Source organism: Geotrypetes seraphini, chromosome 2, assembly GCF_902459505.1.
Source record: "Geotrypetes seraphini chromosome 2, aGeoSer1.1, whole genome shotgun sequence".
Classification (NCBI taxonomy): Eukaryota; Metazoa; Chordata; class Amphibia; order Gymnophiona; family Dermophiidae; genus Geotrypetes; species Geotrypetes seraphini.
Genome location: NC_047085.1, coordinates 523,349,558 through 523,421,139, shown reverse-complemented (window position 1 = coordinate 523,421,139; position 71,582 = coordinate 523,349,558). Strand labels below are relative to the sequence as shown.

General features: G+C 45.8%; 2 protein-coding genes across 4 annotated transcripts; both read right to left on the bottom strand.

Moving 5' to 3' along the window:
- Positions 1–5,604: 5,604 nt before the first annotated feature.
- LOC117355041 (zinc finger protein 501-like) lies at positions 5,605–9,114 on the bottom strand. Its single transcript, XM_033932986.1, has 2 exons — positions 9,000–9,114; positions 5,605–6,929 (listed from the first exon to the last, which is right to left on the bottom strand). Exons 1-2 carry the CDS (start codon positions 9,112–9,114, stop codon positions 5,773–5,775), a joined length of 1,272 nt encoding a protein of 423 aa, XP_033788877.1. The 3' UTR covers positions 5,605–5,772.
- A 25,644-nt stretch (positions 9,115–34,758) lies between these two features.
- LOC117354743 (zinc finger protein 160-like) lies at positions 34,759–64,213 on the bottom strand. 3 transcript variants are annotated; one of them, XM_033932688.1, is made up of 4 exons: positions 64,141–64,213; positions 61,096–61,222; positions 48,964–49,080; positions 34,759–38,518 (listed from the first exon to the last, which is right to left on the bottom strand). In XM_033932688.1, exons 1-4 carry the CDS (start codon positions 64,165–64,167, stop codon positions 35,388–35,390), a joined length of 3,402 nt encoding a protein of 1,133 aa, XP_033788579.1. In that variant the 5' UTR covers positions 64,168–64,213; the 3' UTR covers positions 34,759–35,387. The 3 variants fall into 3 exon arrangements, with proteins under 3 accessions (XP_033788579.1, XP_033788580.1, XP_033788581.1); XM_033932689.1 differs by having other exon boundaries at positions 34,759–38,515; XM_033932690.1 differs by lacking the exons at positions 61,096–61,222; positions 64,141–64,213 and adding an exon at positions 49,984–50,098.
- Between the last annotated feature and the right edge of the window lie 7,369 nt (positions 64,214–71,582).

Genomic DNA, 71,582 nt, shown 5'->3' with positions numbered 1-71,582 from the left:
TATTATAAACCCTAACAGAGACTATTAGCTAAACAGACTTTGCTGATAAAAAAGAACTAAAAAAAAAGAAAAAGAGAAGGACAATGAAATAACCTCCTGAAGCCCAAGGTTTGCTCTGCCAGGCACATGCAGTACAACGAGGTCATTCATACTACTACTACGATGGATTATTTCTATAGCGCTACCAGACATACGCAGCGCTGTACAATCACAAAGAAGACAGTCCCTGCTCCAAAGAGCTTACAATCTAAACAGACAAACAGGATGTCATGGATCCAGTTAAGGGGAATGGTTAATCAGCAGGATGGGTTGGAGGGCAGAGGAGTAGGGTTAAGGATCGAAAGCTATATCAAAAAGGTGGGTTTTCAGTCTGCTTTTAAACAAGGGAAGGGGCTTGATGGACAAACTCAGGTAATTTATTCCAGGCATAGGGGGCAGCTAGATGAAAGGAACAAAGTCTGGAACTGGCAGTGGAGGAGAAGGGTAACGCTAAGAGTGACTTATAGTAAAATGGCCTCATTAATATTTAAAGGAGCAGTCCGGGTGATTCTCTAACCTCGTTGAGCAACATTTGCTGACAGAATTTTCTGGCAAGGCCTGAGCTGTTGTAGCCTTACTTTCTGGTCAGTGTCTGAATGCACTGACAGGAAAGTAGGGCTTGACAGCTCAGATGCCCCACCACAAATAAAAAAAAATAGGCCCCCATAATCGGCAGGAGGGATGCCCAGTCCCTTCCGCTGCCACCACTGCTGAGATCCCCTGACATAAGAACATAAGAACATAAGCAGTGCCTCCGCCGGGTCAGACCATAGGTCCATCCTGCCTGGCAGTCCGCTCCCGCGGCGGCCCAAACAGGTCACGACCTGTCTGAATCACCAGAAGGGGCTCCCCGACATCTCCGACAACCTCCCAACACCCCCGGCAGGAGGAATGCCCACTTCCTCCCGCCGCTGCAGTTACCCACCCACTGACAACCCCCAAAACCCCCGTACCCAGGGGGCCAGTGGGATGCCTAGTTTCTCTGGCCTGCAGGCCACCTCTTCAAAATGGCAGGCCTTCCCCTTCCCTGGGACATGCTGGGGAGGAGTCTAAGGTCTGATTGGCCAAGGCATCTAAGACTCCTCCCATAGATTCCATGGAATAAATCCCAGGAATAAATTGTTTTCTCTATGTCTATCTCAATACACTTCTCCCTCTGTATTCGAGGTGATAGGGGGGGACGAACAGACCCGCGAATATGGAAAAACTGCAAATAATAAAAAAGCTCAAAAAGTGAAGTACAGTGGTGCCTCACACAACGAATGCCTCGCACAGCGAACGCTGCACACAACGAACTTCATGTCTTGATTCATACAACGAACTTCGTTTCACACAACGAACTTCGTTTCACACAACGAACTTCGTTTCACACAACGAAGTCGCCCGAGCTGCCGATGTATTGCATCCTTCCGCGCAGGCACTGCACTTAACTGCCCTCTCTCACTGTATACAGTCGTCCTTTTAAGATAAACTCAATATTTTTTATATATCATGAAGCAGGAAGGTGATTTCTGTTGAAATGAAACGGGAAATAATTAGAAGGAGTGAATGTGGGGTAAAACAGTGTGACCTCGTCAAAGAGTTTGGCCTCAGCAAGACCACCATTTTCACCATTTTGACAAATTTATCTTTTTTTATGTCATCTTAGCATATTTTATGCTGCAGAACGAATTATTTTTTTTAACATGTATTGTTATGGGAAAACGCGTTTCACATAACGAACTTTTCGCATAACAAACTTGCTCCTGGAACCAATTAAGTTCGTTGTGTGAGGCACCACTGATTACAACTTTCCTCAGTTACACATAAAGGCATTATCTACTCCAACTGAACTAACTGCGTACTCTAAGCTAAGCACAAGCCAAAAAAACTAAATAACTTCCACATCTATTTATTATTCATAACAACCAACACAAAGCTCACCTCTGACCTCACCACTCTCTCTAACCCGCCACTTTTACGATTCCGTTCCATTCAAGTCAGCCTGACTGCATTGACCAATGAGGACGGAGAGCTCCACAAGCAGCATATTTGAACCAATCAGCAGAGGAAGAGCGCGTAACACGTTCTCTTGGCTGTTAAGGGGCTCGAGACAAATCTGAGCCAATGGGGAGCGTGAACAGTTCAGAAAAAAAAAAAAAGAGTGCGTGGACCCAGGAAGGGAAGGGCCAGCCTCGGTTAAACTCAAACGGGATTGGGCAAAAGCTTTGCGTGACGATTTTCTCTGAAGTGCTGGGAAAAATGCGCCAAAATTTTTATCGGTACATCGCTGGATAGAATTTGGGGGAAGGAGCCAGCATGCCAAAAATCGTGAATAAGCAAAACCACGAATATGGAGGGAGAAGTGTAGTAAATGACATACTTTTCCTCCAGGAACTTTTTCAAACCTTTTTTTAAACCCAGCTACGCTAACTGCTGTTACTGTATCCTGCAGCAACAAGTTCCACAGCTTAACTATTCATTGTGTGAACAAATATTCCCTCTTTGTTTGAAAGAATAAACAATTGATTCACTTTTATCCACTCCTTTGAATTTCTTCAATCCCCATTTCAGTTTGAACCAAAGTAAGCGGGGTGCAAGGGGGTGGGGCCTCTTCTCTGCCTTCCCGCCTGCTCGCTCCCCCGCTCCCTGCTCTTCGCTCCCCTCCTTGCCGCGCATGCGTGCTCTGTGCCTTCCCCGGAGCGAGGCTGCTGCCCACACTGGACTCGGCACTCTCTCTGATGTCACTTGTGTCTAGGGCTGACGCTCACGCCAGAGATGCTGATGAGGTACAGGGAAAGGGAAGAGGGCGGGGAGGGGCTCCACTCACCCTCACTAGGCCACTGAACAGATGGTGAAGTGACTTGACCACGGATACACGAAGCAGCAAGTTCCAGTGGACACGTTTATTCAAATTGAACATATCATTCAAAGGCAGCTTTCCAAAGGAAGGAAAGAAAAAAATAGCACACGTCATCCAGGATATAGAGGAAGGGAAGGCAAAGCTTTAAAAAGAAACAAAATGCTTTCCAATAACAAATGTCTCTTCTTATTTCAGCTGGTAACTTTGAGGATACACTTCTCCCCCTGCATTTGCGGGGGTTAGGGGCGGACCGGACCCGCGAATAACTTTTTCATATGAAAAACCCTTGGGAAAATGATGAAACCGCAAATAACTTCCAACACATCTTCCTGGTGCACTTCCCCAATGACCAACCATGCCGAAAAGTCCAGGGATCCGCAGCAGGACCAAGCGCGTGCAGAACCCACCCACTCCCCCCTTCCCAGATTCATGCTTGCGCGCCAGGCTGTCTCGCCCACCCACCCTTTCAGGCGGCAGTGCATACTCCTAGCTCAAGCTCTGGCTCAGCTCCTTCCCCCCCCCCCTCATTTCTAGCAAACCGAGATGGACGAAGCGGCAGCACCAAGCTCTAGGTCCGCTCCACCTACACCATGCCTGGCTTTTAGGAGCACAGCAGCTGCCGCCGCAGCGTTTAGCTCTTCCCGTGAGAACAGGGTAAGTGGAAGGCTCCCTGCCCGTTCTCTGTCCCCCTGGTTCAGCTCTCAGTCCCGGCGCGCTTGGTATTCCAGCCCTTGCACTCCCACTGCACTCATGGATGATGTAATTTGGGGGAGGAATCAGCGTGAGAAAAATCACAAATAAGTGAAACCGTGAGTGCAGAAACCGCAACTACAAGGGGAGAAGTGTAATTTCTTATCCTAATGTTTTACTTATTGCTTGTGAGGTTTAATTTACTAAAATGAGTTCTAATCGAATCGTATCTAATCTTTGGTCTTTACCTAATTGTACGATTACATATGTATATTTAAAACTGTCTACACAGATGCTTTTAGTCTTCTCTGCACCTACGTTTTACATTTATAAATCATTTGTTCTGTAAAATCTCATTGTATTTTATTTAACCACTTGTTACATGTTAAACTTCAATACAAAAAAATTTTTTAAATGAGAGGAAGAGAAGGTTCCAGACCCAGAGTCCACTGGCCCATCACTCAGCAGCAAAGTTGCACCATCAGGGTCAGCCATCTTTGGAACGTTTTCAAGTTCATTTTCAAGGTAGAAACTGAGTGATCGAGACGAAGGGCTGGGAGGAGAGCGTTCCCTCATCATAGGCAGTCCTCATACAAAATGATGACAACCAGCAATAATCCAATGAACTGCTTGGACAAAACTGGCAAAGTAAAGTGGCCTCATTCTATCTCCATTGTATGTCTAAATGGCTTTGGGAAACACTCAAGAATTTATTGCTGGGAATTTACTGATTTTTGTACAGAAAAAAAAAGTTACTAGCAGAAGCATGGAGAGAATTATCAGTGACATTTAGCTGGGTGATACTTCAAGAGGGTCCGACATCTCAGTTACAAACTGAGGTATTTTATGCAGCACTTCTGCCCATTAATGTTTTTGCAGGTCATGCATGGGTTAATGCTCTCATTAGCACATGAAACCTGCTGAGAGTTAACCCAGGAGTGCTTACTGCCTCATGAGGATAATTTTTCAAAATGGTCTAGTGTACTGAAACTGTGACAGGAATAAACCTCACTTCTAAGCCAGGGCCTGGGGATAATGATATCTGTCTCTTAAATTTACTGCTAACACTTGCCGTACAGTATATACTCGAATATAGGATGAGATTTTTGGGCCAAAAAAAATGGTCAAAAAATAAGGGTCTCGTCCTATATTCGGGTCATCACCCAACCCCCCTCCCCGAATTGATTCAGGCCTCTGATAGGCCTGGCTGACACAAAAACAATTTTTAACCTCCTCTTCCCGCGTACCTTTTCAATTATCCCTGGTAGTCCAGCGGTGTATGAGCAGGACCGCGCTCCTGCCCTGCACACCTCCTTCAGGGCTCAGGGTACAGAGCCTTGCAGGGCAGGGAGTGAAGGGGGCTGGGCAGATCCTGGCAGGGCATGGCATTTGAATATTAAGCCCCCATCTTATATTTGAGTCAACCATTTTTCCTCCTTTTTGGGGGAAAAATGGGGGTCTCAACTTATATTCAGATCAACTTATATTTGAGTATATACGGTACTTATATTGCTCCAAAGACAGCTTCTAGCTGGAGTTCATCAGATGTAAAGTATATAGGAAACTTATCCAGTTATAGCTTTGAGGATTTTATAACCTCTTTGTTTTTTAGAATTTTCTTAGGTCATGTTTATTGCAGAGTGGATTCTTCCATGACTCCTAAGACTCCTTTTTTGATTGATGATTCTATCACATTAAGAACATTTATACGTTTTTTTCTCCCAGGTGGATTCTTTCATGCCTGCCTTTTGAGGTTATGTGTTAAACTGAAGCTTTTATCACATTCAGAACATTTATATGGGGCTTTCTCCAATGTAGATTCTTTCATGAATGCTGAGATTAGGTTTTATTACAAGTAGAGCATTTATTTGGTTTTTATCCTGTGAGGATTCTTTCATGAATTCTGAGGCTATCTATAATAGTGAAGGATTTATCACATTCAGAACATTTATATGGTTTTTCTCCTGTGTGGGTTCTTTCATGAATTCTGATGCTACTTCTATTATTGAAGGATTTATCACATTCAGAACATTTGTACGGTTTTTCTCCTGTGTGGGTTCTTTCATGAATTCTGAGATGTTCTTTTTTATTAAACCTTTTTATTACATGTAGAGAATTTATATGGTTTTTCTCCAGTATGGGTTCTTTTACGAAGTTTGAGCTGGACTTTTTGTTTGAAGCTCCTACCACAATCAGAACATTTATATGGATTTTTCCCCAGTGTGGATTCTTTCATGATTTCTGAGGAAGACCTTTCGACTGAAACTTTTATCACATTCAATACATTTATATGGTTTTTCCCCAGTATGAATTCTTTCATGAATTCTGAGGGCAGCCTTTCGCTTGAAACTTTTATTACATTCAGAACACTTATATGGTTTTTCTCCAGCATGGGTTCTTTCATGGTTTCTGAGGGAGTATTTTCGATTGAAACTTTTATCACAATTAGAACATTTATATGGTTTTTCTCCAGTGTGGATTCTTTCATGAATTCTGATGCTATCTATAATAGTGAAGGATTTATTACATTCAGAACACTTATATGGTTTTTCTCCAGCATGGGTTCTTTCATGGTTTCTGAGGGAGTACTTTCGCTTGAAACTTTTATCACATGCAGAACATTTATATGGTCTTTCATCAGTATGGATTCTTTTATGACGTCTAAAATGTTGTTTTTGATTGAAGCTTTTATTACATTTAATACATTTAAATGGTTTTTCTCCCGTGCGCATTCTTTCATGTATTTTGAGCTGTTCTTTTCTTTTGATATTCTTATCACATTCACAACATATATATTGTTTCTCTCCATTATGGATTCTCTCATGAATTCTGAATTTTTTAAAACTGAAGGTTTTATCACAATTGCAACATTTATAAATTTGTTCAATGTGGATTTTTTGATGACAGCTAAGTTTTTCTTGAATGACATTTTTATCACTCACTGAACATTTAAATAGCTTCACTCTATTTAGGTTCATTTCATGCACATGTTTCTCTGTCTCTCCCGTATGATATCTTGTGTGGCGTGATAAATTACATTTTTGATTAAAACTTTTTCCACAAGGGTCACACACAAAGACCGTCTTTCTTTGCTCATCTTCAGAACTCGATTCCTCACTGTTGTTTTGGAAGGGTCTCTTGGTTCTCAGATGTCTGTTGTGGAGTTTAGGAGTCTTGTGTTCATTATTACTATTTTGAGACAGTTGCTTCGTTCTTGAATTTCGCTTGTGTTTAAGGATCTTTGTAAGCCCCTTCTCTCTTCTCTCACAATCAATGACTCCACTTGATAAGTCTCCTGTGGTCTCTCTCTGCTTTTCAGATTCAAAAGGTAATCTTCCGATTTCTCCCTTTGCAATTTCTAGAATTATAGTAAAAAGTCCAAGCAAGATAGGCCATATATGATAATCTAACCATATTACATATTTGTCATAAGAGCTTGACACAGAATTGTATTTCAGAATCTACTTAAAATGTTTTGGGGGTGGGTGACATTAATTAAGTGTTAGTGATTAAGGAAATAGCTTTGAGATTGCCCCGCTGATCAATTATAAAGCCCCAATTCAAGCACAAAGGTACTTAAAAGATGCTTAAGGGAAAAGAAGAGGATAGGGGCAAACACTTTTTGGACTCCTAAATGGGGCCCTCAGTGTGAGGTGATAAGCTGTACAGAGTGAGTACAAGGTTCACTCAAATGCTGAAACAAACAGGGGCTAGAAATTCCACGTTGTCTCTAGCCACACACCATCATAGGATTCATTTGAATCCCGTAAACAAGAAGTTTCTGCCCCGTCCTGTGATCCAAATGGAAAAATTCACATTCATTGAAATCAGTCAAACAAACACGTTTCAAGAGTTCCCTGGCTGAATGAAAATCTGGCCTCAAAGATGTCGTCCATCCACTGAAACTGAAGATGATCAAATACCTGACGGCAGAAATAGATCAGAAGACTCATACACTCTGCCGAGTTGGACCCCCACACACTTTGTCATTAGGGTTTTAATTCCCCCCTCTATACCTTTTAGTCTTTAAAGTGTGAAAGTTACTCAAGTTTTACTGTGAGTGGAAACACTCTACACTTTTTTCCCATCCTAATGCCATACAGGAAACCTTTGGCCAACAACGTAACATAGTAAATGATGGCAGATAAAGACCTGAACGGTCCATCCAGTCAACCCATTAAAAATACATGATTAAGTTAACTTGTCTTTGATATTTCTCGGTCATAGACTGTAAAGTGCACTTGGTATTGTCTTAGAGGGGCATAATCTGGTTCTGCAGGGCAAGGAAGAGGGAATGGTGAATATATTTACATTGGCCAATCAGACCTTAGACTTAGTAGGGATGGGCGGACCCGCTATGCCTAAGGCCTGATTGGTCCAGGCTTCTAGAGCCTGGGCCAATCAGGCCTTAAGCTTCGGCGGGATGGGCCGGGAAGGGGCGGGCCCGCCTCATTTCGACGAGGCAGGCCTGCCGGCTGGACGGGCAAGAACCGTCTGGCCTTAAGAAAAGGTCAGTTTGGTGGGGTGGAGGTTTGGGGGTTGTTAGCGCCGGGGGGGGGGGGGGGGGGGGCATCTTCTGGCAGGAAGGTTTGGGCACCCTCCTGCCAGCGATCGATATTGTCGGGGGGGGAGGGTGTGTCTTCGGGCAGGAGGGATTGGGCACCCTCCTGCCAGCGATCGGACAGGCCGCGGCCCGCTATACTTATAGCGGCAGAGAGATCCCTTGCCGCAATAAGTATAGTGGCCGCGTCTACTTACAATGTAGACCAGCATTTTGTTGGCCTACATTGTAAGCGTCTCTTCCTCTACTAGGGAGACGCGTAGGGCCGCCTAGGTTCGCCTAAGGCCCTTAGGCGAGCTTAGGCATCTTGCGGGTCTCCCTAGGCTCCCGGAGGCGCCTTCAGGCCTGCCTGGGGAGCATTTTTTTTAAAAAACGTGCATCCCGATTGGCTGATTAGACAGCTGTAGGACGCCTACAGCTGCCTAAAATCGGGACGCACTTTGGAGAATCAGGCCCTCAGAATATATCTAAAAAAAGGGGAAGTCTTGCTAATAGGTGATTTTAACATGCCGGATGTTGATTGGGGTATCCCTATTGCAGAGTTTTCTAGAAGTAGGGGGATCCTGGATTCTCTACAAGGAGAACTGTTCCAGCATGGGAAGGGGTCAGACTGGACTTAGTGTTTACAAACGGAGAAAGTGTTTCTGATGTTACAGTGGGAGACCATCTGGCATCCAGTGATCACTGCATGGTACGGTTTAATATTAAGATGGGTATAGAGAGGGCTAGACTTTAAAAAAACTAGCTTTTTAGCACTCTCCAGATCAGTAGAGGTTAATCTTTACGAATGGGTAGATCCAATCATGACCAGCAGGTGGAGACTGAAAATAAAACTGTGGAATAGTGGGGGAAGTGACGTCATCTGACCGAATGGCAGTGTGAAGCAGAAGCTCCGTCGGGCTTTTGCTAATTTCGAGCTTGGCGCTTCCAAAGTGCGTTTTTTTTTGCCACAAAACACAACGGCCCGGACCCCCTCTTTCATGGCGACCCGAAAGCGCCTAGATAAATTTAAATTCTTTGGCGATCCGCCGGAGAAATCGGGCCCGGAGGCGGCAGGCAGCATGGGGGAGAAAAAGAAAATGGCGGCCGGACCGGCGACTCAATCGGAGTCGGAGGATGAGGGGATCCCCGATCAGCGGGGGGAGGTTGGTGATGCGTCCCAGAAGTCCATCACGGACTGGTTTAAAGAACTGAAAGCGGAAATTGTGGGGGTGCGAGGTGACGTGCGGGCAGCGATTGCGGAGCTGCGGTCGGAGGTTGGTGAGCTGGGAGCCCGAGTATCAGCATCGGAAGACCACGTGGCTACCCTCCATACGGTGGTGACCTCTAATTCTGAGACCTCGGCTCGCCTGTCGTCCGAACTCCGGGACCTCCAGACCCAGGTTGAGGACCTAGAGAATCGGTCTAGGCGCTGCAACCTGCGCTTTAAGGGCATCCCTGAAACAGAGGAGTACAGGGATTGCAAGGCAGTGGTACGGGACTTTTGTGAGCATTTGCTGAGAGCTGATGGAGCTGACCTGCCTGATACTATAGTGCTGGTGCGTGCCCATCGCAGTCTGGGAGCTGCACGAGCCCAGAGCACTCGTGATATCATTGCTTGCTTTGGGGACTTTACGTTGAAGGAGCGGATCTTATTGGCTGGTCGACGACAAGCTACACTCCGGTGGAAGGATTTGGCGGTGGGAGTATTCCAGGATCTGGCGTGGACTACCTTGCAGAAGCGCAGAGCGTTTAAAGATGTCACCTCCGCCTTACGCTCTGGGGGCCATAAATACCGTTGGCTCTTTCCCTTTGGGATGTGGCTGACCGTTAATGGGACATCTCGGAGGGTGAGCACAGTGTCGGAGGCCTGGGCGGAGATGCGAGCCCTGGGCTGTGGGACCGTGCGGGAGGAAGAACGACCTCCAGCTGTGGCATCCACATCAGCGCAGAGTGCATCTTGGAATACGGCTTTGCGATCTGGCAAGAAACCGGCAAAACCCCACACCTGACTGGGGTTCAGATACTGTACTACCTTTACGGAGCCGGATTTGATCTTTTGGCTGTGGGGGAGCCTCTATGAGTAGGCTTGGCGGAGCTGGGGACTCTGGTTGATACTGTGACTTTCCTTAACACCCAGTTCTTTATTACATGATGTGATGTTGGGTTATATTGTTACTTGCTGGTTGGGCTTTGAGGGGCAAGGGGAGTTTTTTTTGCTGGTCTGAATGGGGTTTGGGAGTTGGTGGAATGCTTGAGGGTTGAGTGCAGTTGGGGGGAGAAGGTGTGGCGCATTGGGTATGTGTGTGGATCTGCACTTTGGTTGTTTCAATGTTTTTAAAAGGGGTCATAAATGCCTTTGGGAGAGGATTGCACTTTCTGTAAGCTGGCGAATCCTAATGTACAGGGTTCGATGCAGCGTAGGGGAGGGGGGAGGGGGGTGGGGATTGGGGGGGTTAGGGTGAGGGAGGGGAGGGCAAGGGCAGATGAGAAGCTTTTTACTGTAGGTTCGTGGAATGTTAATGGACTTAATAGTCCCGGTAAGCGTAGTATTGTGTATAAGGAATTGGCACGCATGCAATGGGATGTTTGTATACTTCAGGAAACACATTTGAGGCCTCGGGATGTGGCGGTTTTACGTTCCAACACTTATGACCAGATCTGGACACACCAGGGGTTGACACCAGGGAAGAAAGTGGGGGGCCTGGCCATATTGATACGAAAGGGACTAGGGCTTGTAGTTGATCAAGTTTATCGTGATGGCGCGGGGAGATGTTTGGCTCTTGTGGCTACTATACAGGGCCGTACCATCACCCTTATCAATTTGTATGGCCCCAATACAGGACAAGCCAGTTATTTTGGGTCTATTAAAGAAGACCTGGTTGGTTTTGTGCAGGGGTCAGTGTATCTTGGTGGGGATTTTAATGTTACACCTGATGTTATTTTGGATCACTCTGTGGGTGGGACTCGGTCACCGTCTAAGGCTGCTAGACGGGCTTTACTGTCTTTATTTTCTTCTCTGGGCTTGGTAGACTGCTGGAGGTTGTTGCACCCCACGCAGCGTACCTATACTCACTATTCACATGCACATAGATCGTATGCACGTATAGATGGGCTGTGGGTCCATCGTAATTTGTGGGGAGGGATTGGCCGGGCGGAAATTGGAGATATTCAAGTGTCTGATCACGCGCCGGTGTGGGTAACTGGTGCGGGTTATTGGGCCGGGGAGGGACGCCGTTTTTGGAGACTTAACGAGTCTTTATTGAAGGATCCTGTTGTGGTTCGGGAGGTGAGTGAGACAGTAGATCAGTATCTCCAGAATAATGATAACGATACGGTCAATGATGCAATTTTATGGGATGCCCTGAAGGTGGTAGTTCGGGGTATTTTTATAAAATGGGGTGCTCGTTATAAGCGTCGGCGGGCTCAGCGCTCATTGGAGCTTCATAAACGACTGGAGCGGTTGGGGAGGCAGCATCAGAGACACCAGGACCCCTTAGTATATGAGCAACTTGTTAAGGTACGGGCGGAGCTTTCTTTACTACAGATGGAAGAGTATGAGTTTTTGAGGACCCGCTTGCGGCAAACGGTTTATGAGTATAATAATACACCTGGATCTCGCCTGGCTAGGTTAATTAAGTTGAAACAGGCGAGAGCGGCAATCACAACAATACGAGATGCGGGGGGGACGGTGCGTCGTACTGACTCGGCCATTAGGTCGGTTTTCCTTAAATTTTATTCTGATTTGTATGGGACTTCGCAGGGAAGAGATCCCATGGCAACTGAGGGGTACCTATCGCAGTTGCGGCTTCCTCGACTTTCCGACGATGATAGGGAGTTGCTTAATGAGCCTATTGAGTTAGGAGAAGTCATGGGAGTCATTGCTAATTTGAAGTTGGGGAAATCGCCCGGCCTGGATGGGTATACTAATCAGTTTTATAAACTATTTCGCGAGGTTCTTGCTCCGTTGTTGGTTCGGGTTGCAAATGGGGTGCGGGAAGGTTCCCCGTTGCCCTCCACTATGGGGGAGGCCGGGATTTCGATCCTGCTTAAGCCTAACAAAGATCCGCTGAGGTGTGGGTCATATCGGCCGATTTCGTTGCTGAATACTGATGCAAAAATTTTAGCTAAAGTTCTAGCTCTTCGTCTGGGCCGGGTGCTGCCTTCTTTGGTGCATTTGGATCAATCTGGTTTTGTTCAAAAACGACAGGTTTGTGATAATATTAGACGCACGTTACACCTTATGTGGGCTGCACAGAGGACATCTGCTAGAGTTGCCTTATTGGCGATTGATGCCGAGAAGGCTTTTGATCAGGTTGATTGGGAATTTTTATGGCAGGTGATGACACGGATGGGGTTGGGAGCTTTCTTTTTGACCTGGGTGCAGGCCTTTTATGCTGCTCCAAGAGCCACAGTGTGTATTAATGGGGTTTATAGTGACTTTTTTTCCATAGGGAGAGGCACCCGACAGGGTTGCCCTTTGTCTCCTCTGTTGTTTGCTCTCTATATGGAACCTTTGGCCACTCGTATTCGGGAACATGGTGACTTATTGGGGGTGACGGTGGGGGATATTGAACATCGTTTGGCACTCTTTGCTGATGATGTGTTATTGTATGTCCGGGATCCGGAGGACTCGCTGCCGATTTTAGTTGATCTTTTTTTGGAATACGGGCGGGTTTCGGGATTTACGGTAAATATGGATAAATCTGAATTGTTGAGTGTAACCTTGGGGGTGGAGGATCAACAAAGGTTAGCTGATCGGTTTCCTTTTCGCTGGGCACCTGGGGTTATTCGCTATCTGGGGATCCGTATACCTACTGATTTATCCCAATTGTATACAGCTAACTATGCAAGGATTATTCATCAAGTCCGAACTGATATTCAAAGATGGAACGGGTTTTGGTTGTCTTGGTGGGGTCGCATTGCTGTTTTAAAAATGAATGTCTTACCCCGCTTGCTCTTTCTCTTTCAAACACTGCCGGTTGCAGTCCCATATTTAGTGCTGAAACAGTTACATGGTTTGTTTTTTCGTTTTATTTGGCAGGGGAAATCTCCTCGTATTTCTAGAGCTGCTTTGTGGGCGGCCAGGGATAGAGGGGGGCGTGCGGTGCCAAATTTGTTGTGGTACTACCGGGCTGCTCAGCTGCGCCTCTTATTAGATTGGGAGATCGCTGATTTTAAGTTGGCGGTGCGCCTGGAACAGCATTTTGTGGGACGCCCCTGTTTGAAACATTGGCTTTGGTCTTCCTCGATGGGTATTAGGAAATTGGCTGTTCCAGGGAACCCATTTTTGGAACATCTTTTGAAAATGTGGTGTGTTACTAGAAGGCGCTGGGGGGCTGGGGTAGTCCCATCGATTCTTGGAGCGATGCGGGAGGAGCCAATGTTCCCGGCTGGTGGGGAAAGCTCTGTTTTTGTGCGGTGGGCACGATTGGGGTTATATACCTTTCGCGATGTGCTTCAGAAGGGGGTCCTGGTGTCTTTTGAAACCTTCCGGATTAGCGCTGCCTTGCCCGAGGGAGATTTTCTGGCCTATTCTCAGATACGTCATTTTCTTAACTCTCAGAAGTGGGATAGGGGGCCCATTCAATCTCTCGACCCTTTTGCCCATATGTGGGTCACTCTTAGGAACATGCCTAAACCCATCTCTGTTCTTTACCAATATATACGGGGCTCCTTTTCTTTTCCGACTCTCTATCAGCGGGCTTGGGAGGTGGACTTGCACTGTAATTTTTCTGAGGTGGAGTGGTCTAGAATTCACATGGAAGTGGGCAAGGCCTCCTCTTGTGCACTTATTAAGGAAAATGCCTATAAAGTAGTCCTCCGCTGGTACTATACGCCTGTCCGTCTCCATCGCATGTTTCCCACTGTTTCTGCAATGTGTTGGAGATGTGGGCTGGATATGGGGACCTTTTTGCATATATGGTGGGACTGTCCTGTTTTGAAGCCCTTTTGGAGGAAAGTAGTGGAATGTTTATCACACTTGTTACAGATTTTATTGCCTTTTTCTCCACAAGGATGTTTATTAGGCCTTTACAATGTTAGTCAATATTCCTGGCAAACTAAGCTCCGGCGCTGGGGTTTGGCGGCCGCTAAATGCTTGATTGCAGCTCATTGGAAACAGGGTCTGGCACCTACTCATTTGGATTGGTCTTTAAAGCTTCAGTTTATTTTCCAAATGGAACTGTCTATTGCAAAACGTCATGGGTACTTTTATACTTACACCCGGACTTGGACACGAATACTAGAAAAAATCGAATCTTTATATTGAGCTTCTTTCTGGGGGGGGGGGATAGTGCTTGAGGGGGACGTACCTGAAGAAACAACAGGGGGTCCCTCCTGCAGGGTGCTGATGCTGGGAGGGGGGGGGGGGTACTGTGGAGTCCTGGTTACTGATAAATATTGGGGGCTTGTTATTAATGTTGGGAGTCATTTATGATATTTGTACTGATGGGGGAGCATTCTGTGTATTGGGGTGTTTATTAGAAGCTTGCTTCACATTTGTAGTCTCTGATATTTATATTCTGGTTTGTATATTATTACACTACAAAACTTTCAATAAACATTTATTGATAAAAAAAAAACAAACTGTGGAATAGTATGTAAGATATCCCCTTCTCTATTCTTATCAATCTACTTCAGTCTCCAGCAGGTGTTGAGTGATCTGTACCCATCTCCCTTGGTAGGGCTGTTGGAATTTGTTTAGGGGGTTTCTAGTCCCTGTTTTTGGCCGGACAGAGCTTGGGCGGGCCCTGTTTGGGGGTCCGTCCGACCTCGGGGGTGTCAAACCCGGCGGGTCTCGAGCGGGGTCCCTCCCCCCACTTCCTCCACCGTCCCACATTTTTTTAGAGGAGCCTCAGCAGTCAGCCTTGCCCCCTAAATCAAGCAAGGCATATTGCTTCGAGAGCCTGTGGAGTCTGTTCTGGAAAAAAAAAAAAAATCCTGAGGTAGTGCCAGTCTGCAGGGTTGCTTCCCTGTCAGTTGACTGTATTTTCCTGTATTTTTGCACTAACTGGCACTTTTCTTCTAGCTAGGTCGGGAATGGAGCAATTGTGCCCTTCTCCGGGGGAGTGGGACACACTTTGGTCCAGCCACAAGACACTCACGGCCGGCCTGAACTCGGCATTTGTGGTTGTGGAGCTCCATCAACAGCGGCTGCAGGCGTTCAGAGCTCCCCAGCCTTAGTGCCTCGTGAGTTGGCTGAAGGCAGAGAAGCAGCCCGGTCTTCTTTCACTGCCTTAAGAGGGATTCCCCAAACCCTCGACAGTAGGGGAAAAAGGATTTCCTCTCAGCTGATTTTTTTTAACAGCTGATGCCGGCTTGCCTGCTTTAGCGGCTGGGAGAGTTCAGGCTTCCCAGCCACTACAGGCCCTGGAGGGGTTTTTTTTGCGGCATCTTCGCCATATTGACAGAGGCCCCTCCATTTTGACCTTCCCCCTGTATTACAAACACAGGGAAAGGTTTCAGCAGGGCCCCTTGCTGGGTCAGGGCGTACCTAGGGACCCCCAGGGTTCCCCCCCCCCCCCCCCCCCCGATTTAGTCTCTCTCTTTGTGCAGAGCCTATTGTAGGCAATTGGGGGTCCCACGTGCACCCTGGGGGTTTCGGGGGTGGTTTCCCTCCACACCCCCTGTGGCTTTGCCTCCCTCTTTTCTTTTGGTGTCTCCTCTTCCTGCTCCCTCATCCAAGCGCCCGCGGGGTCGGAAGAGCATGTTGGCATGGATGAGGACCTGGATGCTTTGGAGGGCTTTCAGGATCCTCTAGAGGAGACAGCCGCTGGCAGCGGGGTGTGAGGTTTCTCGTCTTTCGGCGTAGAGGCATCCTTGGGGCACCTTTTATTCAGAGGGATGCGCTTTTAGACCTGATTTAACAGGTCTCCTCGGTGCTGCATTTTTGAAGATGCGCCACCGGAGACCCCGCTATGGGGGACCCTCTGCTTCATGGGGTCCGTCCTGTCTCCCGCTCTTTTCCTGTGCTTTAGGATTTTTGGGATATCATGCTGGTGCAGTGGAATACGCCGGGCCGCCGTTTCAGTTGGCGCATGCCCTGGCTCGTGGGTATCTCATCCCGGAGGGGGATAGGGCTGCCTTACTTTCGCCAATGGTGGACACGGTGGTCACAGTTCAGTGTCTGGAATACTTTGGGGTGCTGTTCAACACCCCCTTGGGGAAGGTCTTCCTTCCAGAGGCCCGGGTAAGCAAATTGCAATCTCAGATTCGCCTCCTTATGGCATCCAAGTATCCTCGGGCGCAGAATTTCCTCATAGTCTTGGGGTCGATGGCGGCATCCCTGGACGTAGTGAGGTGGGCACGGGCCCACTTGCGTCCTCTTCAGTATGTTCTGCTCCGGCGGTGATCGCCCCAAAGGCACAGTTTGGATGTCCCTGTCTCTCTGCAAGGTTTGGCGCGCTGCAGTCTTTGTTGGTGGCTCCAGACCTCTCATCTGGTTTAGGGGGTGAGTCTGGATCTACTGCAGTGGATGGTGCTTCTCACGGATGCCAGTCTCCTCGGTTGGGGGGCTCAGTGTCCTAGGTCACTCAGCTCAGGGTACCTGGTTCACAGAGGAGGCATCCTAGTCAATCAATGTGTTGGAGACCAGAGCCGTCTGTCTGGCACTGTTAGCCTTCCGCTCCCTTTTGATGGGCAAGATAGTCAGAATTCTGTTGGACAATGCCACGATGGTGACTTACGTCAATTGTCAGGGAGGCACCTAGAGCGCTCAGGTGGCGCAGGAGGCGGCTCGGCTCATGCTTTGGGCGGAGTCGCTTCTTCAGGACCTCTCGGCCTCTCACATATCCGGGATGGAGTAGGTTCAGGCGGACTTCCTCAGTCGTCATACCTTAGATCCCGGAGAGTGGTGTCTCAGCCCCATGGCCTTTCAGTTGCTAGTGCAGGCTTGGGGGTCAGCCCCTGATAGACCTGATGGCCACGAGCGGCATCGCCAAACTGCCCCGCTTCTTCAGTCATCACAGGGACGGTCAGGCCATGGCCAACGGAAGGGCTGTTGTATGTGTTCCCTCCGTGGCCATTAGAGGGCAGGGTTCTTCTCCGCTTCATTCACCATCCGGGTCTGGTGATTCTGGTGGCTCCAAATTGGCCTCAATGTCCGTGGTACGTGGATCTGGTGAGGCATCTGGTGGCGGATCCTCTTCCTCTGCCTCTCTTGGACGACCTTCTGACTCAGGGTCCCATTCCAATGTTTGATCCGGGTCCTTTACGGCTTGGTTCTTGAAAGGGGTCGCCTAGGTATAAAGGGGTATTCCGCCTCTGCTCAAGCTACCTGCGGACAGAAGCTAGGAAGAGCCTTGCACCCAAGAGACAAGGCCCTGAGCTCCCGGACAGTTCGTGCAGGCTGTCCAAATGGGTGCCCTGTAAGGCAGTCTATCCCTGCAAAGCAGACCTCTGACCTCAGGGTGAGCTCTTTCCTACAGCCAGAGATATCTCAAGCCTGGGATCTTTCTGCGGTAGGAGAAACCAAATATAAAGGGTGAAAAAACCACATGAGCAGAAAAGACAGGCTCCTACCATCTCACTTCCAGCGAGACGACTGGGAAATTGGAGGACAGCCCAGAGAGATAGAAAGCAAGGCAAAAGAATGCTAATGAGGCTTTCGGGAATACACTGACTATGCACAGGTTCAAGAAAAAGGTGTCTGTTGCACTGCTTTTGAAGGATTTAAACATGGGGAATGAGAGGAAATCTGCCCTGGACTTTCTGATCTCAGCACAGACATGGGATAAATGCACAGACTAATTGAATAGGGCTGGATTTAGGCGTAAAGATCCAGTCTCAGGTACCGGATCACATACACAGCAAAGTAGGAGCTAGAATCAGAGGAAGAGTCAAGAATGACCATCAGCAAATCAGCCCTTGTGCCTGATAAAATCAGAGATCATTCAATCCTTACCTAGAGATATCACAGTTTCATAATTCTCCTTCATCACCTCCCGGTAAAGCTCCTACTGCCCTTCATCTAAATTCTCCCACTCCTCCTGGGAGAAGGAGATAAAGACGTCTTCAAACATGACCCACCTCTGAAAGGCAAACCAGAAACACACTCAGGGAAAACTCAGAATCTTATAGAACTGGTTCCAGCCTCTGCTCTTGAAGAGAGCGTCCTAAAGCAGGAGGAGAATGAGGAAGAAGAGCCTGGGGAGTGGATGGAGCAATGCCAAGAAGAAGACCACACCAATGCTCAGGTTAAAAAAGGCTTCTCCTAGGACAAGCAGGATGAGACAGCCACATATGGGTGTTGTCCCAACAGCTCCCAATTTACGGCTAAGCTCTCCAATAGCTCAGAGAGATTTTTTTTTTTTTCTCTGAGCACGTGCAGTGCCCGGGCACCACTGGGCATGCCCAAGCCCTACCCATTTCCCCCCTGCTTCCCCCTAATCCCCAGTCTTTAGTTTCCGCCCGTTCCCATCGGTCGCATTTTTCCACAGCTCTCCATTTTTTCTACAATCAAAACTTATTCTACTTACCATCTTGAAGATGCCAGAAACATCAAAGAAATGTCCGGGATGCAGGAAAAGGATGAGCACACTGGACCCTCACGACCTGTGCGTTCGCTGCTTGGGCACAGCACACGAGAAACAGTGTTGCATGCACTGCGTCCGTCTGTCTCCACGGGCACGCAAGCTAAGGAAGAGGGCACTGAGAGACTTCTTGAAGAGAAGTGAGGCCCGAGAATCTTCCTCCAGCAGCCATCCTCATCGGAATGCAGCAGCGGGGGATCCACAGAGGAATCCGGTGAGGAGCCTCTCAGTCAACCCCCCCGACTGCAACTTGCCCGGTCGAGAAATCTCTCCCGGAGGTCCTGCATGCTGCCGCTAGCCGCCAGCCCCTGCAGGAAGCCGATCGGGGTTCGCCCTCTGCACCCCCCCTCCCGAAGTCATCGGAGCACCATCGGCCTCTGCCCAAGCGGGCACATCGCTGGGGGCGCCTCGCGGTCTCGCACTTACCCCCACGTGTGGACCGGAAGAGAAGCCATCTCCCTGCTCCTCCACAGCTCGATCCAGCGTGAAGCCACGCCCCCCAGCAACGAGGGAGCAGCAAATGGAAAGGGAGCCCGGGGAGAAACCAGCCTGCATGCAGCCACGCCTCCCACCAATGGAGGAGCAGCCAGCTACCTGCCTAACACGCCCCCTAGCAATGGAGGAGCCAATCCCCGATCGGCCACGCCTCCCAGCAGCAGAGGATCGCCGCCCAGGTCCGCCCCTCCAGCACAACCAGCCAACCGCTCCACAAAAATTTTCAGTTGGAGGCTGAAAATTATAGACCGGTGAGTCTCACATCAATAGTGAGTAAACTCATGGAAAAATTGATTAAGAACAGATTAGACACGTTCCTGGATGATGAACGATTAAGAGATCCCCACCAGCATGGCTTTACAACGGGAAGGTCTTGTCAATCCAATCTGATAAGCTTCTTTTATTGGGTAACAAAAAAACTGGATGAGGGTGAGCCCCTGGACATAGTATATTTGGACTTTAGTAAGGCATTTGATAGTGTTCCACACCGAAGGTTATTAAATAAGATGAACTCGCTAGGACTAGGAGAAACACTAACAGCATGGGTACAAGACTGGCTTAGCGGAAGGCTTCAAAGAGTGGTGGTAAATGGTATCCCCTCAAAAACGTCGAGAGTGATCAGCGGAGTGTCGCAGGGCTCGGTCTTGGGCCCGATGCTATTTAATATCTTTGTAGGGGATCTGACTCAGGGACTTTGAGGCAAAATTACACTATTTGCTGATGACGCTAAACTATGTAGCGTTGTGGGCAGGGCCTCAGAACCTGACAGTGCAACCAGGCCCAACACTATGGAGCAAGACCTGCTTGTATTGGAAAAATGGTCCAGTACTTGGCAACTAAACTTTAATGCCAAGAAATGTAAAGTAATGCACCTTGGGAGCGGAAATCCATGCAAAACATACACCTTAAACGGTGAAAACTTAACAAGAACTACTGCAGAAAGGGACTTGGGAGTTCTCATCCGGGAAGATATGAAAGCTGCTAATCAGGTGGAGAAAGCTTCAGCGAAGGCCAGACAAATGCTGGGTTGCATCAGAAGGAGCTTTATCAGTCGAAAGCCGGAAGTCATACTACCGTTATACAGATCCATGGTGAGACCTCACCTGGAGTACTGTGTCCAATTTTGGAGGCCACATTATCAAGAAGATGTGACAAGAATGGAGTTGATTCAGAGAATGGCCACTAGGATGGTCTCAGGACTTAAAGACATCCCATATGAAGAACGTCTGATCAGACTGCGCTTATATTCTCTTGAAGAGCGCAGAGAAAGGGGGACATGATAGAAACATTTAAATACATCATGGGCCACATCAAAGTGGAGGAGGAAATCTTTTTTCTAAAGGGTCCCACGGTGACAAGAGGGCATCCACTAAAACTTAAGGGAGGAAGATTTCATGGTGACACCAGGAAATACTTCTTCACCGAACGGGTGATTGATCGATGGAATGATCTTCCCTGCCAGGTGGTCGAGGCCAGTAGCGTGCTCGACTTCAAGAGTCATTGGGACAAACAGGTGGGAGTTATGCTCAATCGATAGATACTCCAGGGAAGAAGGGTCCTTGAGTAGGCAGACTAGTTGGAGGGAGGGTTCTCGAGTGGGCAGACTTGTTGGGCCATCGGCCCTTTTCTGCCGTCATATTCTGTTTCTATGTTACAGTTCATCCTAGGGGTTGTACTTGGAAGGAGGACCGGGGGTAGGTTGGGCAGGGGGGAATTCTTTGGGGGATGGATAGTTGGATGTTGTGGGTTCTTTGATATACCTTGAGCTTGTCTTGCTGCCTTTAGTGCTGTTGTCTGTTTTTCTTATTGAGCTCAATAAAATATATTTGAACATAAACTGGCTGCCTTACAGGTTACATATAGGCCAAAGAAATAACACAATGCAAAAAAAATAAATAAAGTGACGTCAGAGAAAGTGCCGAAGACGACACAGGCAGCAAGTTTGTTGCTGCTCGCACTGAAGTTAAAAAGGTACAGAGGAGGGACGCGGGCCCGCACATGGCAGGAGGAAGAGTGGGAAGAGGGTGACCAACCCCCCTCACTCTGCCACTGGACTCGCCTGAAATGAGGCAAAGTTTGAGTGAATGATAAAAGTTTTCTAACATAAAAAGATTTTGCCTCACTTCTCAGTCTCACGGTCTCTTGGCCAGTTCTGTAGAATCGGTGCTGATTTTTCATTTCCCAATATATTTCCTATGCCTTGAAAGTTGAACGGAATCATTGAGTTTGATGAGAAAAACCAAAATGGAGGAAGATGCAGTCGCGAGATATGAAGTTACGGTCGTTCAAACCAAGTTTCATTAACGATAAGAGCGTGAACAGAACAATTGGGACTGTGATTCAGGAGCGTTTGAGTGAAAACCTGCAAACATCATTCTATTGAAGGGGACATCCAAAATAAAACAACAACTTGAGTCAGACTCTTGATTTTGGCAAATCGGGATCAAAGTTTGAGCAGATTCCTGAAAATTGCTGAATCTACATCGGGATTGGACCACATTTTCCCCAGATTTGCTTGGAAAATAGCTGGGTCTGAAACAAATAAAGAAAAATATCCCTAGAACTCACAAGAGGCTCTAATTCATTTGGTCTGAATTTGACTTTCAGGGGGAGATGCTCAACAGCTTCCTGCGGACGGAAGGCAGCTCAGCCTCCAATGCTCAGGGGCTTCTACCAATCGCGTTCGCATCCCCTGAATAGTTCTCAGCCCAACCAACGAACTTGCTAAATTGTGAGCATCATATGGCCACCGTAGCTGAAAACAGGTCTATCTTATTTCATTAATGGGTGATTTGCAGAAACAAAATTCTCTGTTTTGACATTGTTTCAGATCGTTGAATGAACCATGTCCACATCATTCTCTTCTTGGTTGGGCTGAGAACTTTTCAGCACCCCCTCGTGTGTGTATAAAAATGACATTCACTAAAAAGAACCAAGTTTCAAGGATGACCTTTATCAGTCTGCAAGAGAGCAGGGAGGATGAAAATTCATAGTGAATGCAGCAGACCTAGAGTTTTGTCTGAATAATCCATATTACGCTCATGAAAAAAAAAATCCTAACCCAAACTATCGAATGCATGCATCTCGTTATTCCTTATATAACATGTAGCCCCTTTTATGACATCAGCGACCATTTCATGGCCTCATTTAAATATCTTCTCAAATACTTAAGTATCCCGACCACATACGGACCTATAAAGCTTGATAGGTGGAATCAAAATATTTTAAATAAATAAAAAGGAAAACACAGGTTTAATTTTTAAACAAAAAGGAAGTGAAAATATGCAGCTGGGGGGAGGGGAGGAAATGGACGAGAGAACAGAATGATCAAGAACATAAGAAGTTGCCTCTGCTGAGTCCATCGCACCCAGCAGTCTGCTCCCACGGCGGCCCATCAGGTCCATGACCTGTAAGGTGATCCTTTGTCTAAAACCCCTCAATCCCCTTTATCCATCTATCTAAACCCTTTCATAATCCTATCTCTACCTATATCCCTCAATCCCTGTATGCTTCAGGAATTTATCCAATCCTTCTTTGAAACCCCGTAATGTACTCTGTCCGTTCACAACCTCCGGAAGTGCATTCCAGGTGCCCACCACCCTCTGAGTGAAAAAGAACTTCCTAGCATTGGTTCTAAACTTGTCTCCTTTCAATTTCTCCGAGTACCCCCTTGTTCTTGTGGTTCCCGATAGGTTGAAGAATCTGCCCCTCTCCACCTTCTCTATGCCCTTTATGATCTTGTAAGTCTCTATCATGTCTCCTCTGAGTCTCCGCTTCTCCAGGGAGAAGAGCCCCAGCCTTTCTAACCTGTCTGCGTATGGAAGGTTTTCCATACCTTTTATCATTTTTGTCGCTCTTCTCTGAACCCTCTCAAGTATTGCCATGTCCTTCTTAAGGTATGGTGACCAATATTGGACACAGTACTCCAGATGCGGGTGCACCATCGCACGATACAGTGGCTTGATGCCTTCCTTTGTTCTGGTTGTGATACCCTTCTTAATAATACCCAACATTCTGTTTGCTTTCTTTGCGGCTGCTGCACATTGTGCCGTTGACTTCATTGTTGTATCCACCAGCACACCCGTCTTTTTCAAGGTTACTTTCCCCTAGTACTAATCCCCCCATTTTGTAGCTGGACATCGGGTTCTTTTTCCCTATTTGCATGACCTTGCATTTCTCTACATTGAAGTTCATCTGCAATTTATTCGCCCATTCCTCCAGTTTGTTCAGGTCCCTTTGTAGATGTTCACATTCCTCTGTGGTTCTAACCCTGCTACAGAGTTTAGTGTCATCCGCAAATTTTATAACTTCACACTTTGTCCCTGTTTCTAGGTCATTAATAAATACGTTGAACAGCAGCGGTTCGAGTACCGACCCCTGCGGAACACCACTCGTGACCCTCCTCCAGTGGCCCTCCAGTGAGTAGTGGCCCTTAACTCCAACCCTTTGGTTTCTGCCTGCCAACCAGTGTTTAACCCATCTGTGTACGTCCCCTTCCACCCCATGGCTCCACAGCTTCCTAAGCAGCCGCTCATGGGGTACCTTGTCAAAGGCTTTTTGGAAGTCAAGATAGATGATGTCTATGGGTTCCCCTTTGTCCATCTGGCTGTTTATCCCTTCAAAGAAGTGCAGTAAGTTCGTTTGGCATGATCTTCCCTTGCAGAAGCCATGTTGGCTCGCTTTCATTAGCCCATTTTTTTCTATGTGTTCAAAGATGCTGTCTTTTATCAGCACTTCTACCATTTTGCCCGGAACCTCTCGATCCCTTTTTAAAGATAGGTGTAACATTTGCTATTTTCCAATCCTCCGGGATCTCCCCAGTTTTCAAGGATAGGTTGCAAACACGTTGGAGTATTTCTGCTATTTCATTTCTTAGCTCTTTTAATACCCTTGGGTTGATTCCGTCCGGGCCTGGTGATTTGTCGCTTTTCAATCTATCTATCTATCTGTTGAGGGACATCCTCATAGCTTACCTCTATTGTTGACAGTTTTTCATCTTGGTCTCCATTTAAGATCTCTTCGGGTTCTGGTACATTGGATGTGTCCTCGCTTGTAAAGACAGACGAGAAGAACTTGTTTAACCTATCGGCTACCTCTTTTTCCTCTTTTACCACTCCCTTTTTGACTCCATCATCCTCCCTCGTCGGCTGCTTGCCTTTAACGTATCTGAAGAACGATTTGAAATTTCTTGTTTCCCAGGCCAGTCTCTCTTCGTATTCTCGTTTTGCTCTCCTAACCACTTGGTGACATTCTTTTTGGTGTTTTCTGTGTTCCTTCCAGTTTTCTCTGTTCTGCTCCGCTCCAGACTAATACACACACACCGTCTTTCCTGTAGGCTACCTAGGGAGGGGTTAGTGCAAAACACTTCTGCCCTGTGGTCTGAAAAGAAGTAGTATAATTGAGTTCCAAGCCATTACCCCATAAATTGTCCTAATTTAAATGAGAGAAAATGCCATGGAAGTAGAAATACATGAAGATAAGTCTCTGCAATGAAAACAAAATGTTGTATGGACATGTCATGATATTTTGTTTTGTTATTTGGAGCACAAATTCATCTGTGGTTAAGACTATTAATCAATTCCACTTTAAGATAAGTAGAAATCCGGAACGCTCTTCCGGAGGCTGTTATAGGGGAAAGCACCTTTCAGGGATTCACAAGGTTGGATAAGTTCCTACTGGAACAGAACGTACACAGGTAAGGCTAGACTCAAAAGGCGCTGGTCTTTGACCTGATGGCTGCTGTGTGAGTGGATTGCTGGGTGCGATGGACCCAGCGCGATGACCCAGCAGCAGCAATTCTTATGTTCCTATGTTTTTATTAACATCTAAAAGTTTAGTTTAAGGGTTCTCACCTTCAGGAAGATTTACAGATATTACTATTTAGATAGCATTCATATTTGACTTTAAAGGGAGGGAGGAAGGACTGAGCATATAAGATTAAAAACAGAACACAGGATGCGGACCTGAAATGTCTAGATCATAGGAGGTCCTTCATGCCCCCCCCCCCCATACCATTGATGTTGGGAGCAGGAGCTATTCAAAACACCTCCAGCTCCTCTGTGGCTGCATCATGTGAGGCACAGGGAGGGGCCAAAGGCCCTGATTGCCTCAGACGCTCCAGGCTCCTCCCTTGGGAGGGGCAACATCTGAGCCAATCAGGGACTTCCTTAGGAAGGAGTCTAAGGAAGTGTCTGACTGTCCATTTGTTTTTGAGCGACAAGGGCTGACTTTAGTGAATTTTTGCCATAGTAACTCTGCTGCTATTCATAGCTTTGCAAGTTGATTCGACCCAATGAGGAGCTTAAGAAGCCATTTAAAGATGGTATAACCTTTTGTAAGTGGGAGTTTCAAGAGTTAGGTCATACTTGTAGGCCATTTTTCCCCTGATCAATTTATAGAGAGCTGGAGCCCCATCCTGGGCTCCGTGATAGACTCATGTTGCCGTCCCGATCTACCGGGCCGATCAGCCTTCCTATCCCCGATGTCTTCCACTGCCGCCCCAAGCTCTCCCTGCAGAAGCATTGGACCAACCAGCATTCCTCTCCCCGACGTCAATTCTGCCGTCAGAGTGGAAGTTCTGTGCCAGCCAATCGCTGCCTGACTGGCCAGGAACTTCCTCTCCGACGTCAGAATTGACATCGGGGAGCGGAATGCTGGTCAGCACGACACTTCTGCAGGGAGAGTTTGGGGCGGCAGTGGCTTGGGGGCCTGTTCCCCAATGGCGATGGCTGCAAACCTAGTGGCTTGGGGGCCTGTTCCCCGATGGCGGCAGTAGCAGCAAACCTAGTGGCTTGGGGGAGTGCAGGGAAAAAGAAAGAGGGCAGGCAGGGAGACAGAAAGAGGAGAGAATGAGGTCTGGAGGAGAGGAAGCATACAGGAGGCTGAAAGAAGGGAAGAAATATTAGATGCACAGTTGGAAGAAGAAAGTGCAACCAGAGACTCATGAAATCACCAGAAAACAAAGGTAGGAAAAATGATTTTAAAGTGGAACCTTGGTTTACGAGCATAATTCGTTCCAGAAGCATGCTCGTAAACCAAAATACTCGTATATCAAAGTGAGTTTCCCCATAGGAAATAATGGAAACTCGCTTTGATACGTTCCCACGCCCCCCCCCCCCCGAGGCCAGCAGCGCTGCCCCCCCCCCCCCGCTCGCAAGGCCCCCCCCTGCTCGAACCGGCACCCCCCGACCAACTTTAACTCACCCTCTGTCTGGCACCGGCACGAGAACCGGCATCGCTCCCCCACACTCACAAAGGCCCCCCCCACTCGAATTGGCACCCGCCGTGAGAACAGGCACCTGTGCATGCTCAAGCACTTCTAATTCTCCCTCTCGCCGAGATTCAGCACAGCTCCCTGCTCTAAAAACCGTTATCACGGTTTAGTAAAAAGGGAGGGGGTATATTTATTTATTTTTGTATGGTTGTTACTGAGGTGACATTACATAAAGTCATCTGCCTTGACCTCTTTGAAAACCCGCAGAATATAAATGATAATTAACATTTTCTCTGCGTACAGTTTGCTTTGTGTTTTTGTAAAAATTTTACTGTTGGTAGATCATTTTGACTTGGTCATTTTAAAAGTAGCTCGCAAGCCCCAAAAGTGTGGGCGCCCCTGGTCTAGGGTTTGGGGTACTCTTTGCTGTTCCCAATATCCATCTAACATTGGCAATAATGTCTCTTGTTCTTCGACCTTTTCTGAAACCAGCATGAACTTTGGGTAGTTCTCGCTCAACGTATGATTGAAGCCTCTGTTGGAATTAATGTAATCGTTGTGTAGTTGTCACAGTCACATCACCTTTCTTTGCTATAGATATAAACAGTGATCTTCTCCAATTAGTTGGCTACTTTTTATTTCTTTATTCCGTTTTCTATGGCGTTCTCCCAGGGGAGTTCAGAACGGGTTTACATGAATTTGTTCAGATATTCAAGCATTTCTCCCTGTCTGTTCTGGTAGGCTCATAATCTATCTAATGTACCAGGGGCAATGGGGGGATTAAGTGACATGCCCAGGGTCACAAGGAGCAGTGTGGGTTTGTTCCAACCATGGTGCTGCATTCTCAGACATAGTATGGTAAAAGATAGCTTGGCAAACATTAACAAAGATGGCAAAACATAGCTGCTACTATTAATTATTTCAATAGCGCTACCAGCGCTGCACAGAGTCACAAAGAGTAAGAGAACAGTCCTTGCTCCAAAGAGCTTACAATCTAAACAGGATGTCATGGATACAGTTAAGGGGAAGGGTTAATCAGCTGGCTGGGTTGCAGGGCAGAGGAGTAGGGTTAAGGATTGAAGGCTAGATCAAAAAGGGGCTTGATGGACAAACTCGGGGGCAGCTAGATGAAAGGAACGAAGTCTAGAATTGGCAGTGGAGGAGAAGGGTAACGTTAAGAGTGACTTATCTGAAGAATGGAGTTCTCTGGGAGGTGGATAAGGAGAGAGAAGTGAGGAGAGATATTGAGGGGCAGCAATAAGATCTTGAACTGTATGCAATGGCAAACAGGGAGCCAGTGAAGTGACTGCGTGACTCATCTTCTACCAACTTCGCGACACTCATGTCACAGGCCGTCCAGCTTCAACGGACTCTCTACCCCGCTCAAACTGCTTGCTCCAAAATTTTACTTTGTTGGATGATGAGACAGACTCGCCATGAACTACAGTGGTGCATTCATGGATCTCCTTTGGCTTTTCCCTTATTTTGTGAGAAATTTTATCACTGAACAGTGCTCCAAATCTAGCAGTTTCTTACCTGAATCGCACGAAGACTCTCCTGACACCCTGTCTCTTGGAATGTTAGACTCATGCTGAGCCGCAACTGTGCATGAGTAACCTTGAGACATGTCACAACATGCACAGACTTGTTTTAACACGTTTGTTATTTTCTTTCATATTCAGGAAGATAAATGATTGAATGCCCTTCGTAGTGTGACAAAACATGGCACGGTCAGACTTAGGGCGAAGCTCATCAGCTTTTGAGACTTAATACAGTGGAGCATTTGGGGTCCTTTGTCAGAGGGTCTGGCGCACTCTCGTAGAGGATCAGGGGAAGAGGTGAGTTTTTATAGCCTTCTAACGAGTTGGTTCCGAGGCAAGGTAGGAAATGCAAGTAAGATCTTTTTCGGGCACTCTCAAGGTGGAGGGCATGTCCTGGGGCACATGAAGTCACTTTTTTCTTGCAAGTGAAGCGGTCGATTCAGGGCATAGGGCAGAAGTTTGGAGACTATATAGGCCAGTACCATGTTGAGGAAGAGTGTGTAGGCCATTACTAGGCCTATGAATATACACCATTTATCGATCAGCAGCCAGCGTGCAACACTGGGGCAATCGAGTCTCCTATGTGGAGATTCTTTAGGAGTCAGATGGCAGCATTTTGTACTCGTAGTCGATGGAGGTTTTAGCAGCGTGTTGCAGTAGTCCATATGGGAAAGGACCAAGGTATAGAGTAATTGAGAGGTATCCAATTCTGAGAAGTATCATCTGATTTTCCGTAGCTGTCGGAGGTTGTAGAATGAGGCGAATACTACTTTGGAGATATGGTCAGAGAGTGAAAAGTCGCTGCCAAGGATCACACCCAGGCTGTGTACCATGTCTTTGGCTAAGTCCCATGAGATCGATCAACAGGCGGGTGAGTTCTGGCTCACCTCTCCATATCCAAAGTTTTTGCCCCTGGAGCCTGGTCAGCTGCAACTAGCTAGGAAGATGCACCCTGGGAGCCCCTGCCCCTTGGAAGTCAGTTCTCCTTAAAGGCTTTCCACGTTAAATTAACAAATTTGGAGTAAAAACTGAACTAGGCAGCGCTGAGTCTCCTATAGAGGAATCCAGCTTGCTTCTCTTGGTCTCTGGAAGGATTGTAGTGGCCTCCCAATGTTAGGGTTGGTGGGGTTATGTGAGGCGCCCTTACAAACACCAGGTCCCGAGTTCAATACCTTCACAGAAGACCCACCAGGAGTAGAATCAAATAAGAAGCACAGCCAGAAGTGATGGCATAAAGAATATATTATAGAAATAGGCTTACAAAAAAGTAAGATTCATAAACGTTACAATTAAGCATTAAAATTAATGAGAGATATAAGTTTTACAATTACAGAGACTGCTTTTGTGTTCTTGTGAATGAGAGAGAACACACAAAGAAAGAGAGAGAGAAAAAAAGGGGGTGGGGAGGGTGATGTCCCAAGCTTCAGGCTCCAGAGAGCAAGAGTAAGAAGGGCAAAAGGAGCCAGAGGAGCAAGAGAGGGGGGTGTTGTAGAGAGGAGCCTTTTATAACTTGGACTCTTATTCTAAATATAGAAACTATTGTATTTCCAGTATCTTTCTGTTTAGAATTTGTAAACTGTTTGAAACAATAGTTAGTTTCACTGACCACCTGGATCCATTGTATATCCTCTTAACACCTTTTAGAGCACCTTTTTACTGCCAGGTCCTCTAAGCACTGATTGAATTAGGGTTGTTTGAAACAGTCTGCCTGGATGCTTACTGTATGTGATTTATCTGCATCAACATCCCAGAGTCAGATTGATATAATGTCCCATAGGCCTTTGTTGACATTAGTTATGCCAACTGAAAATGCTGATTGCTAGCAATAGCTATGCTGACAGTCTCTACGGCCCCTGCGCCCCTGCGCTTAGAATGACTGCCATTCTAGGGTCCCGAAAGAAAATCGCCCCAACCTGGTCTTTGGCCCTAGAGAGCAGAGGGGAGGTTAAGCCGGTTGCTCCTGCTCCCTTCACATGCTGTGTGGCGCTCTTTGGGCACACATCCCGCACAAACCTGGCATAAAATAGGGTCAAAAGAGCCTGAGGACTCCATCCCTGCCAGTTCTGAGGCTATTTGGAGCTTTTGGAAAACTTTGAAATACGTTTTTTGAGATATACAAGATGGCCACTGTGGCAGCATTTTCACACAAAAAAACACCTTAAAATGATTAAACAAAATGATAAAACTAGCGATTTTAGAGGTGGGGGGAGGGGAAACATTAGGGAACAGACAAAAACATTCAAAACCAACATTTGCAGACCCCAGGTTTTCCTCATAGGCTGTAAAAGCTTTACTCAGTGTGACCTGTGCTTTAGCCTGCTTCAGCTCCAAAGGTAGCTGGATCTGGGAGAAGAAATCACTGCCTCAAACAGAAGGTTCTTCCAGTGCTGAATCTTCGGGCTGCCAGACTGAGCTTCCATCCCCCATGGACCTCAGATGCTCAAAAAAAGAGAGGGAAGGCAAAATGCAGCCTGTGAGACTCTGCTGAGCCTCCTATGGATACTTAACAGCCTGCACTTAAACCTCTGCAAACTGCTACCAGGGGACGGCCCCGCACTCCATAAAGGCTTCTGCAGTCTGACTAACAGATACCAGAAGGGATTGACCTCAGTCTACTTCTCCTCCATGCAGATAGAGCTGTACCCTCGACTGGGAGAGCTCTTAATGCCCAAAGATGACGAACAAAAGAGAAACGAAAGAACTAAGTAGAGCAGATCAGAAACACTCCTTCTGGCTCGTGTGCAGAAGGAAAAAACTGTAGTGTCAGCAGAGTCCTCTGTGAAGTAGGAGGGATTCATAAACGAGTGGATTCCTTCTGCGAGGCTTGCAATCTAGTCCAGAATGACACACCTATCGCACTAGATATGAGAGTGGAGACATTGCGGTGTGACTCACATCATTTATTGATTGATTTTTTAAAAATGTATAAACCGCTTAAAATCAAAGCGATGTACAAAATGATATGCATATTATAAAGACAAACCAAATGTACGTCGAACAAAATTAACATTAACATATCAATCTTTATGAAGCTGGAGTTCTTCATCTAACACATAGGAACAATGGAAGGCCAGATTTAGTCAGCGTTCAGTCTATACATATTACATAAATGCATGAAGAAACGTGAGTTTTCAACTGTTTCCTGAAACATGTTCGATCCTTACCCAGTCTCATAATTGTGGGAAGCGAGTTCCAGAGCTGTACTCCCTCCACTGAAAACATGGGCTCTCTTATTTTCATATGGTAGGTCCTAGTCTCCTGATCATTTACGAGTCTCATACAAGCCTCAGATTGTAACCTAAGTAGGACTGATATCCCTGGCAGAGAGCAAAAGGATACAAGGTCTTTATACTGTGCTTAGTCCTTCGTATCTTGTGTGAAATGCAAACTCTCTCTCAAGGAAAGATAATCAGTTAATGTATCATTCATCACAAACTCCACTAATTTATTTAGCCCGTCCTCCCAAAGGAGTTCAGAACGGGTTACAAAAGTGCATTCATAGTATCCCTCTTTGGAGTTCCTTCTCCGTACCATTCCCTGTAAACCAATGGTCTCAAACTCAAACCCTTTGCAGGGCCACATTTGGGATTTGTAGGTACTTGGAGGGCCTCAGAAAAAAAATAGTTAATGTCTTATTAAAGAAATGACAATTTTGCAGGAGGTAAAACTCTTTCCTTTTGGCTAAGTCTTAATAATAATATTGTAATTTATAGCTAAAGGGACATATGATCAAGAAACTGTTTTATTTTACTTTTGTGATTATGATAAACATACCACAGAGGGCCTCAAAATAGTACCTGGCGGGCCGCATGTGGCCCCTGGGCCGCATGTTTGAGACCACTGCTGTAAACCGTGCTGAGCTCTACGAGTGCGGAGATGATGCGGTATACAAACTTAAGGTTTAGTTTAGAAATACAGACTTTACAGCATTTACAGTGAAGACATAACATACAGACTTAAAAATGCAGCCTTGGTAGACATGGGTTGGAGTAAATTGCAGCAGTGTCGATATAACATGGAGGTAACATAGCTTTTCTTAGCAGGTGGGTGCATCTTGGTTGTCGGAGAATGTGGTAGTAATTCAAGTTATATTTGGGGTGCCCTGCGAGTTTTAGTGAGGTACCATTTGGTGTATTAGGCAGTGCCTTTGAGATCCATCCGTCAGGGGTGTAGACGCAGGTCATTAAGGGGCTGGGTTTGAAAAGAGGAAGGTTTTCACGGCCTTCCTGAAGTTCCAAAGACTTTCTAGTGATCTAATGGATGGGGGCATGTAATAAGAATAAGAGGGTCTTCGGGCTGTCTCTGACACGAGCGAGCAGCCAGGTGGCAGGATCAGCCATTTTTCTGTTTGAGATCTCAGTGATCAGTTGGGGACATAAATTTGTAGTTTTGATGCTATGTAGGTTGGTGTCATCTTGTGGAAAGTCTTGAAGGCTAACACCAAGGGCTCATAATCGAAAGAGAAAAACGTCCAAAAACTGGCCTAAAGTCACCAGATAAGCACTGCAGACACAAACTACAGACCCCCCACACACTACCCCAGTGATCACCGACCGCCACCCCATAAAAAAGGTAATCACACCTTTAAAATTCAGCCTCCAGACCATCATCACCTGGCAGTCTGGCATAGGAAAGCCTAGTCGACCTGCACAGAGGCAGCTTGGGATGGGTTAGGGACCCATGGAGAGGACAACCCATGCATTCTTGGTTAAACATGTGCACTCCCCAAACCCTTTTGTACTGCCCTAAGTGGCTTCTGCAGCCAAAAGGGCTATTGGGGTGGTAGATAGGTGGGTCTAGGGGATTTTGGAGGTGGTTTGGGGGGGCCTCACCATTATCTATAAGGGAGCTGTAGTGAGATGAAGACATGGCACCCTTTTTGTGAAGTTCACAGCAGTGCCATGTCTGGTTGTCCAGTCCATCACTTTGTAGACCCCTCCCACGTCCAAAAGGTCTGTTTCTAGGCGTTTTTGCCTTGGACGAAAATGTGGTATAAAGATGGACGATTTAGCAGCTTGGACGATCAGATCGGCAGGACGTATAGTTAGGCGATTTTTAAATCGGAAAATAATTTGGACGTATTTTTCAAAAATGTGTCCTAAGCTGTTATTTTACTTTGTACGACTTGCGACTTGTACGAAAACGGTCTTAGACGTTCCTTTCGATTATGCCCCTCCACAACTTTAAAGGCTTATTGTTTTTGGATAGGCAGCCAGTGCATGGAGGTTAGTGCAGGGGTGACGTGGTCGTGGAAGCCCAGGTCTTTTAGGAGTCAGATTGCGGCATTTTGCACCCCTTGGAGACAGGAGAGTGTTTTTGCTGGTAGGCCCACTAGTAGAGCGTTGCAGTAGTCTAGGCGGGATAATCCCCGAAACAAATACCTTCCTTCCTCCCACCTTCTTCCTGCCTCACAGATACTACCTGTTCTACTCCTCATCTTCTCTAGAAATCACCAATGATCTTCCATTGTAACCCACCATTTATAACTCTTATGTAATCCGCCTTGAACCGCAAGGTAATGGCGGAATAGAAATCTCTAATGTAATGTAATAATACATTCGCATAGAGTAGCTGAGCAAAATCGCTTTCTGAAAAATAGGCAAGGCTGCACTTTAGTTGGCGGAGGAAATAGAAGGATGAAGACACTAATTTTGAGACATGGTCTGAGAGTGACAGGTTTAGCCTTCCAAGGAATTCCTGCTATAACCCAATGTTTCAAAAATTCATGTACTGATTTTAGAGTACAACGATAAGGAGCCCTTCTACTAGTAAAATTTGCAATTACTGCAGCTTTCCCCATTGTTTCTGCAGGTCACGCGTTCATGATGTCATTCGTGAAGGATAGATGCTGAGAGTGAGCACAGGAGCACTATGGCCCCTTGAAGGCACTTTTTCCAAGAGGGGTAGTTTTGCTCCCTCCTAAGTCACGGCATGTGGAGTATGAAATCAGTCTCCCCAAATTAACTGCTAATACTTGCATTGTGTCATAGAAAGCGGTTTTGAAGTTCTTTTTAATCAAGCCTGTGGCTCCAAAAACAGTGGGAAATATTGCTGTATCTTTCAGCCAGGTTTTCTTGGTCTCAGACTGCTTTCTTGGTATTTGAGGATTTTCCCTCTCTCTGTGGGATTCACAGGGACTGACACCTCTATGAATTAATGCCATTCTGGTCTTTTAGACTTTTCCATAAATCATATAATAGGATGCACTGAAATCAAGAACTGAGAAAATTCACCTATGGTATCAAACATAGAGTCCCAAATAATTATTAGCTAACACAAAAAGAGTTTCTTCAAATAATTCAGTGATAAAATTTTGTAATGTGTTCAGAAAACTATTACAACCCTATATTCATGTAACTTCAATAAGCTACAAGGACACTGTTATTTATCATGTCCACATCTAGCAGTCTCGGGTAAATTAAACAGAAAATGGTTAATAACTTAGATTACAGATGTCTTAACACAATCTCCAATACAACTGTTCCATTAAAATTGTTTTCAGCATACAAAAGACAGATGCTCCACCATTCTTTTGTTCCCAACTTAGATCTAAGTTTCACCCTCCAGCTTCCTTGGGGATTATCCACAAATATGTTCCTGCTTCAAGGAATGGCAACCAGCAGCATTGCCAATGTTGATCTTTTTTATTTTTTACCACTAGGTCTGTTTTCTTGCAGCTTTTTATCCGACAGAATAGGGATGTACCATGTAATCATAATTAGAGAATGACACGGTGACAAAATTCATCACCATTCCCGTCCCCGCAGATAACCGCGGGAAATAATCCCATGTCATTTTCTAGTGTCTATTTCGACCTCGGTCCTTCTACACCAGCATTCTTCAAAGCAAAGCTTGCGGGTCAGTGGTTGTGGCCATTCATACTCTGATTCTTCCCTCTCTCCTTAAAGAATGACATGAAGATGGTTTCCCGCGGTTATCCGCAGGGACGGGAACGGTGATGAATTTTGTCACCATGTCATTCTCTATAATCTCTTCTTTTCCTACAAATCTCTTAGGCTAATGTACCCAGCAGTATGGATTCTTTCAATGAAAGCTTTTCCCATATTCAGAATATGTATATGCTTCTTTTCCAGTGTGGGTTATTTCATAAATATTGAGTTGATTTTTTAAAATTGAAGTTTTTGTCACATTCAGAACATTTAAATGATTTTTCTCTAGTGTAGATTTTTTTTAATGAATTCTGAGGTCACTTTTATAAATAAAGCTTTTTTCACATTCAGAACATTTATATGGCTTTAATCCTCCATATATTTGTTCATGAATTCTGAGAGTACATTTTTTAAAGCTTTTATCACATTGAGAACATTTACTTGTTTTTTTTTCATTGTGGATTGAAGCTTTTATCATAATCAGAATATTTGCATAGTTTATCTCCCATTCAAACCCGCACTGCTTCTTGTGACCCTGGGGCAATGGGGAGATGAGGTGACTTGCCCAGGGTCACAAGAAGCAGTGTGGGTTTGAACCCACAACCTCAGGGTGCTAAGGCTGGAGCTTTAACCACTGTGCTGCACTCTCCCCCATTTATATGGTTTTCCTCCAGTCTGGATTCTTTGATGAATTCTGAGAGTATGTCTTTGATTGAAGCTTCTACCATATTCCGAACATTTATATGTTTTTTTTCAGTGTGGGTTCTTTGATGAATTCTGAGCTCACTTTTAAAATTGAAGGTTTTTTCACATTCAGAACATTTATACATTTTCTCTTCAAAGTGGATTGTTTCATGAATTCTGAGTTCACTTTTAAAATTGAAGGTCTTATCACATTTAGAACATTTATATGGGTTTTCTCTAATGTGGACGTTTTCATGAATTTTAAGGTAACGTTTAGAATTGAAGTTTTTATAACATTCAGAACATTTATATGGTCTTTCTCCAGTGTGGGCTCTTTCATGAGTTCTGAGTTGATGTTTAGAATTGAAGCATTTATCACATTCAGAACATTTATATGGTTTTGCTCCAGTGTGGATTTTTTCATGAACCATGAGCTGTTCTTTTAGTTTGAAGCTATTATCACATTCAGAACATTGATATATTTTTACTCCAATGTGGCTCCTTTTGTGAATCCTGAAAGTACATTTTTGATTAAAGCTTTGATCACACTCAGAACATTTATATGGTTTTACTCCAGCATGGGGTCTTTCATGACTTATGAGGCTAGCTATATTATTGAAGGATTTATCACATTCAGAACATTTATATGGTTTTTCTCTAGTGTGGATTCTTTCATGAATTCTGAGGCCGCTTTTTTTACTGAACTTTTTATCACATTCAGAACATTTATATGGTTTTTCTCCAGTGTGGCTTCTTTCATGGACTCTGAGGTCATATTTTGATCTGAAGCTCTTACTACATTCAGAACATTTATATGGTTTTTCCCCAGTGTGGATTCTTTTATGAATTCGGAGGTCACTTTTATTACTGAACTTTTTATTACATTCAGAACATTTATATGGTTTTTCTCCCGTGTGGATTCTTTCATGACTTATGAGGACTTTTTTACTGCTGAACCTTTTATCACATTCAGAACATTTATACGGTTTTTCTCCAGTGTGGATTCTTTCATGAATTCTGAGGTCACTTTTGTAACTGAACTTTCTATCACATTCAGAACATTTATACGGTTTTTCTCCTGTGTGGATTCTTTCATGACTTCTGAGGTGGTGTTTTTGATTAAAGCTTTTGTTACATTCAGAACATTTATACGGTTTTTCTCCAGTATGGATTCTTTCATGAATTCTGAGGTATTGTTTTTGATTAAAGCTTTTGTTACATTCAGAACATTTATACGGTTTTTCTCCAGTGTGGATTCTTTCATGTAGTCTGAGGTGTCGTTTTTGATTAAAGCTTTTATCACATTCAGAACAATTATACGGTTTTTCTCCAGTGTGGATTCTTTCATGAAGTCTGAGGTGTCGCTTTTGATTAAAGCTTTTATCACATTCAGAACATTTATACGGTTTTTCTCCAGTGTGGATTCTTTCATGAAGTCTGAGGTGTCGCTTTTGATTAAAGCTTTTATCACATTCAGAACATTTATTTGGTTTTTCTCCAGTGTGGATTCTTTCATGAAGTCTGAGGTCATATGTTTTATCTCTAGTGTGGATTTGTTCATGAATGCTGAGGACATTTTTATAACTGAACTTTTTATCACATTGAGAACATTTATATGGTTTTTCTCCAGTGTGGCTTCTTTCATGAACTCTGAGGATAGATTTGTGATTAAAGCTTTTATCACATTCAGAACATTTATAAGGTTTTTCTCCAGTGTGGATTCTTTCATGAATTGTGAGGTTACCTTTATTACTGAACTTTTTATCACATTCAGAACATTTATATGGTTTTTCTTCCATGTGCATTCTTTCATGAAGTCTGAGGCCATCTCTAGTGTGGTGGATTCTTTCATGAACTCTGAGGTTAGATTTCTGATTAAAGCTTTTATCACATTGAGAACATTTATATGGTTTTTCTCCAGTGTGGATTCTTTTATGAACTCTGAGGGTACATTTCTGATTAAAGCTTTTATTACATTCAGAACATTTATACAGTTTCTCTACAGTGTGGATTTCTTCATGAGTTCTGAGAACATTTTTATAACTGAACTTTTTATCACATTGAGAGCATTTATATGGTTTTTCTCCAGTGTGGATTCGTTCATGAATTCTGAGGTGGCATTTTTGTTTGAAGCTCTTACAACATTCAGAACATTTATATGGTTTCTCTCCAGTATGGCTTCTTTCATGAATTGTGAGGACACTTTTAACATTGAAGCTCTTACCACATTCAGAACATTTAAATGGCTTCACTCTCTCGAGGTTCATTTCATGGGCTTGTTTCATTCTAGTGATCTGAAATTCATGTTGTTTCAACTGAAATATTTGACTGAATCTTTTATCACGTACAGAACATTGATATGATTTTTCTCCTTTGTGAACTTTCTGATGAATTGTGAGCTGTGATTTATATACAAAACATTTTTCACATTCACTACACTGGAATGATTTGTGTTTTTGGTGATTTTCTTTTTCCCCGTTGAACTTTTCTTCACATGCAGTACTCTGAAATAGTCCCTCTCCACCTAGGCTCTGATTTTGTGCAAGATTTGAGAATTGTTTGGAATGTCTCTTTTGCTCAGTATATGTATCGGGTCTCTCTTGTTTCTGGGGATCTTCTTTCATGCCGGGAGATGTTACTTTACTGACAGCTCCCACATAATCAGCTGAAGGATCTGAACAGTCTACGGAGGGATCTTCCTCACTGTTGTTTTGGAAGGGTCTCTTTGTTCTCAGATGTCTGTTATGGAGGTTAGAAGTCATTTGTTCTCTGTTATTACTCATATAGTGGGATGGTTGCTTTGCTCTTGAGCATCTCTGGTGCTCAGGGATGTTTGTGAGACCCTTGCCTCTTCTCTCACCATCAAGAACTCCACTTGGTGAGTTTCCTGTAGGCTTTTTCTGATTCGTCTCCGATTCCAAATGTCGTCTTCTGGTTTCTTTCTTCATGGTCTCTAGAATAACATCCACCTGTGTTGGGTGCAGTCTCCACTTTAAAGAGCGCTGTTCTGGTTTCTCCTCTTTCTCCTTTTCCTGGCCAAACTCATAACCTGCTATAATACAAGAAGACATATATAAAAAGTCCAAGCAAGACAGATGTGCAGCCATGTCTGGTAATCTGAAAGCTCGCAATGCCTTAATGTATTTTGGCTATTAGCCCTGAAGCAGTGGACTTACATTACTGTCCACGAAACGCTGCCGCGTCGGCGGCATAGCCAGTGCACAGGCATGATACTGCGAATGATCTCTTAAGCCACACTGAACATTGCTTAAGATAAGTGAATCTTAAAATTACATTGAAAACTGTTGATTACAAGTAACTATGTTGCCTCTCATTTCTCTAACCTTGAGAAGTTGCAACGTTTGTATGTCATTTATTTAAAGCACAGGTGTCGAAGTCGGTCCTCGTGGGCCGCAATCCAGTCGGGTTTTCAGAATTTCCCCAATGAATATGCATTGAAAGCAGTGCATGCACATAGATCTCATGCATATTCATTGGGGAAATCCTGAAAACCCGACTGGATTGCGGCCCTCGAGGATCGACTTTGACACCCCTGATTTAAAGTAAGGCTGTAAGAACAGAGTTTATTCCTTATGGTCCATTTAAAATTATTTAAAAACATTTTTGATATGAACATTTTAGTATGGATTTTTAGGGTTTAAATCTATCAAATGAGAAAAATATAAAAATAACACATAATAAATAAAATAAGATCCTTTAAGTTCCAGGTTTTTTGGCCTATGATTGGAGCTTGGAGTGGTATACTACGCTGACAGTGCAGTCCATGATAGGACTACGCGTAGGCTCCAATTCTGAGGCCTTTTCCTGGATTAGGAGTTAAGTTTCGTTGCACCTCTCATATTTAGTGGGTTGTATCTTCTATATTAATATTTATATTTCGGGCCACTTGGGTAGTTTGGATTGTGAATATCATGACCATATAAGGAATTATAGGAAACAGTCATAGGATATGGCCATATAGGGAATTGTAGGAAACAGTTTGTTTTGTGAACCATGCTTTCGCTCTGTGATTATTGCAGAAATACAGAGCAAAAGCAGGATGTGAGTCAGCTGATAAAGAATATAAATTTACAGTCTTGGGTTTTTTCCTGTGGAATCCATTATCGCGCTACTAAAGGAGAAGTCCCGTGATTGTACCTGGTCCATCGGCTGTCCTTTTACAAGGGAGGATTCCCCAGCTGCGAGGAATCAGTGTTGTCCCCAATCATGGTGAGATCATTCTGAATTATTTATGCTTTCTGTGTATTACACCTCTGCAATTTATGTCTAAATCATCTGTGCTTTGTATATAACTGCTAGCAAGTTTATGTAACAAATAAATCAGTATAACCTGGTGTATTTCTCTGTATGCCGTGAAGTGCTGACTGACTAAAGAACTTGGCAGTACAACAGATCATATGATAACAGAAAAAAGATCTTTCATAATAATCTATCCTGAATATTATATATCTCTCATAAAACTATATCATAAGAGCTTGAAAAATCACAATTCTGTGGCAAATTGTATGTCATGGTTCCTTGTAAAATAAGAAATATTAAGGATTAATTATTAATAAAAATCTTTTTTTAAGGGGGGGAAGAAAAGAAGGTGGCATTAAGCAAGTGTTAGTAACCATAGAAATCATTTTGGGATTGGAATTGTCAGATAGGGATACAACCATCCCTCTATCAATTACCGTATTTTTCGCTCCATAAGACATACCTGACCATAAGACGCACCCTAGATTTAGAGGAGGAAAACAAGAAAAAAACATTCTGAACCAAATTCTCCCTGCCAGGCTCTACACCCTGTCCCCCCTCTGGTGGTCTAGTGTTAGGCTGGTACAGGGCACAGGACGGGCAGGGATAGGGTTAGATCCATCTGTCTGCTCATTTCCCTACCTACAGCAGCACCTGTTTAATTATATTTTACTCTGCTGTTATCCATTTTGGATATTTTACAGAAAAGTGGCCTATACTAAATCATCTCAGATATTACACTTTTTTTTATGACCAAGGATCCTCTTTACCTAGTCCATCCATGATTAAATTTAATTTTTTGCCTCACTGAAACATCTGTGGTCCACCAAAGGATCCCAAGAAGAGATTGGGGCCTGTGGTCTCCATTTCTGGCCAAAATCACACACTACCTCTTTTGTATATTTATATCCATCAGACATAGAAAGCATTTACGCCCATGTTATATACAATACATTTAGCCCCTTAAGAGACTATATATCATCCAAAATATCTATTAGATTTCCTAAAGCCCTATGTCCCCAGGCAGGCCCTGAGATCCCAAGATAATCTACAGCTGCTGCTAATTAATTTAAAAATATCATTCCACTCAAGGATGTGTTCCACAGATTTAAAACCCTTTCCTTTCTGAGCTAGACTGAATTCTCATGTTCAGAATTAAAGCTGAAAACAAGATTTTGTAAAATCGATTACTAAATTCATCGTACCTGGACGGCTGCGGCAATGAGAGGAAGAGCGGTGAAAAAGGCAGGTGCATGCCGCTGCCTGAATGGCGAGGCAGGCGTCAGCCTTTCGGGCAGGCTCAGCAGGCGTGATCAGACAGCGTGTGTGGCTGGGAACTCCTGGGCCGCTGGATTCCGGCGCATTGTTTCCCCATCAGTGGCAGATTGCTTCAGCTGGTCCAGCAGGAGAAAGGGTCAACCGTGTACCGGTGTCAGTTGGGTGGGCCTGTCCAGTGAAAGAGTGAGGCAGGCAGCATTCCAGTGTCCCAGAAGTTTTGCTTTGGCCTCCAGTGACCACAACATGGTGTGGTTTCACCTCAGGAAGGGAGTTACTAGGTCAAATACATCGACAAAGGTTCTAAATTTTAAGGGAACTAACTTCCAGAGCATGGGAGATTTTGTCTACGAGGCACTGCAAAATCAGGACATGATGAACAGTGTGGAGGTACTATGGTGAACCCTGAAATCCACCCTGCAAGAAGCAACCAAACTCTACATAAAAACCGTGAGTAAATGACGGAGAAATAATAGACCCCAATGGTTCTCCACGGAGATCTCTGAACTAGTAAACAATCACAGCGACCGGAAGCTAAAGAAACCTATCTGGTGAAATCTAGAACTGTTAAAACAGGAGATGCCAAACTCCGGATGGAAGAAAATATAGCTAGGGGATAAATTCTTTTTCAAATATGTTAGCGACAGAAGAAAGAACACAGACGGGATTGTGCGCCTAAGGAAACCCGACGGTAACTTTGTAGACTCAGACTTAGATAAAGCCGAACTACTCAACAGCTACTTCTACTTGGTCTTTACCCGTGAGGCGCCGGGATTCGAGCCGCAGCTACAGACAAGAGGGTGCTCGGAGGACCCATTCCGAGATTTTGAATTCACAGAGAGCAACGTCTATCACAAACTATCGAAGCTAAAAGTAAACAAAGCCATAGGGCCAGATAACCTACACCCCAGAGTACTTTGGGAATTAAGAGATGTCCTGGCGGAACCGTTAGCCGCGCTTTTCAATCTTTCCCTAAGCAAGGGAAAAGTCCCCTTGGACTGGAAAACTGCTAACGTCATTCCGCTTCACAAAAAGGGAAGCAGGTTGGAGGCTGAAAATTACAGACAGGTGAGTCTCACATCAATAGTGTGGAAACGTTGATTAAAAACAGATTGGATACGTTTCTGGATAATGAAAGACTGAGGGATCCCCACTAGCATGGATTTACAAAGGGAAGGTCTTGTCAAACCAATCTGATAAGCTTCTTTGACTGGGTAATGAAGCTACTGGATGGGGGCAATCCCTGGATATTATGTATTTAGACTTCAGTAAGGCTTTTGATAGTGTCCCACACCGTAGGTTATTAAACAAGATGAATACGATGGGTCTGGGAGATACATTGACTGCATGGGTTAAAGACTGGCTTAGTGGCAGACTTCAGAGGGTGGTAGTAAATGGTACTCCCTCGGAAATGTCGGAAGTGACCAGTGGAGTGCCACAGGGCTCGGTTTTAGGTCCGATACTATTTAATATCTTTGTAAGGGATCTACCTCAGGGACTTCGAGGTAAAATTGCATTATTTGTGGATGATACTAAACTATGCAACATTGTGGGCAGCGCAACCGAGCCCGACAGCGCAACTGTGTCAGACACTATGAGGCAGGACCTACTTTTACTGGAACGATGGTCTAATACTTGGCAACTGAGTTTTAATGCCAAAAAGTGTAGCAAAAACCCCTGCAGAACATACACCCTGAATGGTGAAAACTTAACAAGAACCATCGCAGAATGAGACCTGGGTGTAATCATTAGTGAAGATATGAAAACTGCTAAGGCTAGACAAATTTTAGGTTGCATCCGGAGAAGTTTTATCAGCCGTAAGCTGAAGTCATAATGCTGTTGTACAGGTCGATGGTGAGACCTCATCTGGAGTACTGTGTTCAGTTTTGGAGGCCATATTATCAAAAGGATGTGAAGAGAATGGAGTCAGTTCAGCTTACAGCCACCAAGATGGTCTCAGGACTGAAGGATCTCCCATATGAAGAATGTCTAAGCAGGCTGCAGTTATATTCTCTCGAAGAACGCAGAGAAAGGGGTGACATGATAGAGATATTCAAATATCTTACGGGCCGTATTGAGGTGGAGGAAGATATCTTCTTCCTTACGGGGCCCATGGCAACCAGAGGGCATCCGCTCAAACTCAAGGGTGGGAGATTTCATGGTGATGTCAGGAAATACTTCTTCACCGAAAGAGTGGTTGATCGATGGAATGGTCAGGTAGTTGAGGCCAGTAACACACTCGACTTCAACAGACGATGGGATAAACATGTGGGTTCGCTCCAGGAAATTCTTAGAGGGAGGGTTCTTCGAGTGGGCAGACTTGTTGGGCCAACGGCCCTTTTCTGCCGTCATACTCTATGTTTCTGCGTTTCTATCTAGTGAATGGCCAGCATGTTGTGTGCGTCTTCGCTGCATAAGACGTACCGACATTTCCACCCACTTTTGGGTGGAAAAAAAGTGCGTCTTATAGAGCGAAAGATACGGTAGCTATCATTATCAGGAGCTTGGATACATAGGAACTGATGGCAGAAAAAATATTAGCATGACCCATCCAGTCTGCCCAGAAGGTGACTGTATGGGTTACACCTCCCCTATCCCCACTCACCACTCGCTTTTACTTTAGGGTTGTAACTGAGCTATGGCCTGTCTCGGGTTGGAGGTAGAAGTTCCCCGTGAAGGAGTTAAAGCTGCAATTCAAACATCAAACCTGGGGGAAAGGTTGCAATGGGGAAATTAGGACGGATTTTCCTGACTTCTCCCTGCCACAAAGATGCATTGCTGAGCAGTGCGAGCTAAATGCCGAGCCGCCCATTCTATTCCTACGGGTGACTCTGCCTGTAGCTCGCACTGCTCAGCAACACAGCTCAATAAAAGGCATGTGGAAAAAATGTAAACCTTTCAAAGATCATAGTCCCAGAATGGGCAGGCAAGATTCGTATCCTAGAAAAAAAAAAACTGCAATTGAAGAACTTGAGCAAATAAACAGATTGCAGTTTGAAAAGCTCAGATTTGCATTAGATCATCAAGGGGCACCGAGAGAGAACAACGCCATAACAGAGAAATTGAATGAATTCTTTGCTTCGGTCTTTACCGAAGATATAAGAGATTTACTTGTACCAGAAATGGTTTTAAAGATGGACGATATAGAGGATCTGAAAGAAATATCATTAAACCTGAAAGATGTACTGAGCAAAATCAATAATAAAAGAGTGATAAATCACCTGGTCCAGATGGTATACACACATGGGTACTAAAAGAACTCAAACATGAAATTGCTGATTTGTTGTTAATGATCTGTAAACTGTCATTAAAATCATCCATCGTGTCTAAAGATTGCAGGATGGCCAATGAATCCAGGGGTGATCCAAGAAATTACAGACCAGAAAGCCTGACTTCAGTGCCAGCAAGCTAGTGGAAACTATTACAAAGAATAAAGTTATGCAACACAGAGACAAACATCAGCTTGGATTCAGCCAAGGGAAAAGCGACTGGAAGACCTAAATATGTCTACTCTGGAGGAGAGGAAGGACAGAGAAGATATGATTCAGACATTTAAATACTTGAAAGCCATTAATATAGAACCAAGTCTTTTCCAGAGAAGAGAAAATGGTAAAACCAGAGGACATAATTTGAGGTTGCAGGGAGGAAGACTCAGGAGCAATGTTAGGAAATTCTTTTTCATGGAGAGGGTGGTAGATGCCTGGAATTCCCATCCCGAGGGAGAGGAAAATGGTGATAGAATTCAAAAAAGCGTGGGATAAACGCAGAGGATCTCTAATTAGAAAACAAAGAATGTAAATTAAAGAACTAAGACCGGTACTGGACAGATTTGCACCGTCTGTGTCCCATATGTGATGATTTGGTGTAGGATGGGGCTGGGGAGGGCATCGATGGGAACCCGGGTGCCTCTCTCCCTTGCTTCACCACTGAATGCGTGTTTGCTTCTCGATTATCGAGCCATGTTTTGAGTTAATTTGCCCTCAAAAACAAGCACATCCATCGCCTTGATTATCTATTCAATTCTATTTACTTTAGTTTCACCATTGTTAAAATTACCCATACAAGAACTTTAAATAATTCTCAAATTTAACCCCCCCCTACACACACACACTTTTATGAAGGCACATTAGGGCTTTTTTTTAATCACAGGCCACAGTAACTCTCATAGAAATTTTATGAGCATCATAGCTTTTACTCCCATGGCCTGCAATAAAAACCTGAACGTGGCTTCATAAAAGGGGGGGGGGGAGAGGTTTAATTTTTTGTTGGTTTTGCTCTTTTTAGTGTGCTGGAGTTTGAGAGACACTGATCTAGACTGTCAGAAAGCTTTCAACAAAGATCCTCATGAGAGTCTCCTGAGAAAATTGAAATGTCATGGGATAGGTGGCAAAGTTCAGTTGTGGATTAGGAGAGTAAACAGTGGAGTGCCGCAGGGGTCTATATTGGGACCAGTGCTATTTTTTTTTTTTTTTTAAATAACAGCTTTTATTGAGATACACCTCAAACATAACATAAACATATAGAATACAGCAGCAAGAAAATAAAGTGCAAGCAACCACACTCCAAATAACACCCAAAGTGTAATCAAGAACAAATACAAATGTAATCCCCCCAATCTGGCTGAGTGGTAGACTTCAGAGGGTGGTGGTAAACGGTACCCCGTCCAAAATGTCAGGCGTGATCAGTGGAGTGCCGCAGGGGTCGGTCTTGGGCCCGATTCTATTCAACCTATTCATAAGAGATATGACCCAAGGACTTAGAGGAAGGGTATCACTGTTCGCCGACGACGCCAAACTTTGCAACATAGTAGGTAAAAACACCATGCCTGATAATATGACACAGGATCTACTGCTGCTGGAACGGTGGTCAGCAACATGGCAGCTAGGCTTCAATGCTAAAAAGTGTAAGGTAATGCACCTGGGAAAGAAAAACCCGCACAGAACTTACATACTAAATGGTGAGACCTTGGCCAGGACCACGACGGAACGAGATCTAGGGGTGATCATTAGTGATAACATGAAGGTTGCAAATCAAGTGGAGAAAGCTACCTCCAAGGCAAGGCAAATGATGGGTTGTATTCGTAGAGGTTTTGTCAGCAGGAGACCTGAAGTTATGATGCCGCTGTACAGGACCATGGTGAGGCCTCACTTGGAGTACTGCGTTCAATTCTGGAGACCTCACTACCGGAAGGATGTGCAGAGAATCGAGTCGGTTCAGCGAATGGCCACAAAGATGGTCTGGGGGCTCAAAGATCTCACGTATGAAGAAAGACTGAATAAACTGAGGCTGTACTCACTTGAGGAACGAAGAGAGAGGGGTGATATGATTGAAACGTTTAAGTACATCACGGGCCGTATCGAGTCGGAAGAAGATATCTTCTACCTCATGGGACCCTCGAACACCAGGGGGCATCCGCTAAAAATCAGGGGAGGGAAGTTCCATAGCGACTCCAGAAAATACTTCTTCACTGAAAGAGTGGTGGATCATTGGAACAAACTCCCACTGCAGGTGATTGAGGCCAACAGCGTGTCGGACTTTAAGAGAAGGTGGGATATTCACAGGGGATCCCTAGGGGAGTGAAATCAGAGGGCGGGTATTTGGAGTGGGCAGACTTGGTGGGCTATAGCCCTTTTCTGCCGTCTTTTTCTATGTTTCTATGTTTCTAATCTAACAATAACAAACTACAAAACCCACCAAGACGCAGTCAAATTCCCCCCCCCCCCCCCCCCCCGGGACAAAACACAATTCCCACAACACCCAATTAGGTCGAGAAGCATCCAAAACCAGAAAAAAAAAACCCAAAAAATGGAATAGGGATATAAATAAAGGTTCCCCTTAGTCTCCGCCATCCCAGTCCAGCCCCATGGTCAACTCAGTGCCCCATTCCACCCCTGCCACTGATCCCCACAGAAGCCCGAAATCTGCGCCAAATATGAGCATAGCCATGGAGTTTACCATGGCGAAGGGCTGTTAAGTGGTAAAGAAGTTGCCAAGTAAGCAAGCGATGCTCCACCATAGCCCACGTGGGAGGGCGCACCTGGTTCCAAAGGGAAGCAATAGCTAATCTAGCAGCAGTGAAGGCCAACTTACAAAACATAGAATCACCCCAAGCTAAATCCAATTGATGCCAGAACAACAAGGCATGTCGCCAATCCACCGGAATGGGGATATCCAGGATCCGAGACACCCGAGAAAAAATCCCAATCCAGAACCAGACACCCGCTCACACTGCCACCACATATGGAAATAGGTACCCTCCTCCCCACAGCCCCGCCAACAAAGAGCACTTGCACCTCCCTGCCAACGAGCCACCACCTGAGGGGTATAATACCAACGAAAGAGAACCTTGTATCCATTTTCGATCAACAAGGCCGCTATACCCACCGAAGAAATCTCTGACCAGATATCCCCCCAGGTGTCCCAGGATATATCAGAGCCCCAATCACCCTCCCATGCCCTCATGTAGGAATGTGGGGTCCCCCGACAATTGAGGCATCTATATATAGCAGAGAGAGCTCCCCTCCTGAGCACCGGTCCTAGCAAAAGCTCAAAGGGAGTCTTACCCCCCCTCAGTTCCCTCAAAAGACCCGAGGCCCTGATATAATGAACCACTTGCAGGTAAGGAAACAAATCTCTGACCCCAAAGCCAAACCTGCCCCGGAGCTCTGTAAAGGGTCGAATACGTCCCAAAACCGGATCCCACAATTGACCCACACACACTAAGCCCCTAGTTTCCCAATCAGCAAATACTCCACCACCGGGACCAGTGCTATTTAACTTATTTATAAATGATCTAGAAATTGGAACGATGAGTGAGGTGATTAAATTTGCACTAAATTGTTCAAAATTGTTGAAACGCATGCAGATTATGAAAAATTGCAGGCGGACCTTAGGAAATTGGATGACTGGGTGTCCAAGTGGCAGATGAAATTTAATGTGGACAAATACAAAGTGATGCACATTGGGAAAAATAACCTGAATCACAGTTAACGGATGCTAAGGTCCACCTTGGGGGTTAGCCCCCAAGAAAAGGATCTGGGTGTCATTGTAGACAATACGATGAAACCTTCCGCCCAATGTGCAGCAGCATCCAAAAAAACAAACAGGATGCTAGGAATTATTAAAAAAGGGATGATTAGCAAGACTAAGAATGTCATAATGCCCCTGTATTGTTCCATGGTGCGACCTTACCTGGAGCATTGCGTTCAATCTGGTCTCCTTATCTCAAGAAAGATATAATGGCGCTAGAAAAGGTTCAAAGAAGAGCGACCAAGATGATAAAGGGGATGAAACGCCTCTCGTATGAGGAAAGACTAAAACGGTTAGGGCTTTTCAGCTTGGAAAAGAGACGGCTGAGGGGAGATAGGATTGAAGTCTACAAAATCCTGAGTGGAGTAGAGCGGGCACAAGTGGATCGATTTTTCACAAAGACTAGGGGACATTCAATGAAGTTACAGGGAAATACTTTTAAAACCAATAGGAGGAAATTTTTTTCACTCGGAGAATAGTTAAGCTGTGGAATGCATTTGACAGAGGATATGGTAAGAGTGGATAGCGAAGCTGGTTTTAAGAAAAGTTTGGACAAGTTCCTGGAGGAAAAGTCCATAATATGTTAATAAAACACGGGGGAAGCCTCTGGTTACCCTGGATCAATAGCATGGAATGTTGCTACTCTTTGGGTTTTGGCCACCATGAGAACGGGCTACTGGGCTTGATGGACTATTGGTCTGACCCAGTTAGGCTATTCTTATGGATGGGCCATTGGCCTGTATCTGCCATCATGTTTCTATGAACACTCACTTGCCTTTTGTACTAGAAAGTATGTATTAATACTCCTCTGGGCTCTGTACTGTCTCTAAATCTGTATTTTCAAAATGTTCCTCTATATAACAAATTCTATTCTTACTCATCGCTGTTCATCAATGCCTTCTCTTGCTATGTATAATATTTATTATTACTCACCTGTGTATGTAGGAGTAACTTCTCTTTCTGCCGACTCCTGGGGATCCCAGACAGACGGCTTTTCCTTTTGCGTTATCCTTGATGATAGATCAGGATCGATCTTTTGATATTCCGTTCCTGAGGATATAAATAAGAACATATTGTGGTCACTTATTAGATGACTGTTTATCTAGTGTTTCATGGCTGGAGTTTGGATTGTTCCCTTTTTAAATCCAAGCTCGAGTAGGTAGAGATCGGAACAGAGAGATTTGAACCAGCTAGAGAAATGGGCGGAAAAGTGGCAGATGAAGTTTAATATAGAAAAATGCAAAGTGATGCACCTGGGTAAGAAAAACAAGGAACATGAATACAAAATGTTAGGTGCAGCATTGGGAAAGAGCGAGCAAGAAAGGGATCAGGGGGTACTGATAGACAAGAGCCTGAAGCCGTCGGCTCAATGTGCAGCGGCGGCAAAGAAAGCAAACAGGATGTTGGGCATGATAAAGGAGGGGATCACGAGTAGATCAGCGGGCGTCATAATGTCGCTTTACAGAGCAATGGTCAGACCACACTTGGAATACTGTGTCGGAGACCAAGTTGGATGTACACCTTCTTGCAAATCACATTGAGGGTTCTGGGTAAACAAGGTCTTCAGCAGGGAACACCTGGATTGGCCTCTGCTTGTGCAGGTCGCCGGACTAGATGGACCTAGGGTCTGATCCGGTGAAGGCATTTCTTATGTTCTTATGGGATGTCTGGGTCAGAAAGTGTTCAATTCTCCCTGTATTTTACAAAAGGCAATGCCACACAGAGTCTTTTATAGAGTACATATTTGGAGGTACCGGAGGACATGTGTAGTGGGAGCAGCCAGTTTACGAATTAACGTGACAGAAAAAGAGTAACATTGACTCGGCAGCTTCCATATTGAAGTGTTGGCACTTATAACTGGAAGGTGTGTTTTTGCAACATTACAGGAATCAAAACTAAAAACCCGTATCAACACAACATTCTCAGTGACAAAAGGAGAAATTAGGTTCTTACCTGCTAATTTTCTTTCTGTTAGCTTCTCTAGACCGGTACAATTCTTTACTGATGGGTAATATCTCACTGTGACCAGCAGGTGGAGACCGAGACCAAAACACAACATCCTAAGTGACCAAAAAAACCCCAAGTTTCAAGTTGATTTAAATTTCATACCCCCACCTTCTAGGTGGCTTACAATTTTGAATTAGAGGGTGCTATAGAGAGATCATGAGACTTCACACAGACATGATTGTGAGGAATAAGGTTATTCCCCCCATCCCACCCCTTACCATATGTATAAAAATGTTTTGTCTCTGTTTGTGAATTAGCATGTGATAGTCCTGATTTTTAAATTTCATTGGACACCGCTTAGACATTAATTATGTGGTATATCAAAATTTAAATAAACTTGAAACTATAAAGGATAGTGGGGAAAACCATTGAGCGTCTCTCAGGTGATCGCCCCGAGCCTGAGTGTGTAAGAAGAGAGGAGTTAGCTTATGCATCCCTAAATAGAAACGTTCTCAGATATTATAGACCATAAATTAGATGCCAAAGCAAATCAAAGTATTCATCCCGTTTAACCGGATGCTAGCGTTCAAAACCTTGCACTACCTGGCGCTGGGCTACGTGACGGCAAAGTTTCCTCCGTGCGTGCTCCCAAGATGAAATACCTCTCAAAATGCCCCCCCTCCACCCCACCGCCAAACGACATCCGTACTCCCACTTCATACCGAGCCACTGGAAATCGACTGCCACGCAGATCAGATCCCTTGAAGGACTCCACCACCTAACTCCCACGACCGATAGGTTACAAAGAAATGTATATTGGTACAAGTTCCTCTGGATGCGTCGAGTTAGGATAAAAGCTTGTGCTATAACTATGGCAAATTGTTAACTCTAGATTATGTATGTTACTACATTAACGGGTGCTAGAGTAGACATCTATTTTGGGGTTGTTGTTTTTCTTTGTCTCTCCTTGGATGCTGTCTGTCTGTCTTTCTTTCTGTCTCTGTATTTCTCTGTTGTGCCATGCCTGCCTGTCTCTCAGTGGCCCCCTTCCTATGTCCTTAGTGCCCTCAGTGCCTCCTATGTCCTTAGTAGCCCAGTTCTTCCTTCCCATGTCCTTAGTGCGGGGGTCAGCAACCTGCGGCTCCAGAGCCGCATGCGGCTCTTTTCCACCTTTGCTGCGGCTCCGGTAGTGTGTCACGCAGGCATGCACCTTACAAGTCCAGCGTCGCGGCGGGAAATAGCCATGCTGAGCAGTGAGCTCAGCACATACACAGATGAAAGCCTTGCTTGCTGATTGGTCCGGCGGCCCCGCCCCGCCGTGCCGCCAGACCAATCAGCAAGCAAGGCTTTCATCTGTGTAGTGCTGAGCTCACTGCTCAGCATGGCTATTTCCCGCCGCGACGCTGGACTTGTAAGGTGCCTGAAAAAGAAATCATCCTGGCCGGGGTCGGTGTCATGCTCCGGAGATCTACAGCCTTCCTATCTCCCTCTCCCTTCTACCTGCTTCCGGCCACATCCCCTGCTCCGCGGCTCTCTTCGGCAACTCAGCAGCAGCGATCGACACAAGCTTCTGACGTCGGGGCCTACCCTCTGCGAGTCCCGCTTGTTTCAACTTCCTTTTTCCACAAAGGCGGGACTCGTAGAGGGAAGGCCTCGATGTCGGCAGCTTGTCTTGATCACCGCTGCTGACGACTTGCTTAAGAGAGCCACGGAGCAGGGGGGTTTTGCCAGGTGCAGGTAGAAGGGAGAGGGCCAGATGCAGGACTCGTGGGTGAGGGAGCAGAAGAGAGAGAGAAAGAGAGAGGGGAGGGAAACAAAAGGAAATATTTCATACTGGGCTGGGCCGGAGTGGAGGGAGGGTGGAAAGATTCTAGCTACAGGGTGCAGTAACAAAGGAAAAGGGGGGAAAGCTGAAAATGGAGATAGTGACACAAAGAAGAGAAAGAGTAAGCAGGACCTACTGAATAAGGATAGAGATACAGAGGGGACATGAAGAGGAGGTGAAATAGAGACATAGAAGTAATGCTGAAAAAGTGTGGGGGGGGGAGATAAAGACATTGAAAGGGTAAATGGTGAACATGGGGTAAAGACAAGGACAGAGACAAATGAAGATTCTGAAAAAGTGGTGAGATAGGGATATAGGTGAGATGGACACAAAGAAGGGTGATGCTGGAAAATAGGTGGAATGGTAATTCTGACAAACAGAGAAGGGAAATGCTGGATCAAGGAGAGATGGGGCTCAGACTGGATGGAATGAGGAGAAATGCCTTGTTGGCCCGGAACTTCCTCTCCTACGTCAGCACTGACGTCAGGGAGCGGAATGCTGGTCAGCGCAACACTTCTGCAGGGAAAGCTTGGGACGGCGGTGGCTTGGGGGCTGTTCCCCGATTGCGGTGGCAGCAAACCGAGTGGCTTGGGGGAGGGCACGGAGACAGAAAGAAGGGGGAACAGGGAGACAGAAAGAAAAAGTTGGGGGAGAGAATGAGGTCTGGAGGAGAGGAAACATACAGGAGGCTGAAAGAAAGGAAGAAAGATTGGATGCACAGTCAGAAGAAGAAAGTGCAACCAGAGACTCATGAAATCACCAAATAGCAAAGGTAGGAAAAATGATTTTATTTTCAATTTAGTGATCCTGTATATAGCATTAAGATAAGAAACAATATATGCAGTGTTAGATTTGTTTTATAATGGTTTTGCGGCTCCAAGTTTTTTTTTTCTTTTCGAAAACGGGTCCAAGTGGCTCTTTATGTCTTAAAGGTTGCAAACCCCTGCCTTAATGCATCCCATGTCCTTAGTGCATCCCATGTCCCAGTGCATCCGTCCTGTGTCCATAGTGCCCCCAGTGCCTCCTTCCCGTGTCCTTAGTGCCCCAAGTGCCTCTGTCCTGTGTCCTTAGTGCCCCCCAGTGCCTCCTTCCTATGTCCCCCTCACTGCCTTCCAGACTTTGACCCAACCCCACCACCGAAGCCAGCCTGCCTGCCTCCCTCCCATCCCCCCTGTGTAGTAGACCCAATGAGCAGCATCTTTAAATTTGTACCGCCCTCCCATCCCCCCTGTGCAGTAGAACCGGTGATCAGCCTGTTTTCATCTTCCCCCGCCTCCGCCACCGTGCATCCGATCCCATTGACCCTCCCATCCGCCCCTCCCACAGCTAGATGACCTCGGCGTTTCGTTTCCAGCTCCGGGTAGGTTTGTCGGCTGCGCCTCTGCCCGGGTTGGGGGGGAGGGAAGGAGGCTGCCAACATCCGACTCGGGCCGCCGCGCCACAGGAGAAGCAGTGCCCAACTTAAAAGCCGGGTTTGGCTGCCACGGTCGACATCCGCCTCGGGGGGGAGGGGGAGGAAGAGAGAGAGCGGAGAGGCGGCGACGGCAAAGTTACTGTAAGGGAGACACTGCATCTTTCAACAGGGAGCAGGACAGAGCGTATGCCGCGCATGTGCACTTCCTATGTGTTGCTACAGCTCACGGAAAACCGGCACACACATAGGAAGTGCGCATGTGCGGCCTGGCGTTTTATTATATTAGATTCAAAGTTGTATTACATACAGGCTGCATATATTTTTTTATAGAACATCTTCACTCTAAAACTTATTCTTAACCATCACTCATCTACTTAAACAAATAATTATGTGTCTTGTAGTGTTGTGTTCAAATGGCTGGGACCATCATAACCACGGTACAGTGCCATACATTGCATCGTCTAACATACAGAAACTAGATCAAAAGCTGTACTTATCTGGAGACGGTGGAACAGCTTCCTCTGTTGCAGAAGTGAACAAAATCAACCGAAGAACACCATAGACTCTGTAATGCACACCTGAAGGTGCCTAAACCCCGGTTCCTCGACTCAAGTTTCACGCCATGTGTCATCAGGAGGGAATATAATCACGGGATTAGGGCTCCTGACTCGGGAAATGACTAGAAATCAGGATTACGACAGCAATGGAAGCAGCAGATAGAAGCAGGATGTTGTTTTCTGCACTATTTGTCATATGTATGACTACTTCCCCTCTGGGAGGCAGTCTTATGTACTGTATGCACTCGATGTGAGGAACTGGAGGGCCTGAAGAAGCAAGTCGGACTACTGGAGGGCAGAGTATTAAAACTAGAAGCACTTCTAGCAGTTGAGGAGGAGATCAGAGAGGCTGGAAACTTCATGAAAGAAAGGAATATTGAAGAAGAAGTCAGGGAGTTAGAGAAGTTCATTGAGGAGGCATATAGAGAGACCGTGGAACATCACCAACAACAGAGGAACTGCCAAGATACACCCACAGAGAGTGAGGACCACCTGGAGAACAATCACAAGAAAGGACTAGATTACACAGCAGCAGGACCTGGCAACAGCGGGGGGAAGACGAGTCCAGTGCAAGCCAATGCTGGGAGGAGGAAAGATTGAAGTGCACCGAGGACACAGACCTGCGGCAAGAGAGACAAGAGAAGATAGAGCAGACAGCAATCATCATGGGTACTCCATCATCCAACAAGTCGACAGCCACATAGCGGGAGGAAGAAAGGATCGGCTAGTGACCTGCCTACCAGGAGCCAAGGTGGAAGATATAGTGAGTCGCATCAACTGGATCATCAACAGTGCGGAAGGGGGAGATACGGCGGTGGTGATCCACGTTGGGACAAACAGCATGAGCAACAGGAACTACAGCAGGAAAACACTGAAAGACCAGTTCCGGATGTTAGGAAGGAAGCTGAAGATTAGAACGTTGAAGGTAGCATTCTCGGAGATCTTGCCGGTACCCAGGGCTAATGGGAAGAGGCAGACAGAACTACAAACATTCAATGCACAGATGAGGAGCTGGTGTGAGGAAGAAGGATTCCACTTCGTGCCCAAATGGACGACGTTCTGGGGGAAGAGCAAGCTATACAGGAAGGATGGACTCCATCTCAGCGGAGACAGAACGAGGCTACTTGCAAGCAACATCAAGCGAGAAATTGAGAAGTTTTTAAACTAGGAAGAAGGGGAAAGCCAACAGTTGACCAAGAGTCGATGATTCGGGAAAAGGTATGCCCAGAGGATACCATGCAAGAAGATTGCAGGGAAGACTCACCGGATCATAGGCAAGACAGAAATCCCAACGGATCAAAAGGGATGGAAGCGAGGGAGACAGAAGAAGGAAGAAAGTTCAAGAAAGTAACAGGCCGCAAACTTAAGTGTATGTACACAAACGCTAGGAGCTTATGGAATAAAATGGAGGACTTGGAAGCTATGGCACAAAAAGATAACCTAGACATTATCGGCATCATGAAAGCATAGTGGAATGAGGAAAATGTCTGGGACACTGTGCTACCGAAGGTAGGGGTTTTGCCCTATACATAAAAAAGGGATTTGTATCTACCAGACAGAACACGCCGGAAACAAACAATAAGGTAGAGTCTCTATGGGCCAAAATACCAGGAACAAATGGAACCGATACAAAGATCGGTATCTACTACCGACCCCCATGACAGTCCGAAGAGACTGATGGAGAAATGATGGACAAGATTAACACGAATGCAAGGGAAGCAACACAGTTATCATGGGTGACTTCAATTATCTGGAGATAGATTGGAACCTAGGCAACACCAACTGCAGTAAGGAGACCAAGTTCCTGGATGCTGTAGGCGATTGCTTCCTGGAACAACTTGTCATGGAAAATACGAGAGAAAATGCAATTCTGGACTTATTTCTAAATGGACAACGAGGTCCGGCACAAGGAACAGAAGTAGAAGGGACGCAGGGAAACAGTGATCACAACATGATCCACTTCAACCTGTACACAGGAACAAAAAAAAATCGATTCAGAACGATGGCCATGGCACTGAACTTCCAAAAAGGGAACTACAAAGGGATGAGAGTCATGGTGAGGAAGAGGATAAGCACTGTAAATACTCTAGAGCAAGCATAAACCCTTTTTAAGGACACAGTCACAGAGGCGCAAAATTTATATATACTGCGTATCAACAAGGGTTCCAAGAGGAAGAAGAACATGGAACCAGCGTGGCTCACTAGCAGTGAAGAATGCAATCAGAGACAATAAGACTTCATTTAAGGAATGGAAAAGAACAAAAACGGATGAAAACTGGAAAAAGCACAAACAACATCAAAGCAGGTGCCATAAGGCGGTAAGAGGGGCCAAAAGAGACTACAAGGAAAAAATAGTCAAGGAGGCCAAAAACTTTAAGCTGTTCTTTCAATACATTAAGGGGAAAGAACCCAAGAAGGAAGCAGTGGGGCCGTTAGATGACCATGGAATAAAGGGAGTACTAAAGGAGGACAAATCCATCGCCGACAAACTGAACACATTTTTTGTGTCTGTATTTACTGAAGAGGGTATATCCAATATACCAGAAGCCAACAGGCTATACACAGAAAATGAAGATGGGAAACTGGCAGGGTTGAAGGTCAGTCTAGAAGAGGTATGCAGGCAGATTGATAGGCTTAAGAACTATAAATCCCCGGGACTGGACGGCATCCACCCGAGGGTAATCAAGTAACTGAATTGGACTATAGCTGAACTGTTTCAACTAATAGCCAATCTGTCAATCAAATCAGGAAAGATTCCGGAAGATTGGAAGGTGGCGAATGTTACGCCGATCTTCAAGAAAGGTTCGAAGGGAGATCTGGGAAACTACAGACCAGTGAATCTGACTTTGGTACCAGGAAAGATAGTAGCAGCGCTGATAAAGGACTGCATCATCGATTACCTTGACGGACACAAACTGATGAGGACCAGCCAGCATGGCTTCAACAATGGAAGATCTTGCTTGACAAACTTATTACACTTCTTCGAGGGAGTAAACAGGCAGATAGACAAGGGTCAACATCGTATATCTAGATTTTCAGAAGGTGTTTGATAAGGTCCCGCATGAACGTCTACTTTGAAAAATTGTGAGCCATGGAATCGAGGGTGATATACTCACGTGGATTAAAAACTGGTTGGCGGATAGGAAACAGAGTGTGTGGGTGAATGGACAATATTCGGACTGGAAAAGTGTCACGAGTGGAGTACCGCAGGGTTTGGTGCTTGTGCCTGTGCTCTTCAACATATTTATAAAGAACCTAGAAATTGGCACGACAAGTGAGGTGATTACATTTGCGAACAATACAAAGTTATTCAGAGTAGTGAGGACACAGAAGGATTGCGAAGACCTACTACGAGACATACATACACTTGAGGAATGGGCCGCGAAATGGCAAGGGTTTGAAGCAAGGGTCATCTTCAAATTCGCCTGCCTCTGCTTCAAAACCCTAACTGGCTCATCCCCGATATACCTGTCATGCCACTTTGTGTTCCCAGGTACTAACCAGCCCACCTGTTTGTCTACCCCTCTCCAAATGGATGTATCTACAAGATTACTTGACAAAACCCTCTCTTTCCAAGCTGGCAAATGGAATGACTGCTTGACCACCCTCATCTCTCTTGCCCCATCCTACCTATCCTTCATGAAATCTTTCAAATCATACCTCTTTGATAAATTTCTCTAACTCCCTCCTTCCCGACCAAACTACTAAACTCGACCCCGCCTTCAATCCTTCCCTTTCCTCTCCCTTCTTACCTATATACCTCATCTCCCCGGTTTTTCCTATCCCCTTTCTGCACTCCCTTGTAATTGTTATTGGATTATTTTGTAATTGCTACTGGTTATACTATACACTTGATAACTAACTCTCTGTATCTTCGCTGCATTTGTACAGTCTCTTCTCCTGTAAACCGCTCTGAACTGTTTTGTGGCATTGCGGTATACAAAAATAAAGTTATTATTATTATTATTAAATGAGGTTCAATGTGGATAAGTGCAAGGTGATGCATGTTGGTAACAAAAATCATATGCACGATTACAGGATGTCCGGTGCTATACTCGGAGAACGCCTCCCCAGGAAAGAGACTTGAGAGTACTTGTAGACAAGTCAATGAAACCATCCGCGCAATGCGCGGTGGTGGCAAAAAGGGCAAACAGAATGCTAGAATGATTAAGAAGGGGATCATGAACAGATCTGAAAAGGTTATCATGCCGTTATACCGGGCAATGGTACACCTGGAATACTGTTTGCAAGTTCCAACACTGATCGCCGTACATGAAAAAGGACATAGTACTACTCGAAAGGGTCTAGAGAAGAACAACAAAAATGGTTAAGGGACTGGGGGAGTTGCTAGAGAAACTGGGCCTCTTCTCCCTTGAAAAGAGGAGCATGAGAGGGGACATGATCGAAACATTCAAGATATTGAAGGGAATTGACTTAGTAGAGAAGGAGAGATTGTTTACCCTCTCCAAGGTGAAGAGAACGAGAGGGCACTCGCTAAAGTTAGAAGGGTAAAGATTCCGTACAAACGTAAGGAAGTTCTTCACCCAGAGAGTGGTAGAAATCTGGAAGGCTCTTCCGGAGGCTGTTATAGGGGAAAACAACCTCCAGGGATTCAAGAAAAGGTTAGATAAGTTCCTACTGGAACAGAACATACGCAGGTAAGGCTAGACTCAAATAGGGCACTGGTCTTTGACCTAAGGGCGCCGCATGAGCGGGCTGCTGGGCACGATGGACCACTGGTCTGACCCAGCAGCGGCAAATCTTATGTAACCCAGTCTGAGCTCGTTGGGGAGGATGGGCTAGAAAACCCCTTTGCAAAGCATAAAGTTCACAACAGTTTAAAGGTTTTCAGAGCAGCAGTAATAGACGAAAGCAACGCCATCACGACCGTGACCGAGGCTTCCGTTTATTGTCAACTGATTTGACTGCTATTACTGACCGGCTAGCACGGAGCTGTTTGAGTCTGAACGTGCCAGTCCGGGTCCGGGAGCGCCATCTGTTTCTTCATGTGATCCCTCTCCACTCTGTGATTAGGAGCCCAGGGCTGTGGCTAGACTCCGAGATTTGCTTTCTCCAACTAATGTTAGGCCGCGCAAAGTTTTGGACTCTAGGATTACCCCCAGAAGACTCTTAGGCCTGGATTCGGCAAACAGCGCTATAACCGTAGCGTGGGTTTTAGCGCCGGTCACAGTGGTAACAGCTTCGACACTCATAGGAATTCTGTGTGCATGAGAGCTGTTACCGCTACAGCTGGCGTGAAAAGGGAAGTGCCCTACCGTTCCCTAAGTTAATTGCTTTAATTGGTTCAAACAGCGCAGTAATTAACTGTACCAATTAAAAAACAATTAAAGTATCGTTTAAAAAAATGTAAGCACGCCAAAAACAGACCTAAAGAGCTGCCTAGCAGCGCCCAAGGTCAAAGGAGGCGTAGTGAAGGTTGGAAATGACTTTGGACGCCTTCAAAACTCTGGCCTACATTACCAGATGGCACCATTGCAGATAGAACTATCTTGAGAGGAGCCAGCTTTACAATTGTGGCGTTGGAAAAAGCAGGAGATTTTTGGACATTGGATTTCTCCCCTGAAGTAGCCTTTCAGGCGAAACAGAAAGACTTTTCTGTCGGGATAAAGGACTGAGAATCGTTTGGGACACTCCGTATTTTCAGATGAGTTGTTGCTTGTTCTCATTCTTGTGCTCCAAATTTCCATGCCTCAACAATTGCATACACCTGTTTACTTGAGCTGTGGCCCTCGTGCTGTTTGTTATTAGTTTGGGATCTGGTTCATGCCATGAATATGTCTCTTTATATATTATTCTGAAACACTTTTGAAAAAGTTTTTGAAAACTCTTAAGAGGTTATTGAGTATGAATGAATAAGTATTTATATAAATGTACACGGAGTTTTTTTATAAACCAGTGATGATGTGAGTAGACTCGGGTACTTGTGTAGTCCCGGCCTCTCACACTTGAGGTTTATTTTTCTCCGTCGTTTTATAATTTCTTTCATTGATGTTAATAAGTGTTTTGTGTTAATGTGGCATGAATGATCCTATGTTATCAAAACAGTATTTTCAATACGTTTTCACATATAGTTTGATATACACGATTGAATTCCCGTATATATTTGACCATTGCAGATAGGCCAGAATGCAGCTCCACATGTAATTGGGGGTTTGTCATGCAGGTCCCCACTTCTGGCTGATTTACGTTCACTTCCAGTTGTTTGGAGGATACAGTTTAAGATTGTGGTTTTGCTCTTTAAACAGTGCTGGGTAGTAACTAGTTACAGTAACGCTAGTCACTGAAATCAATGACATTTTTACGTAACTATCAATACAACGAGTTACTTTTCACTCAGCTGCCCCCCACTATCTGTCTTCACTTATCTCCCCCTATGATCCCCCCCACCATGAGCTCCACTCAGCTGGTAAGACCCTCCTTTCTGTGCCCTTCTCTTCAACTGCCAACTCCAGACTCCGTCCCTTCTGCCTTGCTGTGCCATATGCTTGGAACAAGCTGCCCGTATCTCTAAGGCGGGCTCCGTTTCTGGAAGTGTTCAAGGCCTAGTTAAAAGTCCACCACTTTGAGAGTGCTTTCAACTCCTAACTCCTCTCACCTTGGGTTCTGCATCCCCAACCCTCTATGTCATGTCTGTCTGTCCAAGTTAAACTGTAAGCTCTTCAGAGAAGGGACCCTCTATAAATGTCAGCCAACCTCTTCAAGAGTGCTCTCGACTCCTAACTCCACTCACCTTGGGTCCTGCATCCTCAACCCTCTATGTCATGTCTGTCCAAATTAGATCGTAAGCTCTTCAGAGCAGGGACCCTCTATAAATGTCAGCCCACCTCTTTGAGAGTGCTTTCAACTACTAACTTCTCTCACCTTGGGTTCTGCATCCCCAACCCTATATGTCATGTCTGTCCAAGTTCGATTGTAAGCTCTTCAGAGCAGGGACCATCTATAAATGTCAAAATGTACAACGTTGCATACACCTTTCAGCACTATATAAGTGATAAGTAGTAATAATGAAATAAAGAAAAGACAAAAGCCTGGAAACAGTCTAAAAATTAGACACTGTGCCAGGAACATACTCGTATTATTCTGTTTGTGAAGGGTTTAAACATGGGGAATAGGAGGAAATCTGCTCTGAACTTTCTGATCTCAGCACAGACAAATAAATGCTGGGAAAGGGCTGGATTCAGGCATAAAGATCCAGTCTCCGGTACCGAAACAGATACACAGCAATCAGAGGAAAAGTCAAGAATGACCCTCAGCCAATCAGCCCCTGTGTCTGATAAAACCAGAGATCATGCAATCCTTACCTAGAGATATCACAGTTTTATAATTCTCCTTCATCACCTCCCAGTAAAGCTCCTTCTGCTCTTCATCTAAATACTCCCACTCCTCCTGGGAGAAAGAGACAGCGACGTCCTCAAATGTCACCCGCATCTGAAAGACAAACCAGAAACATAGTCAAGGCTAGAGAATGACACAGTGGCTGTTACCCATGGCTAGCCGCAGCTAGTACAGGTAACCCACTGAAACGGTGTGAGAAAAAAAATTGGTCACCCCATGAAGCGGTGAATGGCCTTGTCTCCGCAGTTAAGGGAGGGCATGCACACGGTCACCAAGCGTGCAGTCCAGCAGCCCTTTCCCTCCTTCCTAACAATCGCCACCATCCGGGCATCTCCCTCCCTTCCACCTACCTTCGCTGGAGAGAGGGGTGGTGATGGAAATGAACAGATGCTGAAAGGAAATGGGGAAGAGAGAGTAGGAAGAAGACAGGAATGGGGAAGAGAGAGTGGGAAGAAGATAGAAATGGGGAAGAGAGAGTGGGGAGAAGACTCTGAAGGGAAATGGGGAAGAGAGAGAGGGGAGAAGATGCTGAACGTAAGTGGGTAGGAGAGAGTGGAATAGACACTGAAGGGAACTAGATGGAAGGAGGGGATAAAGAAATAAAGGCACATGCTGGATTGGGGAGACAGATACCAGATCTGAAGGGAGGAAAGGAGGAGAGAGATGCTAAAATCCTTCTGGGAGAGGGAAGGGAAGAAGACAAAGATGCCAGACTATGGGGGGAGCGGAGGGAAGAAGATGGGTGCCAGACCAATTGAGGAGAGGGGTGGAGGGAGAGATGGAAGGGAGAGGTACAGTAACAGAGCATATGGAAGAGGCAGAGAGAAGGCAGACAGTGGATGAAAGGAAAAGAATGACGAGAAGATGAAGAAAGCAGAAACCAGACAACAAAAGTAGAAAAAAAAAATTCTATTTCTTTTATTTTTTTTGCTTTAGGATAAAGTAGTATATTAGTTGTGTTGATAAACATCTACAAACAAAGCACTGCCAGCTGAACATCTCTTTCTCTAGTTTGGCAGCCAGAACTTTGATTTATAAAATGACAATTGTACAAAATATTGTTTCTTTTTATACTTTAATAAAATAAGTTCAGTATAAAAGTATTCGAGGCTTGTATGGATGGAATCAGATGGTTTACAGGGACAGGGCGGGGGTAGGGACCGAGCTTGCAGACACGGGGCAGGGACGAGCTCATGGAGACGGGGCGAAGATGGGGACAAATTTTCTCCCCATGTCATTCTCTATTCAAGGACACAGGGAAACACTCAGAATGTTATAGAGCTTAAACACAGAAACATAGAAACATAGAAATTGACGGCAGAAAAGGGCTATAGCCCATCGAGTCTGCCCATACCAATGACCCACTCCCTGATTCTTACTCTCCTAGAGATCCCACATGAATATCCCATTTTCTCTTGAAATCTAGCACGCTGCTGGCCTCAATCACCCTCTGAGGCAGCTCGTTCCAATGATCTACCACCCTTTCAGTGAAGAAGTACTTCCTCGCATCACCCTGAAATTTCCCTCCCCTGATTTTCAGCGAGTGTCCTCTGGTTACTGAGGGCCCTGTAAGACTGAAGATATCATCTTTCACCTCTATACGCCCAGCTTGTTCCAGCCTTTGCTCTTGGAGAGCATCTTAAAGCAGGAGGAGAATGAGGAAGAAGAGCCTGGGCAGTAGAGGGAGCAGTGTCAGGAAGCAGAAAGTGAGTGCATCCTAAAGCAGGAGGAGAATGAGGAAGAAGACCCTGGGGAGTGGATGGAGCAGTGCCAGGAAGCAGAAAGTGAGCGTATCCTAAAGAAGTAGGAGAATGAGGAAGAAGAGCCCGGGGAGTGAATGGAGCAGTGCCAGGAAGCAGAAAGTGAGATTGTCCTAAAGCAGGAGGAGAATGAGGAAGAAGAGTCTGGAGTGGAGGGAGCAGTGCCAGGAGATTGTCCTAAAGCAGGAGGAGAATGAGGAAGAAGAGCCTGAGGAGTGGAGGGAGCAGTGCCAGGAAGCAGAAAGTGAAATTGTCCTAAAGCAGGAGGAGAACGAGGAAGAAGAGTCTGGGGAGTGGAGGGAGCAGTGCCAGGAAGCAGAAAGTGAGATTGTCGTAAAGCAGGAGGAGAATGAGGAAGAAGACCCTGGGGAGTGGATGGAGCAGTGCCAGGAAGCAGAAAGTGAGCGTATCCTAAAGAAGTAGGAGAATGAGGAAGAAGAGCCCGGGGAGTGAATGGAGCAGTGCCAGGAAGCAGAAAGTGAGATTGTCCTAAAGCAGGAGGAGAATGAAGAAGAAGAGCCTGGGGAGTGGAGGGAGCAGTGTCAGGAAGCAGAAAGTGAGATTGTCCTAAAGCAGAAGGAGAATGAGGAAGAAGAGTCTGGAGTGGAGGGAGCAGTGCCAGGAGATTGTCCTAAAGCAGGAGGAGAATGAGGAAGAAGAGCCTGAGGAGTGGAGGGAGCAGTGCCAGGAAGCAGAAAGTGAAATTGTCCTAAAGCAGGAGGAGAATGAGGAAGAAGAGCCTGGGGAGTGGAGGGTGGCAGTGCCAGGAAGCAGAAAGTGAAATTGTCCTAAAGCAGGAGGAGAATGAGGAAGAAGAGCCTGAGGAGTGGAGGGAGCAGTGCCAGGAAGCAGAAAGTGAAATTGTCCTAAAGCAGGAGGAGAACGAGGAAGAAGAGTCTGGTGAGTGGAGGGAGCAGTGCCAGGAAGCAGAAAGTGAAATTGTCCTAAAGCAGGAGGAGAATGAGGAAGAAGAGCCTGAGGAGTGGAGGGAGCAGTGCCAGGAAGCAGAAAGTGAAATTGTCCTAAAGCAGGAGGAGAACGAGGAAGAAGAGTCTGGGGAGTGGAGGGAGCAGTGCCAGGAAGCAGAAAGTGAGATTGTCGTAACGCAGGAGGAGAATGAGGAAGAAGAGCCTGGGGAAGAAGAGCCTGGGGAGTGGAGGAAGAAGAGCCTGGGGAGTGGAGGGAGCAGTGCCAGACTCCTTTCTTCTTCTTCATCCCGTGCTGCCCACCTCCTGCCAGTCTCTCTCCTACCTTCTGAGCAGAAAACCCTGCGGCCATCCTCCTGCCCTTCTCCACAGCACCAGCTCCGGTCCTGGCTTTCTGCTTGGGCTGCAATGGAAGGGATTCTCTGGATGCCAGTGATCAGCTTTTTTGTTCAGGAAGGAAGAGGTGGGTGAAACTGTTGACTGAGAGACCTCCCCCGGCCCTGTGAATGGACTGTAGTGCCTGAGAAGGGCTGTGCTAATGCTTAGAGGAGTCACTAAAAATTCTGACAGAGGACTAAAACAGTCCAATGAACTGCAGTCAGGAGTTAAAATGTAGAGAACAGGTGAGAGGTTCACAGTCCCCTAAACAAAAAATAAGAAAACTCGACTTTGTGTATTAAGAACCTAAGAATAGCCTTACTGGGTCAGCCCAATGGTCCATCAAACCCAGTAGCCCGTTCTCACGGTGGCCAATCCAGGTCACTAGTCCCTGGCCAAAACCCAAAGAGTAGCAATATTCCATGCTACCGATCCAGGGCAAGACGTGGCTTCCCCCGTGTCTTTCTCAATAACAGACTATGGGCTTTTCCTCCAGGAACTTGTCCAAACCTTTCTTAAAACCAGCTACTCTAGCTGCTCTTACCACAACCGCTGGCACCGTGTTCCAGATCTTAACTATTGTCTGAGTGAAAAATTATTTCCTCCCATTGGTTTTATAAATATTTTCCTGGAGTATTATGTGGAGTTATGTCTTTCTGGGAGAAATTACTCTGTAGCGATGTCCCAGTGCACTCTGGGAGCTGTAGTCTTTCCTAGGACGGAAACAGTGAGAAAAAAGCAGATCATGTGTAGAAAAAACTTGTATAATCAAAATGCCCCCACCAACCCCAAGGATAATCTTTTGATTTATATGTGTCATGGCAACGGGCACATGGTGTGGATTCCTCCCACTGCCAAGGGCAAAGACCTCCTATTGGTTGCTTTGAAAGATTCAGTGTAGACTAGAGGAAGATAGAAAGGAGTTGGCTGAGACGGGGAAGGGAGTAGATTGGAGGAGGGAGAAATCACCTGTTTCTCTCTGGGTAATTGTTTTGTGGAAGCTGGCAGAGAATTTCTCTAAGCAGCTGCCTACCTCTATACATATAGCTCTGGCAATCAGTGTTAAGAACATAAGCAGTGCCTCCGCCGGGTCAGACCACAGGTCCATCCCGCCCAGCAGTCCGCTCCCGCGGCGGCCCAAACAGGTCACGACCTGTCTGTATCACCAGAGGGGGCTCCCTTGCCACCTTGGTTTCCCATTGAAGTCCTGCCTTCCTATCGAAGTCCTAGCCCTCCGGTCTTGCACATTCACGACTTGGTTGGGTTTCCATACTTATTACCTGGTTAGCTTTCTATACTTGTATTGCATCCCAGCACCTCCCTCAGTATCCCACGATCCCTTTATCCCTCAGGAATCCGTCCAATCCCTGTTTGAATCCCTGTACCGTACTCTGCCTGATCACTTCCTCCGGTAGCGCATTCCAAGTGTCCACGACCCTTTGGGTGAAAAAAAACTTCCTTGCATTTGTTTTGAACCTATCTCCCTTCAGTTTCTCCGAATGCCCCCTCGTACCTGTTGTCCCCTTCAGTCTGAAGAATCTGTCCCTATCCACCCTCTCTATGCCCCTCATGATCTTGAAGGTCTCTATCATATCTCCCCTGAGCCTCCTCTTTTCCAGAGAGAAGAGCCCCAGCCTATCCAACCTCTCAGCGTATGGGCAGTGTTCCAGCCCTCTTACCGGTTTCGTTGCTCTCCCTTGGACTCTCTCAAGTACCGCCATGTCCTTCCTGAGGTACGGCGACCAATATTGAACGCAGTATTCCAGATGCGGACACACCATCGCTCGATACAATGGCATGATGATTTCCCGCGTCCTGGTTGTTATGCCCCTCTTTATGATGCCCAGCATCCTGTTGGCTTTTTTCGAGGCTGCTGCGCACTGTGCAGATGGCTTCAGTGATGCATCCACCAGCACACCCAAGTCTCTCTCAAGACTGCTGTCTCCCAACAATGCCCCCCCCAATTTGTAGTTGAACAACGGGTTCTTTTTCCCTATATGCATGACCTTGCATTTTTCCACGTTAAAGCGCATTTGCCATTTGTTTGCCCAGTCTTCCAGTTTGTCCAGGTCCCTTTGTAGGTCCTCACACTCCTCCCTGGACCTAACTCTGCCGCACAGTTTGGTATCGTCTGCAAATTTTATAACCTCGCACTTTGCCTCCTTTTCCAGGTCATTGATAAATATGTTAAAGAGTAACGGCCCCAGCACCGACCCCTGTGGTACACCGCTTGTGACTTCCCGCCAGTCAGAATATTGACCCTTAACTCCGACCCTCTGCAGTCTGCCCGACAACCAGTGCTTGATCCATCTGTGCACATCCTCTCCCACCCCGTGGTTCCACAGCTTCTTAAGCAGCCTTTCATGTGGCACCTTGTCGAAAGCCTTTTGAAAATCGAGGTAAATGATGTCTATGAGTTCCCCATTGTCCACCGGACTGCTTATTCCCTCAAAGAAGTACAGAAGGTTCGTTAGGCACGACCTTCCCTTACAGAATCCGTGCTGGCTTGTTCTCAATAGGTCATTCTTCTCGATGTGCTCGCAAATGCCGTCCTTGATCATAGCTTCCACCATCTTCCCTATAATTGAAGTCAGGCTCACTGGCCTGTAGTTCCCGGGGTCACCCCTCGATCCCTTCTTGAAGATAGGTGTGACATTCGCCAATTTCCAGTCCTCTGGTACCTCACCAGTTTTCAAGGATAGGTTGCAAACATGCTGGATTGTGCCCGCTATTTCTTGTCTTAGTTCCTTCAGAACCCTTGGGTGGATACCGTTAAGTAGTAAGGGGGGCGGTGGGGTGATCCACCCTGATCGCCATCTTGGTGGGGGCGCCCCCCACTCCTTCCCCCACCCCTTGGGAGGGGCCTTAGGCATCTGAGCCAATCAGAGCCTTAAGCCCCTCCCTGTGCATCACATGATGCACTGAGGAGGAGAAGGCCCGCCATTTTGTGTCAGGAGGGACCAAGCCTCTCCCCTGCTTCTTTCACACATAGGTACTGGGGGGGGTCAGGGGAACATCTGGTGGCAGGAGGGAGTGGGCATTACTCCTGCCTTTTTTGGGGGGAAGGGTAGGGGGTGGTTCAGGGAGGGGCCTGGCATGGGGGGGCCCCCGTTGGCAGGAGGAAGTGGATATTCCTCCTGATGGTTTTCAATGGTTCGTGGGTGGAGAGGTCGGTTCCTGGAGCTGGTTCATCAAGGAGACGTCAGGGAGGGCCATCATGGGGGGGGGGGGGTGCTTTTTTCTTCATTTTTTAATGGGGCAGATATTGTGCATATGTAACACCTGCATAGCATCTGTGCCCATTCAAACAAAAGTGCTGGTAGGACAGGTAAGCGAGTGCATCGCCAAGCGATATTAGTACATCAATCGCTCAGGTAGTTTGCATGGAGTTTTAATATTGAGGAGCTGATTTGTATGGCCAGATCGGAAACTGGATGATTGAGGGGAAAAACACTAGATGAGCCGTTTTGTGCATCAGGTCAGTAAATTCGATCATCGCTACAGCAGTCAAAACTGGTTTAACGACCATCGCTGACTTTAGTTCATCTGGGCCTGAACTTCACAAATGGGTCACTAATTAAGACAGAGGGTCTGAGTGACCCTTCTCTCACACAACGTGCACTTGACCCCCTTCATGTGTCTCCTATGCATAGGCCGGAACAAAAGGCCAATTTATCTGAACCTCTCCCTGAGCTTAGCAGTTCCACAGTTGATAACAGTCCGTACAAGAGAATATTGGCAGACATTAATGCTCCAGTACTTTTAAGTGGTATAACTGAGCAAAATATTAGTGTTGCCTGATTCACCAAGTCACTTTGGCAAATCAATTTGTTGTCATAAAAAATTGAGGGGACATGATCGAAACATTCAAGGTACTGAAGGGAATAGACTTAGTAGATAAAGACAGGTTGTTCACCCTCTCTGAGGTAGGGAGAATGAGAGGGCACTCTCTAAAGTTAAAAGGGGATCGATTCCGTACAAACGTAAGGAAGTTCTTCTTCACCCAGAGAGTGGTAGAGAACTGGAACGCTCTCCCGGAGGCTGTCATAGGGGAAAACACTCTCCAGGGATTCAAGACAAGGTTGGACAGGTTCCTGCTGAACCAGAACGGACGCAGGTTAGGCTAGACTCAGTTAGGGCTCAGGTCCTTGACCTAGGGGCCGCCGCGGGACGACTGCTGGGCACGATGGACCACTGGTCTGACCCAGCAGTGGCAATTCTTATGTTCTTATGAGCTCACCGATTCAGTGACCAACCCTCCCCCCACCCCCGGTGAACCTGACATACCTTTGGGCTTCCTAAAGCAGGAGTGGCCACGAAAAGCCTGATCTGAGCGCTCATAAGAATAGCCTTACTGGATCAGTCCAATGGTTCATCCAGTCCAGTATCTCGTCTTCACGAAGACCAATCCAAGTCACAAGTACCTGGCAAAAACCCAAATAGTAGCAGCTGGCCGTCCATTGCCGCTGCTGCTCCTGCTTTAGGAGGCCCCGATGGTTTGTCAGAGATCATGGTGGGGGTGTCAGTAAGTGCTGCATAGGGGCTTAGGCGCCAACGCTTTGAATGCCTGAACACCCCCAATATTATGGTGACACATTACCCTTGGCCCTTCGGCTTTAGGGGGCCCTCAAAGGCCAGCATGTTTCCCCCTTCTCTCCACCGTCATCCAGCGTCCCCCTGGTCTCCCGGTCTCACTTTAAAAACTAATTACGGACTGCAGAGGATCGCTGGTGCTGTAGTAATTCTAGCAGGTTGACGGGGTCCTTCACCACACGTTCCCTCTGCCGCGGTCCCACCCCTCCTCTGAAATTACATCCTGTTTTGGTCTGGGATAGACCGCGACAGAGGGAATGTGCGGCGAACCTGCTAGAATCGCTACAGGACCGGCAATCCTCGGCAGTTTGTAATTAGTTTTTAAAGTGAGACTGGAAGGCCAGGGGGATGCCAGCCGATGGTGGAGAAATGGGGGAAACATGCCGGCATTCGGGGGGGGCCCCCTTATGTAGCTATTAGAAGTACATGGAGGGAGGGGGTCCAAAGAAAGAGGGGGGAGGTGAAGGGGAAGAAATAATGGGTCTGGAAGCAGAGGAGAGGGAGAGAGATGGTGGAGAATGGAATGGAGGAAGGGAAAAGAAAGAGAGAGAAGTTGGACCCAAGGGGTGGTGTGCAGGGAGCAGGGATAGAGATACTGGATAGGAGAGCAGCTGGGAAGAGAAAGGGAGAGATGATAAACTCTGGAGTGGTGGGGAAGGGGGAAGGAGGAAGAGAGGCTAAATGAAAGGGTAGTTGGGAAAAGAAGAGATGGGGGATCTGGGGGGGATCCATCACTGCAGTGGCTCTGTCATTGTTTGGGCTGCCGGCAGCGTGAGTAGACACGCTGCCTTCTGCGTCTGGAAGCTTTTCCTCTGCTATTGCTTCCTGGTCCCGCTTAGGCGCGAAGCAGTAGCAGAGAGAAAGCTTCACTCATGTTGCCGGTGGCCCGAAGAGCGCAAGAGTTCTGCCTTATCGGATCCCATGGAGGACAGGAATGCGGGGGGGGGGGGGGGGGGGGGGGGGGGGGAGAAATGCTGGACGTCAGTGAACAAACTTGAAGGGCTAAAGTTAGGACCCAAAGTGGTGAACTGGGTCAGAAACTGGCTGTCGGACAGACGCCAGAGGGTGGTGGTTAATGGAAGTCGCTCGAAGGAAGGAAAGGTGACTAGTGGAGTCCCTCAGGGTTCGGTGCTGGGGCCAATCCTGTTCAATATGTATGTAAGTGACATTGCTGAAGGGTTAGAAGGAAAAGTGTGCCTTTTTGCAGATGATACCAAGATTTGTAACAGAGTAGACACCGAAGAGGGAGTGGAAAATATGAAAAAGGATCTGCAAAAGTTAGAGGAATGGTCTAATGCCTGGCAACTAAAATTCATTGCAAAGAAATGCAGAGTAATGCATTTGGGGATTAATAATAGGAAGGAACCGTATATGCTGGGAGGAGAGAAGCTGATATGCACGGACGGGGAGAGGGACCTTGGGGTGATAGTGTCCGAAGATCTAAAGGCGAAAAAACAGTGTGATAAGGCAGTGGCTGCTGCCAGAAGGATTCTGGGCTGTATAAAGAGAGGCGTAGTCAGTAGAAGAAAGAAGGTGTTGATGCCCCTGTACAGGTCATTGGTGAGGCCCCACTTGGAGTATTGTGTTCAGTTTTGGAGACCGTATCTGACGAAAGACGTAAGAAGACTTGAGGCGGTCCAGAGGAGGGCGACGAAAATGATAGGAGGCTTGCACCAGAAGACATATGAGGAGAGACTGGAAGCCCTGAATATGTATACCCTAGAGGAAAGGAGAGACAGGGGAGATATGATTCAGACGTTCAAATACTTAAAGGGTATTAACGTAGAACAAAATCTTTTCCAGAGAAAGGAAAATGGTAAAACCAGAGGACATAATTTGAGGTTGAGGGGTGGTAGATTCAGGGGCAATGTTAGGAAATTCTACTTTACGGAGAGGGTGGTGGATGCCTGGAATGCGCTCCCGGGAGAGGTGGTGGAGAGTAAAACTGTGACTGAGTTCAAAGAAGCGTGGGATGAACACAGAAGATTTAGAATCAGAAAATAATATTAAAGATTGAACTAGGCCAGTTACTGGGCAGACTTGTACGGTCTGTGTCTGTGTATGGCCGTTTGGAGGAGGATGGGCAGGGGAGGGCTTCAATGGCTGGGAGGGTGTAGATGGGCTGGAGTAAGTCTTAACAGAGATTTCGGCAGTTGGAACCCAAGCACAGTACCGGGTAAAGCTTTGGATTCTCGCCCAGAAATAGCTAAGAAGAAAAAAAAAAAAAAAAAAAATTTTAAATTGAATCAGGTTGGGCAGACTGGATGGACCATTCGGGTCTTTATCTGCCGTCATCTACTATGTTACTATGTTACTATGTTAAAGGGGAAGGGAAGGGGCAGCTGTCACCCTCGCTACACCATGGATTCCACACTGGGGCCCATTTTATAGCGTCAAAGGAAAAGGTCATTTCATGAAATCAAAATAATGAGACAAAGTATTATAGGCTGTTATGTAGCTGCCGTGTGAAGAAAGGGCGACTTGAGAAAAGCTGAATTGCAGGATCGAAACGGAATTGTTGACAGGAAGAATTCCACAATAGACGGCCAGGGCAGGGCCTGAAAAGAGGACGTAAAGCCCAGATGTTTCCCTTAGATATTTCCTTAAAAAAACAACTGTCAAAGTAAGGTCGCCTTAGTCTAACCCCACTGCATGTGTTTATTGCTGGGAATTTAATCCAATCCAATCTTTAATTTTATATACCAATTCATCTCTTACAAGAAGAGCTTGACTCAGTTAACAAAATTGACTACATTCTGCTCCAAATATTAACTTAGAACAGAAGAATCCATCAGA

Excerpts from the sequence above, each read along its gene's own strand:
- LOC117354743 (XM_033932688.1), bottom strand. The coding sequence starts at position 64,167 with ATGGCCGCAGGGTTTTCTGCTCAGAAG. Across the intron at positions 49,081-61,095 it reads TAAAACTGTGATATCTCTAG|GAACGGAATATCAAAAGATC; the intron begins GTAAGGATTGCA and ends TTATATCCTCAG. Across the intron at positions 38,519-48,963 it reads AGTTACTCCTACATACACAG|CAGGTTATGAGTTTGGCCAG; the intron begins GTGAGTAATAAT and ends CTTGTATTATAG.
- LOC117355041 (XM_033932986.1), bottom strand. The coding sequence starts at position 9,114 with ATGAAAGAGGGGGTCCGGGCCGTTGTGTTTTGTGGCAAAAAAAAACGC. Across the intron at positions 6,930-8,999 it reads CTGCTTCACACTGCCATTCG|AAATTGCAAAGGGAGAAATC; the intron begins GTCAGATGACGT and ends CTATAATTCTAG.